This window comes from Pongo pygmaeus, chromosome 15 (assembly GCF_028885625.2).
Source record: "Pongo pygmaeus isolate AG05252 chromosome 15, NHGRI_mPonPyg2-v2.0_pri, whole genome shotgun sequence".
Taxonomy (NCBI): Eukaryota; Metazoa; Chordata; class Mammalia; order Primates; family Hominidae; genus Pongo; species Pongo pygmaeus.
In genome coordinates, this window is record NC_072388.2 from 87,040,850 (window position 1) to 87,112,938 (window position 72,089).

The following is a 72,089-nucleotide window of genomic DNA, read 5'->3' on the forward strand; positions in this document are numbered from 1 at the left end:
TACTGATAATATGGTAACGCCATTCTGTTAAGTGAATGATCTAGATTTGTAAGAGATGTTGAATTTCTTAAATTCACTCTGAGATATACAATAGATACCATAGACATTTTATTAGAAAATTTATATCATAGACATATTTACTGAGGCTCACTCTGTGCCAGGCATTGTATTGGGCTCTGTTGATGCAAAGAGAGTTAAGATATGGGTTGCCGCTCTCGGGGAGTTCAAAATCTAGTAGGAAAACACATGATACCATATGAAGTCTAAGCAAAGTATTATGGAGACACCGAGGAGGGAGAGAAGGCTTCACTGAGGAAGTGACATTTGTCCTGAATCTTGAAGGATAACTTGCTCCTGAGGCAGAAGTGGGAAGATGGGATGGCAGTTTAGAACAGTGAGTTAGGGACAAGATGTGGGACTGCTTGCCCCTGTCTTACTGAGCTGCCTTTACCCCATCACTCCTGTTCAGTACTTCACTTTGGTACTACTGCAGCTACCTTCATGAACAATCTCTGATAGACTCTGCCTCCCCACACCTCTGAGATGAGCAAATTGTACCAACTGCCTACAAGTAGCAAGCCAGTCACTAGTGCCCTCGACTGGGCACATGGGAGCTGACTGAAAATCCATCCCCTGCTGTAAATTTTAAGTATAACATTATACCAAGGACATCTATCAGTAAAGTGCCTAGACATTCCTTATTTTCCCATTTTCACAAGCTTGGAGATCAATGGGCAGGAGCAGGAACAAATTACTATGTTATCACACTTTTCTGAGCATCTGGAAGAAAAGCTGTATCTGAAGAGCTGTGGGTAAACAGAATAGCTGAGTGGGTACTTGGGTGATCAGGTGTATTATCAGTGGAATAGTTGTTTCATCTTTATGATGATTTGATAATGAATGGCATTTTCTACTTCCATTGACTCCATGTTCTCAATCAGTTATATTGTACTCTGATATGCACACAATGGGATTGCCTTGGTGCTTAAAAAATGGATGCATGGACTCCACCGTTTAATCAGAATCTTGGAAATTGGGGCCCAGATATCTGTATTTTGAAGGCTGCTCACAAGCTTGTTATGTGCAACCAGGGTTGCTTACCACACTTCTAGACCAACAGAGAGATAAAAGATAGGGGAGCTTACACTCAAGGAGCAAGGACCCTTATTGGCATCTTCCCACTTTATATAGATATAGCTTCCATAACAACGACATGGGAAAATGTAATCAGAATTCTTCTTGGAGCAGCATTCCACTAGTTTGACAGAAATACAGAAATACTTTGATAAGCTGCTGGGGGTAAGGGGTGAGTCCTCTCAGGGGCATGCTTAGGAAACAAAGTAGTTCCCAAAATCTATGCATATGACAGAGAAGAATTAGATGGCCTTTGAGAGACCCAGAAGAAAATGCAAAAAGAAATAAGGAAAAAAAGGACAAAGCAACCTGCTGTGAGCCTCCTAATCTTCCATGGCCTGAATTCCTAGTGCTCGAGGTAAGGATTTCAGTGCTGAGGGTGACATGGGCAATGTGAAGCAGGAGCTGGAGAATCAAGATTGTCTCTGCAGAGGTCTGGGTCTCAACCATGGTGATGGCTAATACGCATTGAGAGTTCTTTAGACATTCAGGAGTAGGGGGAAAGTTGAAAGATACTGTCACATAGCGACAAAAGAGAATTTGCTGATGTCGGTGGTCACCTTGGTGACAGACTCACAGCTAGAACTGCATTTATGAGGTTCTACAGAGAGCCATTGTGACCAAAAATCCCCTTCCAGGGTGTTAAACTCCTGGAGGATACTCATAAGCCAGGACTTCCCAAGAGTGGCCCGTGGAACCTGAGTTCTAAGGAGGGTACACGAAAAAAATCAACATGGGTTCCATGATCAAAGAAGTTTGGGAAATGGGCTAAATGAAAGGACTTCCAAGGCCTTTTATCTGCTAATGAGAAAGGTGATGTTTCTAGAGGCAAGATACAGACTGCAGCTCTCTCTGCATGCTCTCATGAAATATCTCAAAGAAACAGAGTTCCTTAAGGGTCACTTTGGGAAACACTACTGCCGGTCTATGTATGAATGACTGGAGCCACATAGAATGTTTTGCAAGAAATAACCAGGAGACACAAATGTATAAGAATACATACCAATGCATTTTAAATTTGCCCACTTTTTTGATCAAAAACAAACAAGTGTAAGTTGTTTTCCCTTTCCATGCCCATTTCTAGAAACAAGCCCTGTGAAAAACAAGCTGCTGTCCCTGCTAGAGGCATCCTGCAATCCATGGATGTTTATCACCAAGCCATTGTTAACATGAGGTAACGGCTATGCAGGATTTATTTCACTCACCCCTTGAAACTCAAATTCCCTGTGGAGAGTTGGAGTAATATACATGAGGACAATAGGGAGCCTGAAAGTTAAGAATTCATCCTGTTGTATTTCTCCAATGGCACATTCATGATGTGGCTCCATAGTTTAATGCAGACTGAAAAGCAGTTGGCATTTCACAGCAGGAGGTTAGAAATAGAGTGTGCTACTGGCTCAGGGTAGCTTGACTGGATAGAAGTGTGTGCGATGGATGCTGTAATGAGGTGGGAGGCAGGTGACCTGAATTTTAGTCCCAAAGATACCACATTAAACTCTTGCTATGTGACCTTAGCCAAATTCTTAGTTTTCTTATCTGTAAAATGAGGTTTAGATGGTCCTGAAACCTCCCACTCGTGCTCCTCCTCCTCCTCATCTTTCCTGGCTGACTGAGATGATGACCATGAGGCAATGTTGGCAGCCAGGAGTAGAAAATGGCAGACTCACTAGCACACCTGAATCCCTGAAAAACAGTATCACTGTTGCTGCTGATTAAACCTCCTCTTTGAGAAAGGAATACATTTTTTGTAAGCTACTGGATGTTATGGGTCCCTGTGTTTGCCATCTTCCTTATTTCATATGAGAGCTAGTACCAAAAAGTAAGCACTATAACAAACATCTAAAATGGAAGGTATTAGCTTAGCATTCAGACTGAAGGCAGGAATAAAATGGTTATGAGAGGCTAGAAAGTGAAAGCCTCATGTTATCCATGGATAACTTTAAAAATTATCATCTATGATTACTTGGAAGGTAGACCAAGAACGTGTTGAGGCTGCGGCTTTAGGGAAAGCAGGTGAAAAGAGTAGGAATATTAGTGTATGTCAACTGTTACTTGTTGTTTTTAATCAAGTGCTACAAGAAACAGATAAACTCAAGCAAGAATTGGTTAGTTTTCCAGCCAAAGTGGAACTGGAAAAAAATTACAAAGCTTCTTGGGGCTGAAAAAACTCATCGGTTCTATACCTCAAATACTAAAAGATAAGATATAAAAGATCTTATCTTTTATAAAAAAAAAAAAGAGAGAGAGAGAGAGCCAGCCAAGTGGCAAAGATAATATCAATAAAGTTGCTTTGCCACCCAGGCTATTTTAGACTTCAATGTGGATTCCATGATGGTGGAATAGATGGTATGATCCAAGAAGACAAATCTTAGATCAGGTCTAGAAAAGAATTTGGGGGTTATTTACGAGCACATGAAACTGTCTGGAAACAAGTAGGTCAGATACCTATCAAGTTTTTGAGAAAACTGTAATGCCCAAGAAACCACAAGCTTGAATCTGTAAAATTACCCTCCTGTAACAGCAGAAAGTGGGCTCTGGAAGGTGTGCAACTCCTAGCAACATACTCCTCAATATTCACCGTATAAGGGTCCATGGAGGCTAATGGACAAAAATATTCTCCAGGTCAGAGCCAAGAGACAGAGGAAAATGAGGAAGAAATTTCCTTGCAGAGGACAGACCCAGGGACTATCAAAACATTTTCTTCTAGGGCTTGGGGATCTTTGCAATACCTACCCTACAGGATTCCATTATTGCTCTGAACCAGGAAATTCTTTAGGCATTTTTATTGTGGTTAGCCAGTCCACTTTTGTGTATTGAATAGGCAGATGGAGCAAAGATAACCGCTCTGTTAGTTCAAAGAATGCTGAACTTTAAGGAACAGTATCTGGACTTTCAGAAGAGGCCAGAGCATCATTTGGAGATCCTAGACTTTGATATCAATAAGTGGATAATTCAATAAGTGGACAAAATTTTGGGTTTTCTCCCCAGAGTAGTATGTACGTATGTTTTATGTAAAGGATGATAGCAGTGAAAGGGGCTAACTGTGATAGAGGTTGCTAGCTACCTACTAAAAATCCATTCTCCCCTTCTTTCTGACAGAGAGCTAAACTGCATTTCTCAGCCTCCCTCGCAGTGAAGTGGCCAAGTTTTCTTCAGTGAAATATGATTGCAGTGACATATGTCACCTCTACATTTGGCCCATACAAACCTCACACTTATCCCAATATGTCCTTTCTTTCTACTGGTTGATTGGTGTGGCAAAGCTTTGTATAACTTCTAGATGCCACATATTGAGGATGGCAGAGCCATCCCCAAATGGCTCTATAGGGACCACTAAGTGACTGTGGAGGAGAGCTGACATCAATCCAAATCCTATTATAAAAACTTTTTGTTTTTAAGCCACTGGAATTCGGGTTTTATTTCAACTGCAGTTCAGAATACTCTAATACATCACTGTAAAAGTGACAATGTCTATTTATGCAGAATTTGCCAACTTTTCCAAGGAAGTCTACAGTTGATCCATTGAATCTAAGAGCTTTACACTGTCGAATCTGATCCTCACTCTTGGTCAGATTAGATTACACGGTCCCTTCTTATGACTATTTTAAATAAATACACTCCATCTCTTCTCTCCCATCCTCTCCTCTCCTCTCTTTATCTCTCTTCCCCGACTCCCCTGTTGCACTCTCCTGGCAAAACCCCAGCTCTGGTTTCATCCAACTCTACCTATGCCCACACTCACAAGCTTCCTGTAGCTAGTTTCACTTTAAACTCATGACTGCTGATGCAAAATAAATCCATAGTGCTGCCCAGTAATCTCACTACATTTCCATAGTTGATTCATTCATTCATTCATTCAATCTCATGCACAGCTATTTCATACTTTCTCTTCTCTCCACAACTGTCCAGTTCCTCCCCACTCCTCTTCTTTCTCAGCTGATGAGCTAGAGTTCTACTAAATAAGAAAAAAGAAGCAATCAGGGAGAAATTTCCATTGGTTCCCAACACTTCCTCCACTGCCTACCTGCATCTGTTCCTATGTAATTTTCCATCCCTCCTGGGTGAATTGTCTGTGCTCCTTTCTAAAGCCAAAACCTCCATATGTGCACTGGGCACATTTCCTCTTATCTACTTAAGAATCCTACTCCAACAATTCTCTCCTCTCCTGCATCATCAAAATTTCCCTCTATGCTGGATCTTTCCCTTCCCTTAACACACAGAACATCTTAATATATATCCCATCTTTCAAAACAACAACAAAAAAAAACCCCAAAAAATTGACTTTGCATTATCTTGCAACTACCATCCTCTTTTGTTGCTAGCTTTTATACATATATTCCTGAAAATAACTGTCTATATTCACTGTCTTCCTTTCTCTAATTTCATTCTCTTTTGAGCCCACTCCAGGCAGGTTTTCATACTCACCATTTCACTGTGTGCACCTATGATCCCAGCTACTGGGAAGGCTGAGGCAGAAGGATCGCCTAAGCCCAAGAGGTCAAAGCTTCAATGAGCTGTGTTCGTGCCACTGCACTCCAGCCTGGGCAACAGAGCAAGACTCTGTCTCAAAAAAAATTTTTTTTAATCCAACTTACATCAAGATCGCCAGTGATCCTCATCTTACCAAATCCGGTGGCCCATTACTAATCTTCAGCTTACTCATCCTGTCAGTAGTATTTGATACAGTGTATCCTTCACTTCTTGAAATACTTTTTTCTCCATGGACTATTCTTTCTTGGTTCTTTGCTTTCCTTACTGGTCTCTCCTCCTCATCTCCCCAACCCTTAAATGTTGGAGTGCCCCAAGCTCAGTTCCTTATGTTGATTCTTTCCCATCTGCACTCATTTTCCAGATGATTTTGTCAAATTTTATAGGTTTCCATACCAAATCTATGCAGATGGATCCCAAATTTCTAGTTCTAAGCCAGATGTCTCCGCTGAACTCTGGGCTTGCATATCCAACTGCTTTCTTGACATCTCTACTTGGGAGTCTCATTATTATCTTGAAATTAACATTCCTCAAAATCAAACTCCTGATTATCTTTACCCTCAAGGTTGCTCCATAAAAGTAGCTCCATTTCTCATTTATTTAAGCCCGAACCTTCATGATCTCTAGCTGTACTCTTTTCCTTACATCCTACAGCCAGTGCATCATCATATCCTGTTGCCTCCACCTCAAACCATATCCAGAATCTGACCACTTCTCATGACCCCCTTACCATCACCTCCCACTTAGATTACTGCAATAGTAGCCTGTGGACAAAACTACTTGTTCCCTCCCTATATCCTGTGCAAATACAATTTTCATCTGGGTACTTGGTCTTCCAGAATGTAGATTATATTTCCTAACATTTCCTGTAGCTTAGTGTGACCAAGAGGTTGTAATCTGAAATATCTATAGAACCTCCCATAAGAGATAGCTCCAAGGTATCCTTCCTTCCTTTTTTTAATCTGTTCTTCCATCCTGTTTTTCAGTACAGAGATGACCACTTAGACCACAGGGATACATCGTTATGTTTATTCTTTTCTATTGTACTCATGGCAGTGAGTTGGAAGGTCTTGGGGTCCCTGAGGACTTGGTGAAACAGATCTGTCATCTACTTTTGGATTTTGATGTCTGAATCTATAAGTAAGAGAGAAACTAACTTCTACTTAAAGCCACTGTCATTTCGGTTTTCCTCTCACCACTGAACTTCATCCAAATCAATACGCTTTCTAACTGGTTCTCTTCCTGCTACTTTATAAATGATTCTCCCCACAGCATTAGCAAGAGTAGACCCTTTAAGACTCAGACTGGCTCATGCTACTCTTGTCCTCAAAGCCCTCTGGTAGCTTCTCTTATTTCTCCCATTGTGCTCTCACCAAAGCCATTACTGGACATCTCTGTTCTTCTATGCTCTGTTGCCTGCTCCTCCTCTCCTCTCATCCATGTCCACTCTTCATCCCATTCCTTCCATTCCAGGGCAATAACCTACGCACTGCCTTGCGAGCACATTCCTGCTGCAGGGCTATGCACTCCTTTCTTTTTCCTGAAAGCCTCTTGGCCCTGTTACGTTATGACGCACTCACTCAGTTTCCTCAAGACTGTACCCAAATATTATCTTATCAAAGAGGCCTTTTCCACGCACTCAGTCTAAACTATCACCACCACCACCACCAGAACATATTCTGTAAAAATCAGAATGCTCAGCTTCTTTAGAGAAAGCAACCACTATGACAAAACTGGGCCCAAATTCTCAAAGGGCAACAATGGACTTGATCCAGGGAACACCAAGGTGGGGCTTAAGGCAGCTCTAGTTATTCTTTCCATATAATTTCCATCAGGACTCTGTCCTCATTCCTTGGTATGGAGAATTGGTGTTGTGTTATATTTTTTTAATGTAAACTTCTATGCAAAGTTAGCTTCGAACACCAGTACCCCATCCCATTCTCTCCATTCCTCTTCTGCCAACCCATTCCCATTCCTGCCCAGCTAGATGGCCATCCTTCTAAATGAAAAGCATAAAGTTGCTATTGGCTAGAAATTGGACGGCACAGGTACTTGACAGTTTACAGTACCCCAAACTCCCTGTTTGCATGTACCTCTCTGCTTCACTAATTCATCTTTGTCTGGTTTCTAAAGGCATATGATTAGCAGATAACACATTAGGATATTTCAGTCCTCCCAGGTTCATAGGAGAAAAATCAAAAGATTAAAAGGCACTTCGAGACCCCAAGGAATGACTCATCTAGAATATGGAATTCTAGATATCAAGAGACAATCATTCCACATAGTAACTTTCTTTTTTTAAAAATTATTATTATACTTTAAGTTTTAGGGTACATGTGCACAACATGCAGGTTTGTTACATATGTCTACATGTGCCATGTTGGTGTGCTGCACCCATTAACTCATCATTTACATTAGGTATATCTCCTAATGCTATCCCTCCCCCATGCCCCCACCCCACAACAGGTCCTGGTGTGTGATGTTCCCCTTCCTGTGTCCAAGTGTTCTCATGGTTCAATTCCCACCTATGAGTGAGAACATGCAGTGTTTGGTTTTTTGACCTTGTGATAGTTTGCTGAGCATGATGGTTTCCAGCTTCATCCATGTCCCTACAAAGGACATGAACTCATGATTTTTTATGGCTGCATAGTATTCCATGGTGTGTATGTGCCACATTTTCTTAATCCAGTCTATCATTGTTGGACATTTGGGTTGGTTCCAAGTCTTTGCTATTGTGAATAGTGCCGCAATATTGTGAATAGTGTGCGTGTGTCTTTATAGCAGCATGATTTATAATCCTTTGGGTATATACCCAGTAATGGGATGGCTGGGTCAAATGGTATTTCTAGTTCTAGATCCCTGAGGAATCGCCACACTGACTTTCTATGCTTTCTACTCTTACGACTGAACTCCTTCTACCAGATTATTTTACAAAGCCAAATGGCTCATTCCTGGAGAGTTGTTTGATTTGGTTCAGAATCCAAGTCTGTTTTCTTTTGAAATTGTCAATACAAGCCAACCAGGTTTTGAACACGTGCAAAGATTATTGAAAACAGATTAATTTTTCCTAGGAAAGGATCTAGCCTGGTACGAAGGAACTACTATTTTAAATGACTAAAAGAAGAATTACATTGTTTAGCTTGCAAATACTATATTTAAAAGTTACTAAAGATATAAATTCGAACCATTGCCAGGTCAAGTGAAGTTCAAATCTGCAAAGTGAATAGCTTCTAAGAGGTTTATACAGAGCTTGGTAGTTCCCTGTTACATATTTATGTTGCATTTTTATTAAAGAAAAGTGTTGGTTAAATTAGCATGCTTCCATGTTAATTTTACCATGTCTTTATAAATTCTCTCAAAACCAGATGCTTGGAAAATGGTAATAAAAACTGCTTTGAATGGAGTTTATGGACTTTTCTTTTTAGCAGTTTGTCCAAGATTAAGCAATTTTTGTGAAATAATCTCATTAATTAATTCTTTCAGCAAAATCATGCAACAAATATTTATCTATCAATGCTAGTCACTGTTCTGTGCTCCATGTTCACAGGGGTAAACAAAGGGCAAAGTCTGTGCTCTTATGGAGATTATGGTCTGATTGAGGGGAGAGGTGATTAACAATTGTGTAATATGTATGGACTATGAGGAAAAGTGTCAGCAAAGCAAACAGGGATGGAGTTTTATTCACATTTGCATCACCAGCATCTGGGGCTTGGAAAGGGGCTTAAGGGATGAATGGATTAATGACTCAATATAAACTGTACCTGCAGAATCTCTGATCAGACAGAACATTTGCTCCAAAGCCATTGAATGGGCTGGGATGGAGCATGCATGGTTTTAGCTTCATCTCCCACAACTGTGGCTTTGTTATGTGTTGGTGGCAGGTGGTTTCAAAAGGAAAAGCTTTGGGAGATAGAAGTCCTCGTTTTGACCTCTGCCCTCCTTGTACACCAGGAACCAGAAAAACTTCATCTCTTTTACAAGAAACATTGAGATTCCTGTAAAATTAAGAAATCACACAATTTGATGCTCTACATTATCTAAAGCAAATGAGACTTCTATTTGGAACAAAGACTACCTTGTTGGGAAATGAGTCTGCAAGTTAAAGTGTTTTCTGATAAGTTTCTTTGGTCCTTAGCTTCCTTAAAGGGGAAGTAATCATTGCCCATGGGCCCCTTTTTAATTTCCCCAAGTTAGTTTATCTATTGAGTCATTTATGGTAGTTTCGAATTGCCTCATAGAACAAAGTCAGCACTTCTTGTTTACGCATACTGTGCCACATTGGCAGAGTTATCTGGGTCTTCTCTCTCTCAGCGTTTCCAGAAAGATGGTATCTGTACCATCTAGACTGTGTTTACCCTGAGGAGAAACTAAGACAGACATGTCCAAAGGCTGAACTCAATATCTTTGTAGAAATCACTAAAAACAATATCACCTTAGCTTTGTCAAGAGCCTCTAACAAGATCTTTTCAGACCAAAGTGCCCTCAATGTTGGAGCATGTAGTCACCCATCCCAGGTTGACCCCGGAAGTATGAGAGAGCTAGGGTGGGAGCCAGAGGCTGACAGAAGAAAGGGGGTGACCTAGTTCATGCCAAATGAATCTCACAAGCAGGACTAGATTGTAAAATCAGCAAAGTCCCTCACAGCTGCATTATGTCCTCCCTGAGCTCTGGGCACTTTTGCCTTTGTGACCTCCTTCCTCCAACAATTAACATTAAAAATTGTATTTTATTATAAAGACAAACATAATCGTGACTGAATTTATTATTACAGATATGTTATGATTAGAGTAATTTTTGTTCTAACTTTAAAATAAATGAAAATTAAACATTTTTGTGGGCCCCAGGCACTGTACCTCCTGTGGCTTATGGAAAAGTGTGCCTTAAAGTTGGTGCCTTAGCATCTTTGCCTCCTCTTATTTTTCCTGTGCATGTCAACTGTCACTTTGCCCTTCTTTGAGACACCATTTTTTACAAACAAATGTCTCAGGTATCTAATACCTTTGTTTTTCCATTGCCTCTCCTGACCACTGACCCAATTGAAATATTTTGGCCAGCAACAGAGTTAGGAGGGGTGTGACTCCCAATGCACTTCCCATTTCTACTTTCTCATTGCCCACTTGGCACTAGCTTTTGCTGCCACTTCCCCACTGAAACTGCCCCTGTAAGGTCATCAGAGTCCACTAGATTGCCAAACTCATGGATGATGGGCAATCTGTATACTTTAGACCTTGCTGTTGCATTTGACACTATTCTTCATTTAACTAGTTTTTACTGAGTACCCACAATGTTTCAGGCTGTGTGCCAATTTGGGAAGCATAATTATCAAGTAATCAGACAAGATTCTGGCCCTCATAAGGCTTTTTGGCTAGTAGGAGACACAGATAAATAAACAGCAAGTACAATACATTTGGGGATACTATAGAATCACCTAATTGGAACTTGAGAAATCAAGAAATGCCTCCTGGAGGAGATTACACTTAACCTAAGACCTGAAATATGAATAGAAGCTAGCCTGATAAGGGGAGGAAGAGTGTCCTAGGTGGAAAAAGCAACATGCACAGAGCCCTAGTGATAAAAGGAATAGCTGCACACTCTGGTAATAGAAAGTAATTCCACATGACGAAGGCCTAGATATATATGCATGAGAGGGGAGTTTGTGCTGGGTAATGTCATGAGCATATTGACATTATATGAAGATGTCTCTAGTGTCAGTGTAGAGAATGAATTGGGTTGAAGACGACACTGGGGTCAGTGAGAGCCACCAGAGAGCTGCCGAAGGGATGCAGTGGCTGGGTTGTGGACAGGACATGTTAGGGTTCTGAACCAAGGAAGCAGCAGAGGAGAAAGAGAGAAGTGAACAGATTGAAAAGATCTGTCTTAGTAATAAATTGGATTTGGGGGTGCAGGGGAAATAGGAATCAAGGATAGCATCTGTATCTGGGCTGTTAGTGGCAAAAAAAAAAAAAAAAAAGAATCCCTTTGCTGATTAGTCAGAAAGGAGTTTGAGGATATTAAGAGACAACTCAATCTTTGGGAAGGGCAGAAAAAAAAAAAAACACCCAGTTAGGAAAGCTCACATCCAGGACCAACGTAACCAAGAGCAAGCCCGGCTGAACACCACACCACTGAGCAGGATTATGCTTCTTGTTCGTCGGCTCCCATAATATTAGGAACTGGACACCAAGAGCTTTCCTGCAGCTACCCCAGAAGAGCCTAATTCCTCCACATTTGCCATTGTCACAAGAGGCTACTTCCCCTCACCCAACAGCAGCTCCTGTTGCTCACTTCTGCCTCCTATATTTGTGCAGGTGCAAATGCTTGAACAAAACTGGGTCCCATGTTGAACCAAGTGGTAAAGAAGCTTGGAAAACATGGTTCCTAGCTTTCCAGGGAGGCAACTACAGAGGAGTTGAGATGGATGCTGAATTCTTTATTGTATCAGCCATGATTGGTGGCTCTAGGGCCAGGCACTTATTTTCTGGGGTTGTTCCCTGAGTCACTTCAATCATATACTATCTGGGCCATCTAAACTTGAAGCTCCCTCTGCTTCTGGCCCTATGTTAATTTTCGAATTGTCACCAAGTAGTATTTTTGAACAGAAGTTCAAGATGTTCAGACTCACTGAGTAATCCATGTTCACAAGGCTTTCAACCTCACCAGCATATGAACCTTCCACAGTTAACCTGCCCTGCATACTTTTCTATTTATTATTAAAAGTTGCACACATGCACAAAGCAGAGAGAATGGTGTGATGAGCCCCTTGTGCACAGCAACCAGCTTTAACAATGATTTGCATTTTGCCATTCTTGGTGTCCAGCATTCTTTCTTCTGCCTAGATCCAGACTCCTTCCATGCTGGGCTTTGTTCAATCCCAGTTCTCTGTTCTGTCAACTTCATCTTCCAATTCAGAAATCCTCTCAAGCTGATGATGCCACGTGTACACAAAGTCCTCCTACCCCAGCTTTTTCCCAAGCAGCTGAAATACATTGTACTTTGACTGTGGCTCCCATCCTACCAAGCTCATCTTTCTCATTTATTAAGTAAAGTGGTATTGTTGGACCAGATGATCCTTTTCCACAGCAAAATTCTAGGATGGGGTGTGAACTTTCACTTTTTGGCTTTGGACTCAATAACAATGTTGAATGATTTTAACTGGATTCTTGAGAGCCAGAACTCATTCTTTTACAATTAATACTCCTCCCCATCCCCTTCTTCTGGGAACCTCTACCAACCGCATCAAGCAGCTCCCCACCGCACTTGGCCAGGCACCCTGTGTCCACCTCTTCCACAATATTTAGTACTCTCATTTGCATTCATATTTGTGTCCCACCAAAGGCACCTGTGCAATTGTTTCCTGCTACCCTGCATGCTGCTTAAGTCTGATGAAGCCATTCTTCTTTGGAGTCTGACAATAGGTAATAAGGACACATAATGTGATTTGAGTCCCTAACTGGACTCAAAAATGAGATGGCTTTTGTTTGGGAAATGCTTTCACTTCACACCAACCAACCTACTTAAACAAATGATATACAGCAGTGAGCACATGAGCCGGAATCCACTGATCCTATCATACACCACACCACTTAGAGCAATGGGACAGCTCTTTCAATGCGCAGCTGAAGCACCAGATTGGAGATGATACCCTGCCAAGTGGGTGCCATCCTCCAGGATGTGGTATTCTCCCTAAATCAGTGACCATTAAATAGCACCATGTCCTCAGTAGCTAGAACACACAGGTTTGGGTACCAACAAAGAGAAGCAGGAATGCCCTTGCCTTACCATAACTTCCGGGGAAATTTGTGCTCTTGGCATTTGTTGCACAGGGCAGTACTCAGTCATTATCTTATTCCTTCTTGGCTTCCTCCCTCCTCTGTGTCACTTCCTAGTACCTCGCCATACTCTCCTGACATTCCCTCCAAAATAAGCTACTTGCACCTGAATGTATGTCTCAGAATGTGTTTTGGGGAGATCCATGCTGAGGTGTGGGGTTAATGCTAATATTCATCTCACAGATTTGTTAGAAGGAACAAATGGAGAATGTACCAAGCACCATGTCTGGCTTTGAGTAAGTGCTTGGTAAATTACAGTTGTCATTGTTGGTGACATCATTATCATTATTCTCTCGCAAAGAGAGCTGAGGCTGGGCTTATTCAAAGTTCTAAGAGAGGCAACATTAACACACCGGCTTACTCCTTCCACATCTTCCCTCCAATAAGTAAATTATTGATCATATTAGTAGCTATCTTTTGTCTACTCTGCAGCTAGGTACTGGGTCAATTGCTTTGAATGAATTATTGCAGTACAATGTTGTCTCAATGGCCTTACGAGATTACAATAATCAGGAGTATAATTATAATCCTCATAATAATAGACAACATGTGTTGAGATTTTTCTATAAACTGGAAGAATCTTCTGAGTGTTTCACGTGTATGTAGTACTGTAGTATCTTTCTATTTTACATGTGTAGCAATAGGCTCAGAGGGAGAAATGGTTTGCCCTTGGCCACACAACCTGGACGAGGAGGAATCTGGATCAGAACCCAGACCTAACTGGTTCCAGAGAGCTTGCTCTTTTCAGAAGACCACAGTCTTATAATCACTTCTTGTATTTCTCTAGATGGGACTGTATGTTTGTGTGATTTAAACTTTTTAGGGTAATAAAACATTGTCCTTCACAGGAGCTAAAAAGAGAACTACCACTCAACACAGACAAGCAAAGTTCACAGGAAATCTGACCCTGTGACAATAATTTTAAGGAACAAGAAGGCATGAGTCACAATCCAAAATAGCAAGAATAAAGCATAGGATTCTGCTTATGCCAAAATATTCCTCTGTGATTTAAACAGATGCAGGGACTTTGTTTTAACCATAGTGGATATGGGAGAGAGAACGCCTACTGTAAGTTGGGATGTCTACAGAAGAAATGGATATCCAAGACACAAATAACTATTTTTAAACAAGTACATAAAAGACAGGGATGTGTCTATTAAATAAATTATTATCATTTTCTACCCTTAGAGAAGTTTTACTTAGTCAATAATTTATGCTAATGTGGAATCATTCTTAGAAAATTAAAATTCAACCTTATGAAATAATCCACTGAAATCTTCCAAGTTAAGATTACATGTAATACAAAAACATTCTTAGTAACTACAATTACAGAAGGAAAATGGAGTCATTTTACCAGCTCTTCGAGCTATAAAAAGTACATTTGATAGATTCTCCCTGCCCTGTATTATTTTCAATCATCACAATGGCTACTATTTTTCAGAGGCTTGTTGTTTTCTGAGAACTGAGTTAAGACCTTTACATTATTTCATTTAATTCCTATAATAACCCTAAGAGGGATATACTATCATTATTTTTATTTTACACAAAAGGGAACTATGGATTAGAGAGGTTAAAATCTTGCACAACGTCACTCAACTAGTATGTGGAGGAATCAAGACTCAAAATATGATTAACCAATGTTATTGACTGAAAGGATTATTCTCTCAGTGTTCTTTCTACGTAGACCCAAACATCTAAGTTCCACAATGGCTGGAATCAGAGTACACAAAAGTACAATGACAAAGGACACTGTATTACTGAGTTCTGAAAATAAAGATTCAAGGCCCTTCTAAAAGTGAAGGGCAGTTAATAAACTGCTCCAAGAATTGGCTTTTCTTGGGGACATGCAAAGAGCTCACTTTTTGGCACTGTGATTTACAGATAAGTAGCCTCATTATCAGGCTGTGGCAGCCATCACAATGAGTCAAAAACACAGGCTCAAAAATGTATACTTCTCCAAAAACAGAGTCAGAATTCACACTCACGGTACAAAATTATAAACATTCTGCACCACCCAGTGACCCTGAGCCAACTTGGTGATCAAAGGTGATTCTGAATTCAATAGGAACCGAGAAGTAAACTCTATTAAATACTATAATTTCCTTAGTCCATCTGTTACATGCAAATACTAATAGTAGTTTCCAGGTTGATTGTTGAAAATCAAAATGAAAATTTGAAGAAGTAGAGGCAAGGGACATATAACGAATGTGTCTTCATCATAAAGATCTTCAATTCAGCCTGATCTATGACAATGATCATAGATCATTATATTGAGATATAATTCACATACCATAAATTCACCCATTTAAAGTCTACAATTCAATGGTTGTTAGCATATTCTCAGAGCTGCACATCCATTACCACAATCAATTGTTGAAATTTTCACCACTCCAAAAAGAAACCCCATACCCTTTAGCAGTCACCTCCCATTCTCCACATGCCTTCAGCCCTAGGCAAGCCCTAGGCAGTCTGCATTCCATCTATATAGATTTGCCTATTCTGGATATTTTATATAAATGGAATCATATATGTAGTATTTTGTGGCAGGCTTCTTTTACTTAGCACAATGTTTTCAAAGTTCACCTATGTGTTGCAGCAGGTGCCACTACTTCATTCCTTTTTATAGCTGAATAACACTCTATTGTATGGATATGCCAGATTTTGTTTGTCCACTCATCACGTGATGAACATTTCAGTTGTTTCCACCTTTTGGCTATTAGGAATAATGCTGTAATAAACTTTTTGTGTACAAGGTTTTGTATAAATATGCGTTTTCAATTCTCATCAGTATATACCTAGGAGCGGAATTATTGGGTCATAAGGTAACTCTATCTTTACCTGTTTGAGGAGCCACCAAATTGTTTCACATTTCTGCCAGCAACATATTAAGGGTTCTTATTTTTGCACATCCTCATCAACATTTGTTATTATCTGTCTTTTTAAATTTTATTTTTTATTTCAATAGGTTTTTAAGGAACAGGTGGTGCTTGATTACATAAATACATTCTTCAGTGGCGATTTCTGAGATTTTGGTGCACCCATCACCCAAGCAGTGTACACTGTACCCAAAGTGTAGTCTTTTGTCCCTCATAGTTTAGCTCCCACTTATGAGTGAGAACACACGATGTTTGGTTTTCCATTCCTGAGTTACTTCACCTAAAATAATAGTCTCCAATTCCATCCAGGTTGCTGCAAATGCCATTATTTAATTGCTTTTTATGGCTGAGTAGTATTCCATGGTATGTGTGTATATATATATATATATGTATATATATCACTCTGTATCCACTCATTGATTGATGGACATTTGGGCTGGTTTCATATTTTTGCAATTGCCAATTCTGTTGCTAGAAACATGCGTGTGTGAGTATCTTTTTTGTATAATGACTTCTTTTCCTCTGGGTAGATACCTAGTAGTGGAATTGCTGGATCAAATGATAGATCTACTTTTAGATCTTTAAGGAATCTCCACACTGTTTTCCATAGTGGTTGTGTCAGTTTACATTCCCACCAACAGTGTAAAAGTGTTCCCTTTTCACCATATTCACACCACCATCTATTATTTTTTAATTTTTTGATTATGGCCATTCTTGCAGGGGTAAGGTGGTATCACATTGTGGGTTTAATTTGCATTTCCCTGATAATTAGTGATGTTGAGCATTTTTCCATATGCTTGTTGCCCATTTATGTATCTTAGTTTGAGAACTGCCTATTCATGTCCTTAGCCCACTTTTTGATGGGATTGTTTGGTTTTTTCTTGCTGATTTGTTTGAATTCTTTGTAGATTCTGGATATTAGTCCTTTGTTGGATGTACGGATTGTCAAGATTTTCTCCCTCTATGGGTTTTCTGTTAACTCTGCTGATTATTTATATTGCTGTGCAGAAGCTTTTTAGTTTAATTAAGTCCCATTTGTTTATTTTTGTTTTTGTTGCATTTGCTTTTGAGTTCTTGGTTATGAAGTCTTTGCCTAAGCCAATGTCTAAAAGGGTTTTTCCAATGTTATCTTCTAGAATTTTTATGGTTTCAGGTCTTAGATTTAAGTTTTTGATCCATCTTGAGTTGATTTTCGGATTTTTGAATAAGGTGAGAGATGAGGATACAGTTTCATTCTTCTACATGTGGCTTGCCGGTCATCCCAGCACCATTTGTTGAATAGGGTGTCCTTTTCCCACTTTACGTTTTTGTTTCCTTTGTCAAACATCAATCAGCTGTATTTGGCTTTATTTCTCAGTTCCTAATCTGTTCCATTGGTCTATGTGCCTATTTTAATGCCAGTACCATACTATTTTGGTGACTATGGCCTTATAGTATAGTTTGAAGTTGGGTAATGTAATGCCTCCAGATTTGTTCTTTTTGCTTAGTCTTGCTTGGCTATGACAGCTCTTTTTTGGTTCCATATGAATTTTAGGATTGTTTTTTCTAGTTCTGTGAAGAATGATGGTGGGTTTTTTTTTTTTTTTTTTTTTTTTTTTTTTTTTGAGACTTAGTCTTGCTCTGTTGCCAGGCTGGAGTGCAGTGCACGATCTCGGCTCCCTGCAAGCTCCATCTCCCGGGCTCATGCTATTCTCCTGCCTCAGCCTCTTGAGTAGCTGGGACTACAGGTGCCTGCCACCACACCCGACTAATTTTAAACGGGATTTCACCGTGTTAGCTAGGATGATCTTGATCTGCCCGCCTCGGCCTCCCAAAGTGCAATGGTGATATTTTGATGGGCATTGAATTGAATTTGTAGATTGCTTTTGGCAGTATGGTCATTTTCACAATATTGATTCTACCCATCCATGGTCATGGGATGTGTTTCCTTTTGTTTGTGTTGTCTATGATTTCTTTCATCAGTGTTTTGTAGTTTTCCTTGCAGAGGTCTTTCACTTCCTTGGTTAGGTGTATTCCTAAGATTTTACACTTTTTGCAGCTATTGTAAAAGGGGTTGAGCTCTTGATTTGATTCTCAGCTTGGTCGCTGTTGGTGTATAGCAGAGCTACTGATTTGTGTACATTAATTTTGTATCCTGAAACTTTGTTGAATTCCTTTACCAGTTCTAGGAGCTTCTTGGATGAGTCCTCAGGGTTTTCTAGACATGCAATTATATAATCAGCAAACTGTGACAGTTTGGATTCCTCTTTACCAGTTTGGATGCCCTTTCTTTCTTTCTCTTGTCTGATTGCTCCGGCTAGGACTTCAAGTACCATGTTTAATAGAAGTGGTGTAAGTGGGCATCCTTGTCATGTTCCAGTTCTCAGGGGGAATGTTTTCAACTTTTCTCCATGTAGTATGATGTTGGCTGTGGGTTTGTCATAGATGGATTTGATTACCTCAAAGTATTTCCCTTCTATGCCAATTTCACTGAGGGTTTTAATCATAAAGGGATGCTGCACTTTGTTAAATGTTTTTCTGCATCCATTGAGATGATCATAGGATTTTTGTTTTTAATTATGTTTATGTGTAGTGTACCACATTTATTGACTTGCATATGTTAAGCCATCCTTGCATCCCTGGTGTGAAACACACTTCATCATGGTGGATTATCTTTTTGATATGCTGTTGGATTCAGTTAGCTAGTAATTTGTTGAAGATTTTTGCATCTATGTTCATCAGGGATATTGGACTGTAGTTTTCTTCTTTCGTTATGTCCTTCCCTGGTTTTGGTATTAGGGTGATACTGACTTCATAATGATTTAGGGAGGATTCCCTCTTTCTATATCCTGTGGAATAGTGTCTGTAGGATTGATATCAATTCTTCTTTGAATGTCTGATAGAATTCATCAGTGATTTTTGTCTGGTCCTGAACTTTTTTTTGGTTGGCAATTTTTTTATTACCGTTTCAACCTTGCTGCTCCTTATTTGTCTGTTCAGAGTTTCTGTATCTTCGTGTTTTAATCTAGGAGGGTTGTATATTTCCAGCAATTTATCTATTTCCTCTAAGTTTTCTAGTTTATGTGTGTAAAGGTGTTCATAATAGCCTTCAATAATCTTTTGTATTGCTCTGGTATCATAGTAATATTTCCCTTTTCATTTCTAATTTATTTAACTCCTCTCTTCCTTTCTTGGTTAATCTCATTAATGGTCTACCAATTTTATTTATCTTTTCAAACAACCAGCTTTTTGTTTCATTTATCTTTTGTGTTTTGTTTGTTTGTTTCAATTTCATTTAGTTCTCCTCCGATCTTCGTTATTTCTTTTCTTCTGCTGGGTTTGGATTTGGATTGTTCTTACTTCTCCAGTTCCATGAGGTGTGACCATAGATTGTCTGTTTGTGCTCTTTCAGACTTTTTGATGTAGGCATTTAATGCTATGAACTTTCCTCTTGGCACTGCTTTTTCTGTATCCCCAAGGTTTTGGTAGGTTGTATAACTATTCTCGTTCAGTTCAAATAATCTTTAATTTCCATCTTGATCTTATTGTTTACCCAATGATCATTCAGGAGCAGGTTATTTAATTTCCATGTATTTGCATGGTTTTGAGGGTACCTTTTAAAGTTGATTTCCAATATTATTTCACTGTGATCAGAGAGAGCACTTGATATAATTTTGATTTGCTTATATTTGCTGAGACTTGTTTTGTGGCCTATCATATGGTCTATCTTGGAGAATGTTCCATGTGCTGATGAATAGAATGTATATTCTGCAGTTGTTGGGTAGGATGTTATGTAATTATCTGTTAAGTACATTTGTCCTAGGGTATAGTTTAAATCAATTGTATTTTTGTTGACTTTATGTCTTGATGACCAATCTAGTGCTTGTCAGTGGAGTATTGAAGTCCCCCACTATTATTGTGTTGCTGTCTATCTCCTTTCTTAGGCCTAGTAATAATTGTTTTGGAAATTTGGGAGCTCCAGTGTTAGGCGCATATATATTTAGGATTGTAATATTTTCCTGTTAGACTAGACCTTTTATCATTATATAATGTTCCCCTTTGTCTTTTTTAACTGCTGTTGCTTTAAAGTTTGTTTTGTCTGATACAAGAATAGCTACTCCTGCTTGCTTTTGGTGTCCATTTGCATGGAATATCTTTTTTACCCCCTTACTTTAAGTTTATGTGAGTCCTTATGTGTTAGGTAAGTCTCCTGAAGACAGAAGAAACTTTGTTGGCAAATTCTTATCCATTCTGCCATTCTGTATTTTTTAAGGGGAGTATTTAGGCCATTTACATTCAACATTAGTATTGAGATGTGAAGTACTATTCTATTCATTATGTTATTTGTTGCCTGAATAACTTGTTATTGTTTCTTCGTTGTGTTATTATTATATAGGTCCTGTGAGATTTACCCTTTAAGAAGGTTCTATTTTGGTGTATTTTTAGGATTTGTTTCAAGATTTACAATTATTTTTAGCAGTTCTTGTAGTGCTGGCTTGGTAGGGGCAAATCTCGCAGCATTTGTTTGTCTGGAAAACACTGTATCTTTCCTTCATTTATGAAGCTTAGTTTTGCTAGATACAAAATTCGTGTTAGATAATTGTTTTGTTTAAGGAGGCTAAAAATATTACCCTAATTCCTTCTAGCTTGTAGGGTTTCTGCTGAGAAATCTGCTGTTACTCTGACAGGTTTCCCTTTAGAGGTTTCCTGATGCTTTTGCCTCACAGCTCTTAACTTTAGATAACCTTCATCTTGACTTTAGATAACCTGATGACTATGTGACTAAGCAATGATCTTTTTGTGATGAATTTCCCAGGTGTTCTTTGAGCTTCTTGTATTTGCGTGTCTATATCTCTAGCATGGCCAGGGAAGTTTTCCTCAATTATTCCCTCAAATATGTTTTCCAAACTTTTAGATTTCTCTTCTTTCTTAGGAACATCAATTATTCTTAGATTTGGACACTTAACCTAGTTGCAAACTTCTTAGAGGCTTTGTTCATTTTAAAAATTATTTTATCTTTATCTTTGATGGATTGGGTTAATTCAAAAACCTTGTCTTCGAGCTCTGAAGTTCTTACTTCTTGTTCGATGCCATTGCTGAGACTTTCCAGTGCATTTTGCATTTCTCTAAGTGTGTCCTCGATTTCCAGAAGTGTGATTGTTTTTTATTTATGCCATCTATTTCACCAAAGATTTTTCCTTTCATATCCTGTATCATGTTTTTTATTTCTTTAAGTTGTACTTCACCTTTCTCTGGTGCCTCCTTGATTAGCTTGCTTAGTAATTGATCTTCTGAATTCTTTTTCTGACGATTCACAGATTTTGTCTTGGTTTGGACCCATTTTTGTTGAGCTCCTGTGATCTTTTGGGGGCATTAAAGAAACTTTTTTTGTCATAGTACCAGGATTCTTTTTCTTGTTTCTTCTCATTTGGGTAGACTATGTCAGAGGGAAGATCTGGGACTCAAGGGCTGCTGTTCAGATTATTTTGTACAACAGGATGCTCCCTTGATGTAGTGCTCTCACCCTTCCCCTAGGGATGGGGCTTCATGAGAGGTGAACTGCAGTGATTGTTTTTACTCTTCTGGGTCTGGCCACCCAGTGGAGCTACCAGCCTCCGGGCTGGTACTGGGGAGTGTCTGCAAAGAGTCCTGTGATGTGATCCATCTTCAGGTCTTGCAGCCGTGGATACCACCACGTGCTCTGGTGGAGGAAGCAGGGGAGTGAAGAGGACTCCGTGAGGTCCTTGGTTGTATTTTTGTTTAGTGCACTGGTTTTGTGTTGGTTGGCCTCTAGCCAGGAAGTGGTGCTTTCAAGAGCACATCACCTTCAGTACTATAGGGAGGATGCAAACTTGCTCTAGGGTCACCTGGTTAAGTATCCAGGTTTCTCAGGTGCTGGGCAGGGCCACAGAGCTCCCAAGAAATTATGTCCTTCATCTTTGTCAACCAAAACTGGTAGAGAAAGACCACAAGATTTGGGCAGGGATAGGCTTGTCTGAGCTCAGACTCTGCTGGGGTGGGGCTTGCTGTGGCTGTGGTGGGGGTTGGGGGTGTTGTTCCCAGGCCAATGGAGTTATGTTCCCTGGGGGATTATGGCTGCCTCTGCTGAGTCATACAGGTCCCCAGGGAAGTGGGAGAAAGCTGGTAGTCACAGACCTCACCCTACTCCCATGGAACCTACAGTTCTATAGGCTGTATGGAAATCAATCTATACATGTACAATGAACTCATTTTTGACAAAGTCACTCATTTCTACCATGCCCCGAAATGAGGGAGCACCAAGTCTATTTCCAGGCATCCAGTGACCAGGGAAAAGAACTTGCCCGAGACCACCAGCCTCCCCACTGAAAAAGCAAGCAGACTCACAGTTTTTCGGCATCTCAGGGAGCCTGTTGTGGTGATCCAGTTTCTTCAAAGGGTCTGTAGATTCTCTCAACTTTCCTTGTAGCTTCCTTTAGTAGTTCTTGGAGCAAAAGATCACAATGTGAGTCTCCACATGCTGGCTGCTCTTTCTCTCCAAGCAGGATCTGCAAGCTAGTCCTGCCTCCTATCCACCATCTTAAACCTATCTCTCACCACTGTTATTCAACAGAGGTCCTAGGTAGACCAATCAGGCAAGAGAAAGAAATAAAGGGTATCCAGATTGTAAAGGAAGTAGTCAAATTATCCTTGCTTGCAAATAATATGATCTTATATCTGAAGAAACTTTAAAACTCTACAAAAACTATTAGAACTGACAAATTCAGTAAAGTTGCAGGATATAAAATTAACATACAAAAATTAGTTGCATTTGGCCAGGTGCAGTGGCTCACACCTGTAGTCCTAACACTTTGGGAGGCCGAGGCAGGCTGATCACCTGAGGTCAGGGGTTTGAGACCAGCCTGGCCAACATGGCAAAACCCCATCTCTACTAAAAACACAAAAATTAGCTGGATGTGGTGGCTCATGCCTATAATCCCAGCTACTCAAGAGGCTGAGGCAGGAGAATCTCTTGAACCCAGCAGGCAGAGGTTGCGGTGAGCCAAGATCGTGCCACTGCACTCCAGCCTGGGTGACAGAGTAACACTCTGTTTAAAAAAAAAAAAAAATTAGTAGCATTTCTGTATGCCAATAACAAACAAGCTGATAAAGAAATCAAGAAAAAAGCTCATTTAAAATAGCTACAAATAAAATAAAATATCTAGAAATTAACTTAAAAGAAGTAAAAGATCTTTGCAATGAAAACTTTAAAATACTGATGCAAGAAATTGAAGAGGACACAAAAAATGGAAATATATTCCATGTTCATGTATTCGAAAAATTAATATTGTTCAAATGTCCATAGTACTCAAAGCTATTACAGGTTCAATGGAATCCCAATCAAAATACCAATGACATTCTTCATAGAAACAGAAAATCCTAAAATGTACATGGAACGATGCAAGAGCCAGAATTGCCAAAGACATCCTGAGCAAAGATAACAAAACTGAAGGAATAACATTACCTGACTTCAAATCATACTACAGACTATAGTAACCAAAACAGCATGGTAGTGGCATAAAAGCAGGCACATAGACCAGTGGAATGGAATAAAGAGCCCAAAAATAAATCCATACATCTACAATGAACTCATTTTTGAGAAAGTTGCCAAGAACATGCATTAGGGAAAGGGTAGCCTCTTCAATAAACAGTGCTGGGAAAACTGGATACCCATATGCAGAAGAATGAAACCAGACCCTATCTCTCACCATATAAAAAAAAATCAAAATAGATTAAAAACATAAATCTAAAACCTGAGACTATGAAATGACTAAAAACAAACACTGGGGAACCTTTCCAGGGACATTGGTCTGAGCAAAGATTTCTTAGGTAATACTGCACAAGCACAGGCAACCGAAGCAAAAATGGATAAACAGGATCACATCAAGTTAAAAAGCTTCTACACAGCAAAGGAAACAATCAACAAAGTGAAGAGAGACCCACAGAATGGGAGAAAATATTTGCAAACTATCCATTTGACAAAGGATTAATAACCAGAATATATAAGGAACTCAAATCTATAGGAAAAAAATCTAATAATCCAATTTGAAAATTAGCAAAAGATCTGAATAGATACTTCTCAAAAGAAGACATAGAAATGGCAAACAGGTATATGAAAAGATGCTCAACATCATTGATCAGAGAAATGCAAATCAAAACTACAATGAGATATCATCTCACTTCAGTTAAAATGGCTTATATCCTAAAGACAGGCAATAACGAGTGCTGTCAAGGATGTGGAGAAAAGGCAACCCTTGTACAGTGTTCATGGGAATATAAATTAGTACAACCACTATGGATAACAGTATGGAGGTTCCTCAGAAAATGACAAATAGAGCTACCATATAATCCAGCAATCCCACTGCTAGGTATATACCCCAAAGAAAGGAAATCAGTTTATCAAAGAAGTATCCACAATCCCATGTTTATTAAAGCACTATTCACCATAGCCAAGATTTGGAGGCAACCTAAGCATCCATCAACAGATGAATGGATAAACAAAATGTGGTACATATACAAAATGGAGTACTATTCAGCCATTAAAAAAATGAGATCCTGTCATTTGCAACTACATGGATGGAACTGGAGGACATATCATGTGTAATAAGTCAAGCACAGAAAGACAAACTTCACGTGTTCTCACTTATTTGTGAAAGCTAAAAATTAAAACAATTGAGCTCATGGAGATAGAGTAGGAGGATGGTTACCAGAGGCTGGGAAGGGTAGTGAGGGGAGGGGAGTGGCGACGGTTAATGGGTACAAAAGTATAGTTAGATAGAATGAGTAAGATCTAGTATTTGCTAGCACAACAGGGTGATTACAGTCAACAAAAATTTATTGTACATTTTAAAATAACTAAGAGTGTAACTGGAATGTTTGTAACACAAAGAAATGATAAATACTTGAGGTGCTGGATACCCCATTTACCCTGATGTGATTATTACATCTTGTATGCCTGCATCAAAATATCTCATGTACCCCATAAATATACATACCTACTATGTACCCATAACTATTTTCAATTTTTTAAAAAAAGAAGTTGTTTGTGGAAATCCAGGGAGTGTTTTGTCCTCTCCCCTTTTTCCTTCTTAAATCATTGATTAATAACTTGATCCCATTCATAGATTTGCCACCTTCTAAGAAACAAAAAAAAAAGGGAAAATAAGCATCCTTTCAAATATGTATGATATGGTTCTTAAGATGTATGAGTCTTAAACCAGAAGGACTTTAACAGATGATCTCATGAGGTAGTACTTACCAGAAATAGGCTGCTGACCAGCTGGCCACCATCTGAGCTCTATTCCTCGGTTGAGTGCCTTCTCTAAGAGCTGTCCTGTTGTCTTGCTAAATCATCAAAAACACCTGGGCTACATAAGCTTTATTCTGGCAGAAATACCTCCCTTAGGTTTTGATTTATCGTGAGGTCCTTGGCCATAAGGAGAATTTTTCTGCAAGCTGTAAAAAAGTAAAACTGTTGTTGACAACCCTTTCAATGTCCTTCATTTAAGAATGCATGTTTTAAATTTCTCTTACGATTTAGGGAGAGAAAATCATTTAATACAAATGAGTTTACAATGAAACCAAAGTGTTTCTCTTGGTTTTCAGAAAGTTGAGAAACAAAAATCAGTAAGTATTTTCTTCTGCTTAAAATAATTATTTGCGGCCAGACGCGGTGGCTTACGCCTGTAATCCCAGCACTTTGGGAGGGCGGATCAAGAGGTCAGGAGATCAAGACATCCTGGCTAACACAGTGAAACCCCGTCTCTACTAAAAATACAAAAAATTAGCTGGGCGTGGTGGCGGGCGCCTGCAGTCCCACCTACTTTGGAGGCTGAGGCAGGAGAATGGCGTAAACCCAGGGGGCGGAGCTTGCAGTGAGCTGGATCGCGCCACTGCACTCCAGCCTGGCGACAGAGTGAGACTCCGTCTCAAAATAAAAAAATTATTATTATTATTATTTGCCTGTTCTCCTGAATGATTTCCAATTTTCCTTTTATTTCTATTTAACTGTCTTTTATGTATTTTACATATAAGGTACATGTTTCTATGGCATACATATATTTTTTATAAGTCTTTACAAATCCTTCTACAAATGATAAATAAATACATATCTAGATACCATATGTAGAAGATAGTTCACCGTAAAAACTCCAGAGGTGATAGAAGCAACGACTATTCATTCAGGTCTCTTGAGCTAATCCAGCTCTTAAACTAGTGTCAGGTAAGCTTGTGAAGGAGGTGAAGATGTTCTGAATCCTAGCCTCTCCCAGGCCCCTTGATTATCTATTGTTGTATATCAAATCACACCCAAACAGTGGTTTAAAAACAAAAGCCTATCACTCATTTCATTCATGAATCTGGAGGTTCACTGGGATCAGCTAGCCAATAGTTCTCAAATATGAAAAACCACTTTTTCCCTGGAGGACATTTGTAAATGTCTAGAGACATTAGCTGGTGTTAATGAAGTGGCACCATCAGATAGGTAAAAGCCAGCTAAAACACAAGATTTAAATAACATGCAGTCTTAAAGCAAAATATCCCAAATGTCCAAGTTTCAATCAAAAATCTCATATACCAAGAACTATTAGGAAGATATCAAATCAAATGAGAAAAGACAACTGACAGAGGACAACACCCAGATGACACAGATGTTAGAATTATACAATAAGGATTATAAATCATCCATCACAAAAATGTTTCAACATGCAATTATGAAAATTAGAAAAATATAGAAAGTCTCGGCAAGGACTTAAGAAGATATCAAGAAGAACAAAATACATATTTTAGAACTACGAAAAAATACAAAAACCAAAATTAAAAAACTAAATGTATGACCGCAACAGAAGAATGACTGGAACAGAGGAAAGAATCAGTAAACTTAAAGATACCTAATTTGAACAACAGAGAGAAAATAGATTGAAGAAATGAGCAAAGCCTCGGAGACGTGGGACTATAACAAGTTTCAGGAGAGCAAAAGAAGGTGGGGACTGAAAAAATATTTCAAGAAATAATGGCTGAAAAAGTCTCAAATTTGGCAAAAAACAAACCAACTACAGGTTCAAGAAGCAAAGTGAATCCCATACAGGAAAAATAAAGAGAAATCCACAGCAAGACACATCAGAGTGAAACTTCTGAAAACTAAAAACAAAGAAAAAATCTTGAAAATAGCCAGAGAATAACAATACATTATCAACAAGGGAAAAAACAACTGGAAGGACAGTGGATTTCTCACTAAAAAGCATGGAGCCCAGAAGAAAGTGGCACATTTTTCAAGTGCTGGAAGAAAAGAATTGTCAACACAGAATTTTACATCTAGCAACAATATCCTTCAAAAATGAAGGAGAAATCAAGATATTCTCAGTTAAAAGAAAACTAAGTGAATTTGCCTTGCCCCCAGCACACATACATTAAAGAATGGCCAGAGGAAGTTCCCTAAACACAAATTATAAAAGAAAGAGTCATGGGGATGTCTGGAAGTAAGAAAGAATATTATAATGGTAAAAATATGGTAAATAAAATTTCCTTCTCCTCTTGAAATTTCCAAATTATGTTTGATGATTGAAGCAAAATTTTAACACTGTCCAATGTGGTTCTCAATGCATGTAGATAAAATATTTATATTATTAATGAGAGAGGGTAAAGGGATATAAATGAAGGCAAGGTTTCTAAACTTTACTTGAACTGGTAAAATATCGATGACAGTAGACTTTGATAAATTATGTATGTAATACCTAAAGCAACTACTTAAAAAGCTGCTCAAAGATACATGCTGAAAAACACTGGAAATAAAAATGGGATTCTAAAAATGTTCAACAAACCTACATAGAGCCAGAAAGAAAAAAAAACTGAATTTATTTCTCACTATGGTAAGGGAGAGGTAAACCGGTTAGACACAGTTTCTCTGAGCAAAACGAAGCATTGATTTCATATTGGGTTTTTGGGAAACATGGAGTTCAAGGATTGGCAGACTTTAAGAGGTGTGAGGGGTTAATATCACGATTACTGGGGTGAGACCCTTGTTGATTGGTGTGCTGTCCCTGGCCTGTTTACAGGAATGAGTCCATCACTGATTGGCGAACTTTTAGAGGCAAAAGACTGACACTGATTGGTTGGCTATATGTATGTTCAGTGAGATGAGTTGTCTTGTCTGTGGAACAGGTTTAAAACTGGCCCTGGTAGCTACTTCTTACCACGGCTAAAGAAAAATCCAGCTTTTCCTAACTTTGTAGCAAATTTTAAATTGTCGCTGGTATTGCTATTTGAAAGTATGTATTTTAAACTTTATTTCTATTATTTCAGTTTTTTGTCCCTCACATCTGGTAGGGTGGGGAATGTTTGTGAAAAAAGATTAAAGCATATCCTTTCTTCTTGCCTACTCATAACCAACTTTTCCCCTTCTGATAACAATATCCATCCCTCCACCCACACTCATCTGACATATCTTTGGGGAATTCTTCCTTTCCTATATCAACCACGTGGTTCTGATGAGGGCTGTCATTGTCCCAGCCACATAAATGGACATGTGATCCAGACCTAGCCAATCAGAATACCACACTTCCTTGATTACAGTGATTGGTCCAGAAATGAGCATATAACTCAGGTTTGGCCAATCAGTATTTTACCCTTGGAATTTTAAGTAAAGTTTCCTTTTACTCTTGAATCACTAGGCAGAAATACAGTAAGACCCAACCTATTCGTGATAGTGTTTACCCCTGCAGAAAGAAAGCACATCTGCAGGAGAAAAAAATGAAGTTACCAGCAGAGAAAAACGGAGATGAGAAATGGGGTGGGGAGAGATGGGTGGAGAACAGCGTCCACAGCATTCCAGACCCTGTTTCCACATGTCAGAGGCCAGCTCCACCCATGCCCTTCTCAATTTCATGGGCCAATAAAGTCATTATTTGATTAAACTAGTTTAAAAGTAAAGGAATAAGGAAAGGCTGGAAAAAGAGAAGCCTTCAAGGGTGCCTTGAAATAGAGGAGGACAGGCTGGGGACAGTGGCTCATGCCTGGAATCCCAGCATTTTAGGAGGCCAAGGCGGGCGGATCACTTGAAGTTAGGGATTCCAGACCAGCCTGGCCAACATGGTGAAACCCCGTCTCTACTAAAAATACAAAAATTAGTTGGGCGTGGTGGCACATGCCTGCAATCCCAGCTACTTGGGAGGCTGAAGCAGGAGAATCGCTTGAACCCGGGAGGCGGAGGTTGTGGTGAGCCAAGATCAGGCCATTGCACTCCAGCCTGGGTAACAGAGTGAGACTCCGTCTCAACAACTACAAAAAAAAAAAAGAAATAGAGAAGGACAAAGCCAGCACTTCGGTCCAAGTGAACATGCCATCCACATAGAACTAAAATAGCTTTTAAAAGATACTTTGGGCAGCAGTAATGAGAAAGCTATTGTTTCAGTAGGTAGTTGCTTTGGTGAGAAAGGTCATTGCAAAGAATTTAAACCACTGACTCTCTAGACAACAAGATTATCATGGTTTTTGCTGTGTGCAGACTTTCCTGTCAGATTATCTCTCTCACACTCAGCTATCCCTATGAGAAAAACCTTTAGAAGTAATATTTATTAGCGGTCATGTAATATATGAGTCATAAGCCGGTGAGACCGTTGACCTCGTTCATCTTCGACCACATGGTAAGGTTTTCTGAATAAAACCAGTCCTCCCTGCTCTAGAATGCTCTGTATTTTTCTCTATCATATCACCCTGTGACACTTCATTGCACGGATATTGTTCTGTGACTGCCTGCCCCAGTAGACTGAGTTCCTGGAGGGCAGCGACCATGTCTGACTCATTGGTGTATATCTAGAGCTTATCATCATGCTATTAGGTGCTCAATAAACATTTCCTGATTGCATGAATAAAGGCATGAATGGGCAATGGGTCAATAATTGGGTGAATACTCAGCTATTATTTGTGAAATAAACAACTGACGTAGAAACTCTTAGAAAATCTAGGGTAGGAAGATATTTAGGAGGGCTCATCACCCAATAACCAGTATTGCAGAGATTGTAGCCCACAAGTGATTAGGTTCAGGAGCTGATCATTTATAGTTTTTCTCTCTAAGAGGAACCACCAAAGCCCTTCTCTCCTGTGGGGCATGGAGCAAGCAGGGGAGGAGGGCTTAGCTGCCACGATCAGATAGCCTCACATTTGTACAGAATTTTCTAACTTTCACAATGTGTTTTACTTTGCAGACTTCATCTGATAGCCTGTGCAATTGGAAGGACATTCCCAATTCTTCTGATAGAGCCACTTCAGCAGCTTGCTCACACTCATGCAACTAGCACAAGGAAATCAAGTCTCAAAGTGGCTTTCAACAAGTCCTTCTGGAGGTTCACTGTGTACCACACATGGTGCTAAGTCCAGTGTGTTTGGTTTTTGTTGTTGCTGCTATAACAATTACTATAAACTTAGTGGCCTAAAACAGCACAAATTTATTCTCTTACATTTCTGGAGATGGGAAGTCTGAAATCACTTTCACAGGGCTAAAGTGAAGAAATCATCAGGGTTCCATTTTATCTGGAGGCTCTGAGAGGGAGAGTTCATTTCCTTGTCTTTTACAGGTCATAGTGGCTGCCTGTGTTCCTCGGCTTATGACCCCTTCCTTCATCTTCAAAACTCCTCACTCCAATATCTGCTGCTGTCATCACATTGCCCATTGCCTTTTCCTCTGACTCTGACTCCTCTGTGTCCCTCTTATATGGATTCTCGTGGTTACACGGGGCCCACCAGGATAATCCTGGATAATATCCGCATCTTAAGATCCTTCACTTAGTCACATCTGCAGAATCCCCTTACCAGGCAAAGTAACATATTCAGAAGTTCTGGGGATTCTAAAATGAACATATTTAGGGGCCATTATTCAGCCTACCACATCCAGTAAGCAGGTAAGTCTGCCCATCCTGAAGCCCATACATGGGCTCCTCTATGACCCCTAACCAGATACCAAGGGCTTGGGTCTTCATCTCAGCGGTTGACTTATTTCTTCTTTATGTGCCACACGCAGGTTTGCCAAAATCAAAAGTAACAACCCCGGTTGGTGGTCTCTTAAACACAAGGGGATGCACCATTAGGGTAAAATACCAAAGGTACCAGAAGAAGACACAGCTCTGACTGCAAGTATTATCAGAGCCTTTCCCACCCTCCCCAAGGACCCCCATTCTGTTGCAGTTGCTAGAATGGTGAGGCCGGTGTGTCACCCAAGGAGGGATATTGGGGCTGCTGAGTCAAGTGGATGTCAGCCAGCTGTGTCATGTGGGACAGCTCTGTACCTTCTGCAGACATTAGGGCCAGTGCTCAGACTGCCCTCTATTTATATCCCTTAGTAATTCTGAGCATGGGATACAATTGCTCCTCTAAGAACTCTTGAGCAATGAAGAGGTAGTAACATCAATGACCAACTGGGTAGACCTCAAGTGTCAGCAAAACTTTGTAACTGGCTGCTACCCGTGCCATATTGGTGTGTCCCAGAAAAGCTGAGGGAAGACAGCAAAGATATAACTTTCTAGGATGTAATCCCTACTGAAAACTCAGAGTAAGGATTGCAAAGTTAAGCCAACAAGAGTCCAGTAACTTAGGCCCTAGTAACCTTGAGCAAGTCACTAAACTTCTGTGGTCCACAGTGCCTCCATCTGATAAAGAGTCAGTCCTTTTCATCTCAAAAACCCACCATTGTACTGCCTCTAAGTTTCAAGATGGGAAAGCAGGTCCAGTCTCCAAGGCTGGTGCTATGGCCAAAAGGTCACCCCAAGTCTAAGCAAGGTGGAGTTCCTTTCCTGCAGGCTTTTGTTTCCTCTCCTACCCTTAGCCTCTTTTAACAGAATGTTCAAGGGTTGTGGCATGAATTGAGTAAAAGCTCCCAATAATTCAGGATCTGTCCGCTTTGGAGAACATCGACTCCAAAGTCCTTGACCATGAGAGATGCTACTTTAGAATTGATTGAGTACATCAGTGACTGCCTGGCTTCCACAGGAAAATGTTTCTGTATTCAGGATGTTTCCTTCAGATTCTTTCTCATGAACTTTGTGTGTTTTCCTGAATGTACTACAAACAGTATTACCGGAAGTGTAATGATAGAGGATTTGGACAGTCTTTGATGATGTATTACAATGAATGATGATGATACATAATAATAAGGTTCATGTTTGATGACATTGGCTGAAGATATAATTATGATGAGGAATTAATAATGCTGACAGAAATTATTCCCTCTAATAACTCTCTAGAAGTTATTAAAAATGTTATTTTTAGAAAGCATGCTGAATTTAAAGTCTTGCCTTCTGTACTTCCTTCAAACACATAAAATATAATCTAAATTTAGTTTTCATTCCTGATAAGAGATTGGTTTGTTGGGAAAAGAAGTGCAATGTCACAAAATCTTGGAGCAAAAGAATTCTCAGGAAAAATTAAATTCAATATTTAATTTTGCAAATGAGAAGACATGTTCATAATGGACATTATGTGAGTTGCTCAAAGTCACACTATAGCTGTCAGGACTAAACATGACTCTCTCTATACACAATATGTCTCCATATCTATGTCTACCCATATCCAGGGCTTTGTATCTACCCTGATACCCACTATCTAGTAGATATCTATATTCATTGCACCAGTATTTTCCAGATTTCAGTACTTCATAATTCTCAATCTGTACCATATGTACTCACCATCTTACTATTATTTGTTTCCTTCAAGTCAACTCAGATTTTTCCTCAAGTTTATTTAAAAACAACATTTGTAACACCAGTGTAAATAAAATACCAGTTTACTTGCCATAAAAGACTGGCAAAATAATCAATTTGTGTCTATGTATTAGAAAAAGTTTACTTTCCAAACCTTGTGAAAATCTGTCTCCTCCCAGGGTGCCTTGCCTATAAAATAAATAGAATATTGAAATTCTTAAAAGATTAGGAATCACTGGCCTAAGATAAAAGTAATCAACAAAATAAACTTGCAGGCTTGAAACAGTTCTAATGCACTGAAATATCACAGAAAATTGCTATTTGTTTTATTACAATATCTTGCCTCACCAGTTCACACAATTTTCACTTGGCTTATAGGGATGATATTGAAACACTTCATTGTGTGCAACAGGGAAAAGTAGGTCTTAGGGAGAGGTAGATATTTCACAAAAGCTGAAGCTAGTAAAACATCTCCAGTTGGAACAATTATGCTATCTGTGTGATATTAGACTCGCTTTAATATCTCAGAGCCTTAGATTTTTCTCATTTTAAAAATGTGAACAATTGGTACTTTTCAGAGTTATTGTAAGGATTAATGAGAAATATAAATAAACACAAAATAATTAGCACACATAATACATAAACACAAATAAAATAATTAGCCTGGTATAAAGAACAAAATGGAATTTCAATACATATATTTATATGGCAAGTTGGATCTTTTTCCCTGTTCTCCCTTTTCTGGAGTCTGATGCCTTTTATGGTTTTTGTAATGTAATTCAAAAATGAGAAGCAGAGAAATATTGTTTTAACATCATAAGGTACAGTCATTTTTATTTCATTTTTCAGACAAAGAAACTGAGATGTAGAATTAGTTTAAGTAATGTGTCTGTCCAGGTAGTAAGTTCTGAAGCCAAAATACTCTCCATCTTCAGAGCTTAAGCTCCTAACAATCTATACGATCTATTGCATAGTATCCAATCTATACTATGAGTCATGGCAGATTAAGATGACCACAAATTCTTTTGACACTCTTCCCACTGAAAGATGGATTCTATGTCTCCTTCTCTTAAATCCAGGTTGGTTCTCTGATTATCTAATGGAATATAAAGGAAATGATGTTGTACCAGTTTCCTGGCCCAGGTCTTAAGAGACTGGTAGCTTCAGTGTTCTATTTCTGTAATTACTTATTCTTAGAGCTCTGAGGATGCATGGAAGAAATCAAACTATCCTGCTAGAGAGACTATGTGCTCTCCAGTTCAGGGCACAGGCTTACCAAAAGACTGAGACCTAGCCACAGGACTATGGAATGCTTCCCACTCCCCAACACCTTGCCAATGCATTACTAAAGGCCTGTTTACCACGATTCCTCTTACCCAGTACACATCATGTTCACCTGCTATGGTTTTCATGTTTGTCCTCTCCAAACCTCATGTTAAAATTTGATCCCCAATATAGCAGTGTTGGGAGGTGGAGCCCGGTGGGAGGTGTTTGAGTCATAGGGGAGGATCCTTCATGAATAGATGAATGACCTCCCTTGGGGCTGACTGTGTTCTCCTTCTATTAGTTTCCAAAACAGCTGGTTATTAAAGATGCTGGCACCTTTTACCACTCCTTCACCCCAGCTTCCTCTTTTACCATGTAATGTCTTAGCATACACTAACTCCCCTTCCATTTTTCACTGTTAGTTGAAGTGGCCTAAGGCCCTCACCAGATGTAGTTGCACAATTTTGAACTTCCCAGCCACCAGAATCATGAGCCAAAAAAACCGCTTTTCAAAATAAACTACCCTATCTCAGGTGTTCTGTTACAACAATGCAAAATGAACAAAGACACCACCTTTCAATGAAAAATTACAAGGCTAAAGAAAACATAGTTTGAAGAGTCTGAACAAGCATCAGAACTAGGGTCATATGTACAGAAATACTGGCATTATCAGACTAGGAAATTAAAATAACTATGATTAATATGCTAAGGGCTTTAATGCAAAAGTAGACAACATGAAAAAACAGACAGACGATGTAAGTAAAAAGATAAAAATTCCAAGAAGGAATGAAACAAAATGCTGGAGATTAAATACAATGTAACAGAAATAAAAATGTCTTTGATGGGTTCATTAGAAACCTGAACATGAGTGAGGAAAGAATCTCTGCTCTTAAACATTGGGTGTACATGGACATACAGACAGGAAAAATAGATACCGGGAACTACCAGACGGGGGAGAGAGGGAGGGAGGCAAGGGCTGGAAAAGTACCTGTTGCATACTATGCTCACTACTTGGAGTACATTCATATTCTAATCCTCAGCATCATACAATATATCTTCATAACAAACCTGCTCAAGTACCCCCAATTCCAAAATAAAAGGTGAAAAAATAATGAAAAAAGGATCTCCAAGTTTGAGGATATGACAATAGAAACTTTTAAAACTAAAAAGCAAAGAGAAAAAAAGATTGACAAAAAATAGAATCAAATAGCCAAGAACTATGAGAAAACTACAAACGGTATAAACTACACATAGTGGCAACACCAGAAGGAGAATAAAAAGAGAAAGGTACAGAAAAAAGTATTTGAAGCAATAATGACTGAGAAATTCCCAGATTAATGTCAGACACCTAATCAACAGATACAGAAAGTTCAGAGACTATCAAGCCGGATAAATGCCAAAATAAAATACACCTTGGTACATCATATTCAAACTTCAGAAAATCAAAGATAAAGAAAAAATCATGAAAGAAGTCAGAGGAAAAAAATCTTACCTATTAAAGCAAAAATAATAATTATATTTAACTTCTTTTCAGAAACTATGCAAGCAAGAGAGTGGAAGGAAATATTTAAAGCGTTTAGAACCAAAAAAAAAATCCACCAACTTAGGATTCTGTATCCCATGAAATTATCCTTCAAAAGTGAATGAGAAATAAAGACTTTCTCCGGCAAACAAAATTTGAGGAAATTTGTTTCTAGTAGATCTGCTTGCAAGAAATGTTAGAAGTTTTTCAGAGAGAAGGAAAATAATGTAAGTCAGAAACTCAGACCTATGGGAAAAAAAAAGCATCAGAGAAGAAATAAGTTTAGATAAAATGAAAACATTTATGTTTCTTAATCTTAATGGATCTAATAGATAGCAGTTTGTTCAAAATAATAACAAAAATATGTTTGATTACATATTCTCGTGTGTGTATGTTTATGTGTAAGTGAAATGAATGACAAGTTACAAAGGACAGGAGAGAGGAATTAGGAATATTTTGTTGTCATTATTATAAGGTACTTGCACTACCTGTGAAGGGATGTAGTGTTACTTGAAAGTGGGGTTGGATTATGTATGTACATTGCAAACTCCAGGGCAAGCACTAAAAATAGTTTTTTTAAAAAAGCATAGGGGCCAGGTAGGATGGTTCACACCTGTAATCCTAGTGTTTTGGGAGGCCAAGGTGAGAGGATCACTTGAACCCAGGAGTTCAAGGCTGCAGTGAGCTATAATCACACCACTGCACTCCAGCCTGGGGGAGCGCAAGGTCAAACAAACAAACAAAAACCACAATTGTCCATAAATGATATGCTAAGAAAGGAGATAAAATTGAATCTCATACAATGCTCAGTTAAAACCACAAAAGGCAGGAAAAGTGTGGAAGGCAAACTAGGAAGAAAGAACAAAAACACAAATAAAAATATTAACGAATATGATAGACATTAATCAAATTATATCAATAATCATTTTAAATGTTAATGATCAAAATATACCAATTAAAAGACAGAGATTGTTAGAGTGGATCAAAAACAAGACCAAACTATATGCTGTCTAGAAGAAACCCACTTTAAATATAAAGACACATGGAGATTTAAAGTAATGAGGGAAAATATAATATGCTAACACTAATTTAAAAAAAGAGGAAGTAGCTATACTAATTTCAGGCAGAGCAGACTTCAGAGCAAGGAATGTTATCAAGAATGGATAGAGGTATTACATAATGATAAAGGAGGTAAATACTTCATGGAAGCATAATAATCCTCAATATGTATGCACTTAACAACAGAGTATCAAAATATGTGAGGTAAAAACTGATAAAACTGTAAGGAGAAATGGGTGAATCCACTGTTAGGGTTAGACATTTTAACATGTCTTATTAGAAATGGACTGATTCAGGCAGAAAATCAGTAAGCACATTGTTGAACTCAACAGCACCATCAATCAACTGGATATAATTGAAATTTATAGACTACTTCATCCAACAACAGCAGGTTACGCATTCTTCTCAAGCTCACATGGAACATTAACCAGAATAGACCACATTCGGGGTCATAAAACATGCCTTAACAAATTTTTGAAGATAAATATCATAAAACATCTACTCCCAGACTACAGTGAAATTAAACTTGAAATCGGTAACAGAAAGATAGCTGCAAAATCCCAAGATAATTGAAGATTAAACTGCACTTCTAAATAACACATGCCTCAAAAAAGAAATCTCAAGAATTTTTTAATTTGGAAATAAATGAAAATACAACTTATCAAAATTTGCAGGATGCAGCAAAAGCAGTGCTTAGAGAGAAATTTATGGCATTGAATGCATATATTAGAAAATAAAAAGTATCTAAAATCAATAATTTATGCTTCCACCTTAGGATACCAAAATAAGAAGAGCAGCTTAAATTCAAATTAAGCAGAAATAAATAAAAGAGCAGAAATCAATAAAATTGAAAACAGGAACTCAATAGAGAAAATCAATAAAACTAAAACTAGTTCTTTGGAAAGATAAATAAAATTGATAAGCCTCTAGCCAGGCACCAAGAGTAGAAGAGAAGACACAAATTACTAATATCAGGAATGAAAGCGGGAACATCACTACAGAACTCATAGACATTAAAAAGATAATAAGGAATAGTATAAACAACCCTATGGCCACTACTGTGATACCTAAATAAAATTGACCAATTCTTTGAAAGATAGAATATACCAAAACTCAAACAAGAAAAAAAAGACAATCTAAATAGCCCTACATCTGTTAAAGAAATTAAATCAATGATCAATAACTTCCCAAAACAGACAGCACCAGTCCCAGAGCAATCACTGGTAAAATCTACCAAACACTTAAAGAAGACATTATGCCAATTCTCTACAGTCTCTTCCCAAAAAAAGGAGAGGGTATCCATCCTAATTCATTCTACAAGGCCAGCATTACCCTAATATCAAAACCAGACAGAGACATTTTAAGAAAATAAACTATAGATAAATGTATTTTATGAACATGAGAGATGAGATGCAAAAGTCTTCAACAAAGACTTAGTAAGTCAAATCCAAAAATGTGTTAAAATAATTGTATACCACTACCAAGTGGAATTTATCTCAGGTATGTTAGGCTAGTTCAACATTTGAAAATGAATTAATATAATCCATCACATCAATAGGCTAAAGAAGAAAAATCACATTATCATATCAATAGATGTAGAAAAAGCATTTAACAAAATCCAACATCCATTTATGATTTTTAAAAAATCTCAGCATGCTAGAAATAGAAGGGGACTTCCTCAATTTGATAAATAAAATCTACAAAAAAAAAAAAGCCTACAGCTAACATCATGTTTAATGGTGAGAAACTCAAAGCTTTCCTGATAAGATCAGAATCACAACAAGGGTGTCCCTGCTGACTACTGCTTTTCAACGTGATACCAGAAGTTCTAGCTAATATAATAATACAAGAAAATAAAATAAAACTTATATCAATGAGGAAGGAAGAAATAAAACTGCTTCTGTTTACAGGTGAAATGATTGTCTATATAGAAAATTCAAAAGAATTGACAAAACTAATAAACAATTATATAAAGGTTGCAGGATAGAAGCTAATATATAAAAGCCAATCACTTTCCTTTATACCAGCAATGAATGAGTGAAATTTGAAATTAAAAACATATTACCATTTACATCAGCATCCTCCAAAAATTCTTAGATATAAATATAGCAAAATATATACAATATCTGTCTGTGGAAAACTAAAAAACTCTAATGAAAGATATCAAAGCAGAACTAAGTAAATAAAGACATATTCTATGTTCATGGAGAGAAGACTTAATATTGTCGATATGTCAATTTTACCCAAGTTTAATTAGAGATTTAATGCAATCTCAACTAAAATCTCAGCAAGATATTTTATAAATATCAACAAATTGAATCTAAAATGTATACGGAGAGTCAAAAGACCCAGAAGAGCCAACTCAATATTGTAGAAGCAAAACAAAGTCAGAAGACTGACAGTACCTGACTTCTATATTTACTACAGTAAATAAAACACAGTAATTAAAGCTACAGTAATAAAGACCATGTGGTACTGATGAAAAATTAGAGCAAAACAACAACAACAACAACAGTTAATGAGATGAGTAGAAAGCCCCGAAACTGAACTGGATGAGTATAGCCAACTAGCTTTAACAAAGGAGCAATGGCTATTCAACGGGAACAAATATTTTGTTTCAATGAATGGTATTAGAACAACTAAACATCCACATAAAAAAACAGAGACACAGACCTTACACTCATCTCAAAAATTAATTCAAAATATATAAAAGACTTAAATCCAAAACTGTAGAATTCCTAGAAGATAACATAGAAGAAAATCTAGGCGAACTTGGATGTGACAATGACTTTTTAAATACAACACGAAAGGGATGACCCATAAAATAAATATTCAATAAGCTGGACTCCTTTGAAATGGAGAACTTCTGCTCTGCAAAAGACAATATCAAGAGACTAGCCACAGACTAGGAGAAAATATCTGTGAGACACACATCTTATAAAGGACTAGTATCCAAAATATACAAAGAGCTAAATTCAGCAATAAGAAAAAAAAACAAGATGATTTTAAAATAAGCAAAATACCTGAACAGACACCTCACCAAAGACTATATTAAAGTAAACATATGAAAAAATGTTCAACATCAAATGCCATTAGGGAATTGCAAATTAAAACAATGAGATACCACTGCACACCTATTAGAATGGCCAAAATCCAAAACACTGACAACATCAAATGCTGGGGAGGATGTGAAAGAACAGGAACTCCCACTCATTGCTGGTGAAAATGCAAAATAATACAACCACTTTGGAAGACAATTTGGCAGTTTCTTACAAAACTAAACATACTCTTACTATACAATCCATCAATCAATCATATTTTTTACCCAAATGATTGAAGGCTTATGTTCACACAAAAACCTGCACTTGGATATTTATAGCAGCTTTGGATATTTATAGTTAATGATTATATAGTTAATGATTTATAGTTAATGATTATTATAGTTAATGATTATAGCACTTGGATATTTATAGTTAATGATTGCCAAACCTTGGGAGCAACCAAGATGTCCTTCAGTAGGTGAATGAACAAATAAGCTATGATACATCTAGACAATGGAATACTATTCAGAGCTAAAAATAAATTAGCTATCAAACCATAAAAAGACATGGAGGAAATTTAAATGCATATTACTAAGGGAAAGGACACAATCTAAAAAGGTGGTAAACTGTGTGATTCCAAATATATGACATTCTGGAAAAGGCAAAACTATGGAGGCAGTAAAAATATTAGTGGTTGCCAGGGGCTACAGGGAAGGAGGGATGAATACATAAAGCACAGAAAATGTTTAGGGTAGTGAAATTATTCTGTATGATACCACAATGAGGAATACATATCATTATACATTTGTCCAAACCCATAAAATGTACAAAACCAAAAGTAAACGCTAATGTAATCTATGGACTTTGGGTGACAATGATATGTCAATATAGTTTCATCAGTTGTAACAAAGGTACCACTGTGGTGTAGGATGTCCACAGTGGGGGAGCTTGTGAATGTGTGGAGGTAATGGGGTATGTGGGAACTCTCTGTACTTTCTACACAAATTTTCTGTGAACCTAAAACTACTCTTTGAAAAAAAAAGTTTATTAACTTGAAAAACATTTAATGAAAAGACTTTTAAATTCTTTCAATAAGGTCATTCATTTCTTGAATACTTTTATTAAGCATCTTCTATGTGCCAGTGTATCAGTTTGGGTCCTCTGAGAAGCAGGCATCAAGACAAGACTAAATGTGCAAGAAAGTTATTAGGGGAATGTCTATGAGAGAAAATTGGAGACTGCCAGGAAAGGCTGAGAGAACCATTAGACTGTGATGTAGGTCTGACTCTGAGTAAAGAAGAGAGAGAAGGAAGGAAGGCTAGGTAGAAGCTTGCTAGATTGCTATGCAGTCTAACGAAAGTTGGACAAGGCCATTGCAGAGCTCTCGAGCCAAAATTGCCCATCAGTGGAGTCTTGCATCTCTCAGAAATGGGTCTGCTTCAAGGTCACTGCCGGGCACAGCCGATAGCTGGGAAACACGGATTTGACACAAACTCAGTGATGGATTTCACAGCCAAGCAGCTGGAGCCCTTGGTCCCTACAGTTGGAGATCTGAGAGGCGCATTCTCATGGCCACCACAGAGAGGAACTTTTTTATCCACCAAAAAATGGGAAGAGAGGTTCTAGCGTGGAAAGGAGGGGAGGACTTAGCCTAACCCTGCTTCTAACCCAGTAGCTATTCCCCCAGAAGCCATTCTGGTGAGGCAGCAAAAGCCTGGGCCTTTACACCAATACTCCCAAATATGGAGAGATGCAAACAGAGCGAGAGGATTTTGTCTAAGTTTATTCAATCAAATTGTTGATGTATTTTTGGCAGGTTTGTACTCTCCCCTGCCCCCTATTTATTAAGTATTGGAGAACAGAGATCCTGTGAGTTTATTTCAATTCACTATTTTAAGTCATAAGTCCTCCATTAGTTTTCTAATATCACATCAGCTACTATTAGGGGAATGGATTGAAGCAAAGAGACAATTAGGAGCCCAGACTAAAGTAGTGGCAATGGAGGTAAAGATAAAAGAATTGGGCTGGACACAGTGGCTCACGCCTGTAAACCCAGCACTTTAGGAGGCTGAGGCAGGTGGATCACTTGATGTCAGTAGTTCAAGACCAGCCTGACCAACATGGTGAAACCCGTCTCTACTAAAAATACAAAAATTAGCCGGGCGTGGTGGCACACGCCTGTAATCCCAGCTACTTGGGAGGCTGAGGCAGGAGAATTGCTTGAACCCGGGAGGCAGATATTGCAGTGAGCCGAGATCGTGCCATTGCACTCCAGCCTGGGCAACAAGAGCCAAACTCCAACTCCAAAAAAAAAAAAAAAAAAAAAAAAAGAAAGAGAAGAGAATTGATTGAAAATATATTTTGGAGATGTAATCAACAGGATTGCAGGTAGATTAAATGTCCGTGTCTTCAAAATTTGCACACTTGGACAGACTGCTGAAGTATAGACAGCCAAAAGGCCATTACAATGTGGAAATATTAAGTGCCGTAACTCCTTAGCTTCTACCACAATCTTACCATGGAAGAGCCATCTCAAAGGATGCTTTTAATTGCATCATTTCCTATCCTCTTGTGATTCCCACACAAAAAAGACCTATCACTGTCATTTTCATTTGCTAATATTGTGTATAAATTTTCTTTTCCAAATGAACTCATCTACTAAAAGCAAATGAGAACTTAAAACCATTTTATAAAACCATCTGGGTAATAATGTAAGAGCTCAGCAATATTCAATTAGGTGGAGACAATGTCCCCAAATAGGAAATTCACCTGAATGTTGGAAACAGGGTATTAAACAGCACATACCAAACATCTTGTGAGCCTTCCATATCTAACACCCAAGAGATCCCACTGCATTTTCAGTGAGAATCCAGGATTATTCTAAGAAGTTGTCTTTGATTTCTTTTCTGAGCACAATACCTGCTTTAATTAGCCTAAATGAAAGTGTCTTCTATTAGACCACACTCAATCTCTAAACCTAGCTACTGACATTCTTGGAAGAAGGGTGAGTGTACATGAATGTAAGCTGCCTTCCTATGCACAGTGACCTCAATGCCATGCTCTTCACATGGGGGTCTCACTAAAGTGCCTTCTGAGGAGGGGTATGCAAGTTTGCATCCAGAGAGGAGACAATGAGCACCATGAGGGAGAGTAACCCACCAGCTCCACAGAGCTGGTGAGATTCAGAAAGGAAAAGCACGTCTAATGAGGCTGCTGAGGTGTGATGTAAGTGGGCCCTGGGAGATGTAAGTCCCACTTCCATATCACCTATGAATTCTTCAGTGACATCTACATCATACATGGAAGCATTTTAACGAATAGTCTGAACTTAGTAAGAATACAAACAGTAATAGTTTTATTTTTCTCTTTCCACTGCTTTCTGCATATTCTGATGGATCGCCTTTCTCTACCTTTTAATGACATCCCAGGTAGATGCAGTGATTATCTAATCCCTTTTGTTTTTTTACAAATGATCTCCTTTCTAAAGGAGATTTTTACATACTCTAACATTCTGTCTAATCTAAAATAAAACTTGAACCTCACATCTAATTTCAGGCCCTTTCCCTTTCTTTTCTCCTCACTACCTGCCTCCACTGCCCTTCTCCAGGCAGGCTTGACTCCTTCTCCAGTCAGGCTCGAACTTGGCTTGGGGACTTGCAGTAGAGGTTGAGCATGACCTGTCCTTCCACTTTCTTCCTTCTCTTCTGCCCTTTTCGGGGTCAGTGCATGAAGAGGGATTAGAGGAAGAGGCAAAAGTCTCTTTTCCCCCTTAGATAGTCACTGTTATCTTTCTCCCTTGGCTGACACTAGGTGGCCCTTCTGTGTTGCCCACTTTCAAATGCTGGCTTCTTGTGAGATGTGTCTGAGTTCTCAGAGTCACAGTGGGAACTGCCTTACTGTTCAGGTCCTGGAGGGGATGGTGTGCTCTCCAATTGCTCTCTTTGGACCATCTCTTAGCTCCTGCCCCCCACTGTGGTACTTTCCACAGTTGAGTCCCCTCCCACATGTGCTGCCCTCTTAGGAAGATGCTTTCTAGATGACTTAAGCCTGGCCAGCTCCTGTGGCAAGGAAAATGCTTGTCAAATGCTGGCCCTCTTATCCTTTTTCTCAACCCAGCCATTGCAGGCTGCACCATCCACCCTCATACCTCCACAATCGTCCAGGTTGTAATTATGCCCCATTCTCTATATTCAGGGGTCACTCTAAGCTCCAGTGTCAAGGAGTCAAGTCCTTCGGGAATTCTCTGCCTCCACTCCCTGTGGCAGAGCTAGAGTGGCTGCTATGCTTCTGAGCTCAGCCAGCATCCAGGCAGAGAGTGAGATACAGCCTCCTCTTCTTGAAGCACGCACTTCTAAACTCTATGACAGTTTTCTTGGAACTCTGTTATGTGGGTCTGGAGATGACAATGTCACAGCACTCCCCTCTAAGCCTAAATTCCCCCACATCGATGAACTATTGGGTGAGTTTCCTTCAAATGTCGTGTCTTCACTTTATATAGGATAGTTAGGATGTGGTGGGCGGTAGTGATAGTCAGAGTATCCATAGATTACCCAGAAAGCCATAGAGGGCACCTCTGCCAGCTTCCTGACACTCTTGTAAGAATATGGGGGAACTTGTCTGCTCTCTTCAGCTTTGGGGCTTTACAGGAAACTCTGAGAAAATAGGGAAAGTCTCATGCAAAAGCAGATTATGCACACTATTGCATTGGTGTGAATGGGTCATTCACTGTAAATATAAGAGCTGTGGAGGACGTGCGTTCAAGATTGGTACTAGGTGAGAACCAAAGCCTCTGGGGTGAGGGGGCACATATAATGTATATACACAAAAGGTAATGTTATAAGCAGTTTCTGAGCATACTGTGCTGGGTGGACAAAAGCACATCAGAGAATGCATAATGAGGGAATTTCTAATGAATCAGCAAATATTAACAAAAACCATCAATGTGCCAGGCAACTGTGACAGGTGCTAGAGATACAGAAATGAATAGAACCCAAAGGTGGTGGAGGAGTCTCACTTGAAAAACATTGTCCAGGCACCTAATGGTTAGGTGAATACAAACAAAAGTCTCAAACACACTCTTTCCTAAGTGGATTTGTAATTGCCTCCATTGGGAGCAGATTGCAATATCAATAACTACAGTATAATGAACTGACTTGTATTCCATTTTCATGGGAACTTTGCAGTTTCTCCACTAAGCCATGAATCATGTTTATTTGAAGACCAATTTCACCCCCGCCCAGTATCCACAGGAAGAAGTGCACTCATCCCAGAGGCTCAATTACTCCCTCCCGCTTCCCAGCACTAGCCTGGAGAAAGCTCCAAGAATCATACATTATTGCCTCTGAACTGAGGCTAATTTCTCAGAGTGTTTAAGAATTTGTATAAATGGTTATCTTTAAAGATGCATCAAATTAGAGGAAAAAATAAATAATATCCTGAAGTTTAGAACTTCATCAACTCAGTCAGTGAGCATTTCCTTTTGCCAGTTAACTCTTCACTTACTGTGATTTGTACCTTCCAACTTGTATACATAATGACTAAGTTTCATTGGCTTCCATAAGTAAATGGTTTTTGTTTTGGGTTTTTTTATCTACATACAATTACTATGTATTAAAATCTTCCAGGATGCTGGGAACTTTGTACGGATTAGTTCTTACAACAACTGTAGAAATAGGTAGTGTTATCCCCATTTAATAGGTGATTAAATGAGGCCCAGAGCCATTAAATAATTTGCTGACACTCATGCAATTAGCAACGTGGACTGAGAATTTCAAGCTAGGTTTCTCTAATCCAGATCTTAGAGTCTTCCCCTACTGCATCTCTCTAAAGAAGATTAAAGAAAAATATTCTGAGAAATGTAGCCAAGAAGTGAAAAGAAAAGCTTATGCATCTCTACTAAATAGGTCAACAGTAGCAACACACCACATTGGATACGCTATGTGCCAAATACTCTGGAGTCCTTGTCTGAAAAGCTTCAAGAAGAGTGACATAACTGTTAATTTTCTCTACCTTAGTAGTGTAACACCAAAATGAGAATATACACCGCTGTCATTACTGCCACATTTCCCCAAATCTCCAAAGGACATCTAAGTGTCATCTGGTCCCATGATCCCTCCCTAGACCCACCACATTTGCTCTGAGAGGTCCTCTAGTCCCTACTGGAACACAGTCGGGGATGGGAACTCACCGCCTCCCCAGGCAGCCCCTTCCATCTTTGCATGGCTCAGAGATAAAATTATTCTGAGCCTGGGTCTCATGCCTTGTGGTTTCCGCTCATGGTTCTGCCTTTTGAAATTCAGAATAATTTTAATCCATCTTTTACATGACAGCTGTCATATATTTGAAGGCATCTCTCATATTCCCAGCTGAAACATCTAAGCATCTCCTGGCTTTTTAAGTATAAATATGATACGATTTTAAATCCCTTCATTATTCTAGTCATTCACCTCTGGTCTTGACTGCTACCTCTATGTCCCACCTGGACAATTGCAGTAGCTTCTTGGCTAGTCTTCTTCTTTCATTCATAAACTATAGTCTAAACTCCACTCAGCACCTGGGATATTTCTTTAAAATGTATGATCCTGTCTTTCTCCAACTGAAAAACTTCCAATAGCTTCATTTAGAACAAAATCCATACTCCTCACTTCAGTGTATTAGGCGCTCACTGTTTTATTCTCAGAGTGACGGTCAACTGACCTGAAACAATAAAACTTCATCCTTGCTGGATGATTTTGCAACTGCTCTATATTTTATTGACATTCAGATAAATACTCATGTGAAATATGTTCAGAGCAGATTCAAGGGTACGTTTAGTTTGTCATGAAATGCAAGCATGATCTGAAATGCAAACAGGTCCTAAAGTAAAATACCCTAACCTCTGACCCTGACGCTTAGAATATTTTACGAACTTTTCAACCTCTTGTAGATTCTAGCTCTTCTGACACAAACTCTAGCTTTTATGTTATTATAAACATCTAGGATGTAGAAGGTTTTGTATCTTCTCATCAAAGAAGGACATTCCGTAGCCATTTTAAATACATCCAAAATAATGTAACTAAAAATATAAGTGCAGTATGTTTTATGCTGTAACACCTAAACTAGGTGTTCTTGATCTGGAATCCATGAGGCTCTGAAATTCTCTCTCTCGGTAAATTTTGATTTTAAAACGTAATCAGTGAATGAAAGAGAGACTCCTCTTTGTAGAAATCTCTGCGCAAACCATAGAAGGTGGTTGGCAAGATCAGATGTGTTGATGTTAACCACTCACCTATGTCTTCATTCCACTATAACTGTTGCCTGTTTTCTTACTAAGAGCCAGCACCAAGCTAAGTGCAGGGAATCAGTGGGAAGCATGCAAAGCAGAGCACCTGTCCTCAGAGAGTTCAGTCCACTGTTGGAGACATATGTTAAATCAATAATCATAGAAATATGTCATTACAAACTGTGATAAATGCTATAAAACAAAAATGCTGGAAAACCTAATTTAATGACAGAGCCTTGGACAGCCATCCTAGGGAAAGTAATGTTTTAGCTGAAAGCTAAAGGTTGAAAAGTAGTTCACTAGCAAGGAATTCCTGCTAGGCCCAGCACTAAAGGTCTCTAGTGCTTCTCTGTGGGTATGTTTCCTGGGAAACTTCCCAAGGGGAGGGTACCTGTGTAGTAGTTTTTCTCCAAAGACAGCCCCCATCCTATTCCTAATGGGTTCCTCTTAGTACCCACAGGTGACTCCATTCTCTGGGTGAATTTGGTTTGGCCTTTCGCTGTTTAGAACAATAGAACATGGCAGAGGCGATGCTGTGCCATATTTGTCACATGGAAGGGCATTAGGGACGGGACATGTGAGTACCGAGGCCAGGCTGATATCTAGTTCATTTAGGTCTTCTGATGACGCCAGCACCTGCAGCTACCTAAGTGCAACCATGTGAGAGAGCCCAACAAGAACTGCCAAGCCAAGCCCATCAACCATCAACAGAGAATCATAAGTCATTATTTCAAGCCAACAAGTTTTGGGATATTTGGTTACACAGCAAAAGATAACCAGAATACCTGTCCATGATCTCGAAAGACTCTTTTGGGGGGCTTACCCTAAGAGAACTAAGTTTAGATCAGCTGACAGGGCCTCTTGAAAAATGTTTATTCAGACGTTCTTACTCCAATGGCAGGAAAAAGAGTTTGTCCTTCCAGTGGACCCAACCCTTACCTCTCCACATGCCAAGCCTCCCCTTGTTCAGGTCTGGAGGGAAGTGACCCAGGATGTCTCTGACAAGACCCTACCCTAACACTTGACTGGACTCTCCGTGAAAGTCTTTACCAGTTTTGTTTAATTTCTTCCAGTTTTTGCACTGCCATGGTTTCCAAACCTTTCATAAAAATCCAGCTCCAAGACAGATAAAAATGGTGTTTCTCTTTCTCAGGAAGGGTAATTTTATTGTCATTGTCATCTTTTGCTTTTTTAGGATCCAGTATCTGCTGGAGAAGCCCCACCTTCTGCTACTATTATGTTCTTCAGATGAGTAGAAGAGAGTGGGGAGGGAGAGAGCAGGAAGAGGAAAGGAAGAATAATGTCTTGAAATTGGTAAGAGCGTTTTTGTTTGCACATCCTGCATTATTAATATTTCTTGTTTAGCATAATTAGCTACCCTCTCAAGCTTACACACAACCTGCAGTGTTTATGCCTTCAGTTGATAGCTAAACCATCAGCAAAGCAGTCCAGGTCCCTGAAGGCTGAATGCAGGTGGTTCTGAATACTGCAGGATGCATTCAAAAAGCAGGATACATAAGCTTTAATTGTTGCTAAAAATACATTCACTAGAAGAATTGGACTCCTTCTATCTGTCTGGAGTGGATAAAAGCCATCTATGCATTCAGTAGTCTTAAGAAAGTCGCAGAAGAACAAAGAAAAGGTAGACAAATGGGCACAAATGAACTTCATTAATGAGAAAAAAAGATAACTAATATAAGACAATACCACTTCTCTTTATTCAAATAATTGGCAGTCAATTTTACTTGGACAATAACTATGGCCTCAAATGTGATTTCAGGCTCAACAAAGCAGTGGAATTTAAGGTCTATCATGCCTTGTTGTCATGCTTCATGCAGCCCGGAATAAGTAATTCAATACTCCTTACAGGATCACAGGCTATTAAACCAGGATAAGAGCTTAGAGGCAGAATTACACGTTCTATGATATATTATTATTATATAATGTATTATTTGTATTCTATTATTACATGTATACTTCAGTGGCCTGAGTTAATATTTTTCCACAAGCCACTAATTCCATACTCAAGAGTTATTCATGAAAGAAAAAAATAAACTGTTTTGACCTGTTAGAAATGGGTCAATATGAAAAGAATGTACATGTATGGGAGCGTGTGGAAGTAACTGTCCTCAATTTGATTAGCAGAACATTCAGCAGGAACTGTGGAAATCCAAGTCAAGTAATATTCTCAATAGGTATTAATATAGTGCTTATTATTTGCTAGATACTGTTCTCAATCTTATCTACATATTAATTCATTCAATCCTATAAAAAATCTCTTTGAGGTAGAGACATGACTATCTCTCATTTGTTAGATAAGGAAATTGGGACATGGAGGTTACATAAATCACCTAAGTTCATATCATTAGTATCTGCTGGAGTGAAGGTTTGGACCCAGGCAATCTGGTGCAACCATCTGTGTGTTTAATCACCACACTAAATTGCCTCCCAATTCAAAGTTGAATGTTTCCATATTTACAAGTTATCAGGCTTATTTACCCTAAAACAAGTCCTTCCTTTTTAGTGTACAGAGTGCTTTCACATATATTTTTTCATTTGATCTTTGCATCAGCTTTGAAAAGTAAGCATGGCAAGAACGATTATCCCAATTTACAGATGAAGGAACTTAACAAACATCTTCCCCAATTCCTTTATACTTCTGGCAAGAAAAGTAAAGCTGGATGTCTAAATAATGCCTACACACAAATATTAAAATAAGACAAACAATTCAATAAGAAATAGGGAAATCCATGGGCAGATGTTCTGCAGATGAAACACATGGCTTGCAAACATTCGAAGAGGTGTTGAATGTTATCAGGGAGCTGGGAAACGCAATTAAGGCCAGAATGGGGTACCAATTCCCATGGCTTTTTCAGGCAAAAATGTAAAAATCAATCTATGCCAAGAGATAAAATAGAGCCACAGGATCTATACGTTGCTGATAGAAACGTGAATTTAGAAAAATTTGACATTCTCTACTAAAGTTGAAATTAATATATCCTGTGACCCAGAAATTTCACTCCTACATATATCCTCAAAATATATTCTTATACATCAACAAGAGACATGTGCAAAAATGTTTGCATCAGCATTTTCACAGTAGCAAAAAATCTAGAAACAATTCAACTGTCCATCAACATGAGAGTGAATTAATTCATCGTATAAAAATTCACTTAATGGAATATTAAGTAGAGTTTAAATGAATGGATTATAAAAACATATGTCAATATGGGTGAATCTTAGCAATATAATACTAACTGACTAAAAAGCAAATCTCAAGGTGAATAAGTTGATAGAGAAAGGAAAGCTAAGGAATGACGAGATTTGGAGGGAGAGAGTCAGGAGTGTGGGAATTTGGAGGAATTCCATAGGGGTAGTGTGGCAGGCAGAATTCTTAAATGACCCCCAGTGACCCACACTCTTGTATAATCCCTTCCCCTTAAATGTAGGTGGGATCTGTAACTTTCTCCTAACCAATACAATGTGGCAAAGGTGATGGGATATCCCTTCTGTAATTAAGTTCTGTTATATGGTAAAGTTGAAGGAATTCTGAAGATGTAATTAAAGTCCCTAACAGTTGGATTTAAATAATCAAAAGATAAATTATCCTGGGTGGGGCTTACCTAATCAGGAGAGCCCTTAAAATGAGTTTAGAAGTCAGGTACTTAGAGCAGCAGAAACTCTTTCTCTTCATTGCTGATTTTTTTTTCACTTTTAATTTAAGTTCAGGGGTATATATGCAGGGGTGTGATATAGGTATAATAGTGTCACAGAGGTTTGTTGTACAGATTATTTCATCACCTAGGTATTAAGCCTAGTATCTTCTAGTTATGTTTCCTGACTCTCTCCCTCCCCCCATTCTCCATCCTCCAGAAGGCCTCAGTGTCTGTTGTTCCCCTCTATGTGTCCATGTGTTCTTATCATTTGGCTCCCACTTGCAAGTGAGAACATGCAGTATTGGTTTTCTGTTCCTGTGTTAGTTTTCTAAGGATAATGGTCTCCAGCTTCATCTATGTTCCTGCAAAGGACATGATGCTGACTTTGAAGATGCAAGCTTCCACATCTACAGCCTCAAGGAAACAAATTCAGCCAACCACCTGAGGGAGCTTTCCTTGTCCTGCCTCAGGATGAGATTACAGTCTGTCCAACACCATGATTTAAGCCTTGTGACACCTGGTATGGAAGACCCAGTTAAGTTCTTTCCAAACTCTTGACCCACAGAACCTGTGAGAAAATACATGGATATTATTTTAAACTGCTAAATTTGTGGTAATTTGTTATGCAGCAATAAAAAAAACTAATGCAAGGAGATATAAATTGTTGTAAAAATCTTAGCTTTTGTTTTAAAATACAGTTCACCAAAAAGTGGGCGAAGGATATGAACAGACACTTCTCAAAAGAAGACACTTATGCAGCCAAAAGACACATGAAAAAATGCTCATCATCACTGGCCATCAGAGAAATGCAAATCAAAACCACAATGAGATACCATCTCACACCAGTTAGAATGGCAATCATTAAAAAGTCAGGAAACAACAGGTGCTGGAGAGGATGTGGAGAAATAGGAACACTTTTACACTGTTGGTGGGACTGTAAACTAGTTCAACCATTGTGGAAGTCAGTGTGGCAATTCCTCAGGGATCTAGAACTAGAAATACCATTCGACCCAGCCATCCCATTACTGGGTATATACCCAAAGGACTATAAATCATGCTGCTATAAAGACACATGCACATGTATGTTTATTGTGGCACTATTCACAATAGCAAAGACTTGGAACCAACCCAAATGTCCAACAATGATAGACTGGATTAAGAAAATGTGGCACATATACACCATGGAATACTATGCAGCCATAAAAAATGATGAGTTCATGTCCTTTGTAGGGACATGGATGAAACTGGAAATCATCATTCTCAGTAAACTATCGCAAGGACAAAAAACCAAACACCGCATGTTCTCACTCATAGGTGGGAATTGAACAATGAGAACACATGGACACAGGAAGGGGAACATCACACTCTGGGGACTGTTGTGGTGGGGGGAGGAGGGAGGGATAGCATTAGGAGATATACCTAATGCTAAATGGCGAGTTAATGGGTGCAGCACACCAGCATTGCACATGTATACCTATGTAACTAACCTGCACATTGAGCACATGCACCCTAAAACTTAAAGTATAATAATAATAATAATAAAACATATAGTTCACCAATAGTAAGTTACTAATAAGTAACTAAACAAATAAAGCAAGCCATTTACAAATCAATAATAAGTGTAAGTCATGAACTAAAGATTGTAATTAATCAATTTCTGTACGCCTGTAATGAAAATAAAGGAGGAAAAGAAAATGAAAGAAAAGACAAAAGACCAGGGACCCGCTCTCTTCCTTTGTCAGGGAGCTCAGATTAGAACTTCCAGTCCAGTGCTCTTTTCTACTATAATTGGTTACCTCCTAATTCAAATTCTAAACACCTAGAGTCACTAAAAAGTGTTCAGAAATCAATGGTTATGCAAAAATTATATTCAACCCATGAAACCTTGAGTGAATCAATCCATCTTTCCCCACACCAAACTTTCCTATGCCCTGTCTTCTGCTACTATTCTTAGAGAAGAAGCTATGAAGAAGACTACAGTCTCCATACTTGTTCATAACCAATATTCTGGTCACAGCAGATTGAACCAGAGTAGCCACTGATCCAAAGGCGTTTAGTGATAGGCTGGCCAACCACCTATGAAGAAGACTGTGCAATGTTTAGACTAGATGTGAGAGTTGAAAGATATCTTTGGGTACATGTCCAAAGCTTATTCCATTTTCTTTTGATGATATATAGGAAAAGAAAAGGCATACATTGAATATGCCATTCAAACAGTGAATATCCCATGTCTTTGGTTATTATGAAACAGTTCAGACTTCCCCTCACACTCATAGGATATAAAGAGAAAGAATAATGAGGAGAAAATAATAGGGACAGCATATCCAAACTCCCTGCTTACCATGGCTCCTGCTTAGAGAAACTGAGTGAGAAACTATACGGCAAAGAGTCTTTGAAGGTGAGACATATCCTGCAGCACTCTTCGTGACCTTGAGAGGCTGGGCAGACTATCCAAAAACGGTGACTGGCTCAAAAGCCTTACCCAACTGGGCATTCAGTACTGGAAGACAACTGGCTGATTTCATCAGTTCTCTGTTTAGAGAAGACTATTTATTGTTAATGGAAAATAAGACAAGCAGAAATGTGTACACATTGAGAAGACAAAATTAGGAAGCCACGGGTAGAAGACATGTATAAGATGTCATGTCGTAACTGAGTAGAAACAGCCAGTAATTGAGAGAAATAAAGACGAGAAGCCTGAGAAGTGGTGATTGGCAGTAGTAGGAAGTGACTGAGTCATCATATTGGTGCCACAAAAGTAGCTACCAGCTCATGCAGCTGAGGAGATGACCAGACACCAGGGCATCTCAGGTGATCACTAAGACATTTTTCTCATTTTTCTGACCTCTCCATTGATTCTAAATACAGTCTTCCCTTACTTGAGGTAACACGAGAGTGTCTGTTCCTGTCTCTCACAAGACACTGCGTAAGGTAGCAATGAAAAGCAGGAGCTCTGGAGGTAGACAGCCCAGGCTTTTACCCAAGCTCCATTACTTCCAAGCAATGTCACCTGGCGTAAGTTCCCTAACCTGCCTGTGCCTCTGCTTCCTCATCTGTGAGATTATAATATTATTAGTGCCTAGCTTATAGGATCACTATGAGGATTAAATTAATTATTGTAAAGTGCTTAGAGCAGTATTCTGCACATAACAAGTGGCATATAATAATTTGTTGAATGAATAAACTTGTCAGAGGGGGAACTCTCCTTCCCTACTCCCAACTCTCCCTTCTGTGTGGAGGGATATCAATTAGTGTAACGTTCTGCCTGGAGGAGATGGAATAATTCATTTGATTGGAGAGTATATAGGTTAGAATAAGACCCAGGCTTAAGGGACAGGAAACTCCAAATAATAGTGACTTAAACAAGATAAAGGTCTTCTCTGGCCAGGCACAGTGGCTCACATTTGTAATCCCAGCACTTTGGGAGGCCAAGGTGGATCACTTGAGATCAGGAGTTCTAGACCAACCTGGCCAACACTATGAAACCCCATCTCTACTAAAAATACAAAAATTAGCCAGGTGTGGTGGCAAACACCTGTAATCCCAGGTACTTGGGAGGCTGAGGCAGGAGAATCACTTTAATCCGGGAGGTGGAGGTTGCAGTGAGCTGAGATCATGCCACTACACTCCAGCCTGGGCGACAACAGTGAAACTCCATCTCAAAAAAAAACAAAAAACAAAAAACAAAAAAAGGTCATCTCTCTCCCATAAATAAACTTTGAGATAAGCCATCTAGGGATAGCATGATGTCTCCAGGGCCGCAGGTTCTTTCCAGTTTGCTTGTCATTCACAAATTCCAGTTTCCATTTCATGATCTAGAATGGACACCCCAGATCCATATTCTTGTCAGAAGAAAGAAGAAAAACTAGGGAGAAAAGCATATGTCTTTACTCTGCCTAAAAATTGGGCACAACACTTCCCTTACTTCTGTCCACTTAAACTAAGCCATATGGCCACACCTAACTGCAAAGGAGACTGGGAAATGTAGTCTTTATTCTGGGGAGCTGCCATGCCCCACTAAAAAATGGAAGTTGTATTCCTGAAGAAGAAGAAAGAAGAAGAAGAAGAAGAAGAAGAAGAAGAAGAAGAAGAAGAAGAAGAAGAAGAAGAAGAAGAAGGAGAAGAAGGAGAAGAAGAGAAGAAGGAGAAGAAGGAGAAGAAGAAGAAGAAGAAGAAGAAGGAGAGAAGAGATTTGAGGGAAGAGGTAGCAGTCCCTGCCATGGTGAGTTTGTAAGGAGAAACTGAGCATGCTTAATTCATGCACTTGCTAAGGAACAAGCTTATCCTAATCTAGCCTGGCTGGGGGATGTCTGTCTAATTCTAGGGCTCAGTACTAGGAAGCTGCCTTGGCCACAGATGTAAGCCATACTTTTCCATATTATCTTTCACACCAATAAAGATGATAGGCTTATCTCCATCTGCTAAACAACTGTTTCAGAGCTCACATGGAAAAGAATGGTGTTACTGAAACCCTTCAAGATTCCCAATTTAATTCAATAAAGAAAAGGCAACACAAAGGAGTTGTATAGAATTCCCCAAGTTATGGACCCGTGTCATAGAGAGAATCCATGGTGCATTTGTTAGCTGCATTTAAATTACAACACTTTCAGATCCAAGATTTATTTGGTAGGCAAATATATCTGGATGCAGACTTTTAAACAATGCCATTTCACATCTTCCATTCTGGAATGGTTTTATACTGAGTGGGATCCAAAGCTTTAGTGTTTATCCTTTAGTGGAGTGAGGATTTTTGGATCTAAATTGACTATTCTCTAACATGTACTGTTTTAACATTTAGAAAGTGTCCATTTTTAGCAAAATCATAGCTGTGTGAATGTAACATATTGGTGTGGAGGAGGGTTACATTTCAACTTGCTATATTGGAAAAATAAGAAAATTACTAACTTTTAGATGCCCAGTAACTGCTGGTCCAATATTCTTTCTGGCATATGACACCATGCAAAACTCTACTTTCCTCTCTTTCATTGTCCACTGCTCGGTAGCAAGCACCGTACTGAGCTCTGAGGATATCTGAGTTGAATCCGATCATGTTCATGATGTGAAAGAGATGATAAGTACGTGAACAGATAAATGACTACATAATATATTAAAGGCAAAAATAGGCAAATGCACCTGTGAGGTGGCAATGAGTGACCAATTAATTATCTTGGTTAGTGGTGGGAGATGGAAGATTAACAAAGACTTCCTGATGGGAATGACTTCTGAGCTTAGCTTTTTAAGTCAACTAGAAATTCATCAGGTGGAATACCATCCCTAAAGAAGCAGTAGCATGTACTAAGGTGCTGAAGCAAGAAACCCCATTTTATTCACTAAAAAATACCAGAGTGCAGTTAAAAAGTAAGGTACCAAAGGGACAGAAATAGGAGGCAACTTGGGCAGGAACCAGAACATATAGACCATTCAGTCCACCCTGGGAGCTAAAAGTTTATCTGTCAATAGAGAGGAACTTGTTGAATGTTTTTGAGCAGACAAAGGTATGACCAGATTGCCTTTGTTATGAGTTGAGGAAAAGGGCAAATTAGTTGAGGCCAGGAGCAGGGAAGCCAGTTAGGAGTTAAGGCTGAGGGTTCAGGCTGCCCACCAATATCCATTCTCTCGTCTTCCATAGGGATAAAAATTTACCTGGATGCAAGGCTATTCAGAATGAAGATTATTGATATGGTTTGGCTGTGTCCCCACCCAAACTTCATCTTGAATTCCCACGTGTTGTGGGAGGGACCTGGTGGGAGATAATTGAACCATGGGGGCAGGTCTTTCTCGTGCTGTTCTCATGAGAGTGAATAAGTCTCATAAACCTGTTGGTTTTATAAGGGGGAGTTTCCCTGCACAAGCTCTCTCTCTGTCTTTTGCCATCCATGTAAGACGTGACTTGGTCCTCCTTGCCTTCTACCATGATTATGAGGCCTCCCCAACCACGTGGAACTGTGAGTCCATTAAACCTCTTTCTTTTGTAAATTTCCCAGTCTCAGGTATGTCTTTATCGGCAGCATGAAAACAGACTAACACAATTATATTTCCCAGCTATCCCCTTGCACTGAGATGAGCCACGTTACTAATCCCGACAAATGGGATGTGAGTTTAAATTACATGTGAAACCTCTGGGTTTCACAGGAGGAATCTGAATTCCTGCAAAGAAAGAGACCCCAAACAGTCCTGGATCATTATGTGACAGACAGAATCACTTCTATCTTGTGTTTTAAAATACTGTTATGTTTAATCTCTGTCATGGCAGTAAAACCTATATTGGAACAAGTCCCTGAGGCTGCCTAGGTGAAAGGCGATGGTCTGAGGCAGGAACAGGGTGAATGAATTCACGGGGATAATAGATCTGAGAAAAGTTGTTGGACTTATTGACAGGATGTAGGAAACAAGAGAGAAGAAGGTGTTAATTGCACCCTCCCGCCCCATATGCTTTCACTCCAAGACTGGGTAAATGGATGGTGAAATCATCAATGAAAAAAAGAGGATGTAGGAGAAGTAAGATTACTTCTAAACATTTTAGAGGAGTTGGAAGTTTGCTGGGAAAAACCTGTTTTCAGTTCATTTGTTCATTGATTCAAAAAATTTTTACTGACCTCTTACTATGTGTGAGGAACAAAGGATTTTTCTACACAAAAAAAATGTTCATTAGCAACAGTGTAGGTTTTTATTACAAAAACAATAAAGATGGGAACCTCAGCTGTAAAAATAGTAAAAATACAGAACTCTATAGATTATGCACAGATTTGTCAGGCCCTTCACTGCTTGAGCTGTTTACAGATCATCTAACATCTCACTTAGTGTTGTCTCAGGTTTGCCCAAGCAGCCAGCCTGGACAAGGGGAGTGTGTGAGGCACACTTTCAGCTTTAAGATTTTATAAAAGTCCACCTGTTTGGAGCTGAGGTTCATATAAGAAAGAGAAGGCCCCTACAGTGAGAAGAATTTCACATAGCCACTCATGTAGTTGTACTGTAATCCCAAATATCCTTAGGAGAGTCATTCCAAATAAGCATATGTACATGTACATTCAGGGCAAAGAGTATGTGTATGTACATTCCATACACTTCAAAACAGAGTCCTGTTTAAATCATCTCTGCACATTTTCACAGCAGACTTTCTTTTTGCCCTATTTATCCTCCTACATAAGCAGTTTAAATAATCACCCTACATGATATTCTGAACTTCCTGAGTAGAATAGTTTTTCTCATATTGACTAAAAATTCAAAGTATGTCTATATATTAGGAAAGTCATTTAACATTCATGTTAACATTCACAAATGTTAGGCTGCTTCAAACATATCCTACCATAGATTTCTTAAACATAAAATATATATGAAGGAAATCAAATAAACAAACTTCTTCACTCTCAGTTTTTTAACAAATGGTCTGGGATCATGTTAACTCCTCTGATCTCTGCTTCCTGCAGGGTGGTCTGCTGCTGGTCAAATGAAAGTATTCCCCAGCTAAGTCAGACAACAGGAAAGCATTCATTTAATTAACTGGCATTCAATGCAATTCAATGGGTTATTTCTTAAATACCTACTGTGTGTCAAATCCTGTCCTAGGCCTAGGTGGATGCAAAGGTAAGTAAGATTTAACATGGCTCTGATGCAGGTTCATTGAAGAGCCCTAGGACCCTGAAGGGAAAGATTAATTTCTTGTGATTGTGATGAAAGGAAAAAGTACTTCCTAAAGATTCCTACGTAAGAGCTAAACTTAGAAAGGAAGAAGAGTGGGAGTGAGGTCTCAGAAGAAACAACTGACACCTTGATCTCAGACTTCTAACTTCCAGAACATTGAGAAAATATATTTCTAATGTTTAAACCATCCAGTCTGTGCTACTTTGTCATGGCAGCCTAGCAAACTAAGACAAGGCGTAACTCTCCAACATTTGTAAAGGAGTGTCAAATACATCACTGTTGATCTTCACATTAACCCTGCAAGGTACATATTATTATGCACATTTAAGGAAACTGAGGCTCATCGGATAAATAACTTGCCCAAAATCACACAGCTACAAGTAGCAGAAAGATACATAGAGAACTGGGAGCATACTGCACATATTTTTATCTGCCATTTTTTACTCAGTTGTTTTATCATGGACATTTCCCATATCACTGAAAATCAAAGTATGTCAATTTAGGTTTGCTTATCTCAACTTTGAATAAGCTGCCTAGGGAATCTATGTAACAGAGGAACATCTTGAAAACTAACATTGGAAAAAATAAAAATGAAACATAACTTGTTAAAACCAGCAAGGAATTTAGTGATCACCCAAGAAGGCCAAACACTGTGACAGGTGACAACAAGGCTATGGCACATCCTGGATCCTAGAAAGGCTGTCCTAGTTTATGTGAACATTCTGGGAAGAACTTTCTCATCTTCCTTGACCCCAAGAACTATGGAGGGCTGAGCAGTGGGTTGATCCCTCTCTAGCTCTGAGTCTGATAGAGCAAAGAGGATGATGCTATTAGTGTTCACCTCACAGTGAATTAAATGAGGGAAAGTCTTAAAATGGTTTACAGTGAGGTTTGGGAAACATTAGCAATGATTTCTGTGATTTAGAAGATAAAAATGAAAAATTCTGTTCTTGCTTTTTATATATAGATTATCCAGTTTATTTTTGATAACCATCTTCAGAATGACACGGATCATCATTGCAAGACCATAAGTGTGCATCCAGTAGAACTCGGGGAAGAATCAGTATCACGGAAGAAGAAAGAGAAGAAAATTGATGTATTCATTACCTCTAGAAGCTTACTATCTGGTTGGGGATATGATAAATCTTAAAAACAAAAATTGGAAGGAAAAAAGAAAAGAATTGCTTATAGTAGCCTCCAATTGTTTTTAAAAGACCTAATAAGAATTTATGTGAAAATACTTTATAAATTTTGAAGCACTGTAACAGGTTCTTACTACTACATGTTTTAAAAATACTGATTTTTTTCTGTGTTTCAGGCACTATTTTGTAATTATTAGTAACTAGTGCATGTAAATTAGCATAGCAGAGTTGAAACTGAGTTAGTAGTTGCCTAGGAGACCTAAAATAAAGAAGCAACTCGCCAGGGTTGGAGGTTGCCCTCGTTCACACTGCCACAAACATTTTTAAACACCACCATGGCTTATGGACAAAGTAGACACAGCACAGCTTTAAACTCAGGGCTGGGGCTGGAATCCCAGCTCCACTACTTAGTAGTTATTTGACCTAAGATAAGTCATGAAAATGCCATTGATGTTAATAGACCTTGAAGCACTCTTAAAAGATTTCATGATAATGCACGTAGAGTACCTGGCCCACAGTCAGGGCACTATAAATGGAAAATTTTATTACTCTTAGGAGCTATTATTAGTTTTCTAGGGCTACCATAACAAAGTTCCACAAACTGGGTGGCTTAAAAGAAGAGCCATCCAAAATCAAGATGTCAGCAGTGCTAGTCTTTCTGAGGGCTCCCAGGGAGCATCTGTTCCATGCCTCTCCTAGCTTCTGGTGATGGCTGGCAATTCTTGGTGTTCCCTGCTTGTAGAAGCATCACTCCAGTTTCTGTCTTCTTCTTCATATGGTGTTCTCCTTGTGCCGCTGTGTCTTCACATAGCCATCTTCCCTCTGTTTCTCTCCTTTTCTTATAAGGACACCATTTGTATGGATTAAAGGTCCACCCTACTCCAGTATGGCTTCATCTTAACTAATTATATCTGCAATAACCCTATTTCCAAATAAGATCACATTCTATAGTACTGGGAGGCTGGACTTGAACATATCTTTATGGTGGCAGGGGGCCACAAGTCAACCCATAACAACAACTTAAGTTCAGCTTCTAGTCCCACAAACCAGCCAAGTGACCTTGAATGAAGCACTGCCTCCGATACTCAGTATACTCAGTATCGTCATTTATAAATTAAGACAATAGTATCTCTTTATAGAATCTCCCATAGAGTCAAAAGAGACTATAAGTGAGAGTAATTTGTAAACTATAGAGCATTATATAATTTAATTATAAGCATTTCTATAAAGAATACAGAGTATTTTGATGCCCATTTTATTCTTAGCTCAGCTCCTATAACCACTCTGAATCATCCATTGCCCCACAGTTCCTTGCTTGCCTTCAACAAACTCAAATAGGACATTTTTTAAATGATTTGTCCTCTTAACTCTAAGTGAACTAAATTATGCCTGTGTATTATTGGGCTGGGGCAATTGAGTTACCTGACCATTTCCATGAAGTCACAGTGCTAACCTAATGCAATGTGACAGCTTTTTCCTGTAGCACATTCTTAAAATTTGATTATTCTGAGTAAGAAAATATTCATTGAGAGGCTCACCAGGATTGCACCAGGCCTGTTTAGTATCCATATGTAAAGGTTAAGCTCCAGGAGTGAGAGCCAGAGGGCAGCTGAGCTGCCATCAATCATCTTTCTCAGGCTCCAAATTGAGGAGAATTAATGTGTACCTGCTTCTGTAACCTTCTGCTGCAGAATTAGACCATGAATAATAAAATCCAAGATTAGTCATAAATTGGAAGAGATAGGTTTTTTTGTACTGCAATAAAACAATTGAAAAGTAAATAGGCCTTTTATACTTTCATAAAACAGGCCCATTAGAGCATCCGAAATAGCCTTCACTTGGGTTCTTCATTACACTGATAATGACTGCATATTGCTAGTATGTGCCCTCTTAGTGAATAATCTTTTAAGGGTGAAAAACAGAGTACATAGATGTTTGGTTCATTCTCATTAAGTTTTGTACTGAAAAATGTAACCTCTTTTTTCTATTTTCAGATGATGCATATCATAAATTATTACTCATCCCATGTTTCCACCCTCGAGAGACCTCCAAACAATCACCATGCCACAGTGAACATTCAGTAACAAAGATTCAGCCAGGGTTTTCACCAGCCTGAATGGCAGTGATTCCAATAAGGAAAATAGAGAGAGGAGAGTTCAGAGCCACCTAGAATGGCTCTTGCAAGACACGAAATCGAGGCAGCAGCAACAGGGCTGAACATTCCTCCTCCCTAACTCTCCGTTCACCAGTGAGAAACCCAGGATAACTGCAATCACCGCAGGCCATCTGGCCTGAAGTTCTACCACTAGTAGCCCTCCATGGGACCTTCTTAAGGAAGCATGTCAACTCAGGTAAGGGATGTAAGGGGATGGATGACCCTTTGAGACCAAAGTTGGAGCAAAAAACACTGGATGTTCCTGTGCACTGCTCCTAAGAGATGGTTCTGAATACCAGTTCGGGGAGAGGTCAAAATACTGGACAGAATCTCAGCAACATGGAACCTCAAAGTAAGTGACAGTCACAGACAACCCTTCCCCAAAGAAAATAAGCACAGACATGGTTTGTGGTAAGCAGAATTGTACAGATGAATTCCCATCTCCCTGTCAGATGACCAATATGGTAAATTACCAGATTACCTGGTTATTTATTCAAACGCTAATACAGTTATTGCCTTGATGGAACCATACAGATACAATTAAAATCCCAAGTACCAAATAAATTGACGCTAAGACAAAGACTAAGTAAATCACATGAGCCCTCTACAAGCAGAGAGTTTTTCTCCAGCTGGTAGCAGAAGCCAGGAATTTGAAGCATAAGAAGTATTCAACACATTATTGCTGGCCTGAAAATGGAAGGGGCACATAACGAGGGAAACTGGTGCCTCTAGAAGCAGGGAACAGTCCCCTGCTGACAGACAGCAAGCCAAGACCTCAGTTCTACAATTGCAAGATACTCAATTCTGCTAAGGACAAAAATGAGCTTGGAAGTGAACTCTGAGCTTCAGGTGAGAACATGGCCAAACAACACCTTGATTTCAGCTTAAACAAAGAATGCAGCCACTGCATGCCAGAATTCTGACCTGTAGAAATTTGAGCTAATAAATAGATGTTTTAATAGCTTCATTGATACATACTTCACTTACTGTAAAATTCATTATTTTAAAGTGTACAATTCAGTGGTTTTCAGTATATCCACAAAATGCAACCATCACCACTATCTGATTTCAGGATTTCTTTTTCTTTTCTTTTTTTTAATCCCATAAAGAAAATCCAAACCAATTAGCAGTCTTTCTTCCTTCTCCCTGCTCCCAGCCGTGAAAACAACTAAATTACTGTTTCCATGGATATGCCTATTCTGGATATTTTATATAAACCAAATCATGCAGTATGTGGTCTTTTGTATTTGGCTGTTTGCACTTAGCATAATGTTTTCAAAATCCATCCATGTTGTAGCATTTCTCAGTATTTCATTCCTTGTATAGCTGAATAATATACCACACAAATGTATCACATTTTGTTTTTCCATTCATCATTTAATAGATGCTTAGGTTTTTTCATTTTTTAACTATTATAAATAATATTGCTTTTAATATTTGTGTACAAGTTTTTCTGTAGGCACAGGTTTTCATTTCTCATGGATATAAACCTAGAGTGAAATTGCTGGGTCAAATAGCGGCTCTATGTTTAACAATTTGAGGAACAGCCAGTTTTTTGACATGGCTGAATTATTTTACAATTCTGTCAACAATGTATGAGGGTTCCAATTTCCTGACGTCCTTGCCAACACTTGTTAATGTCTGCTTTTGTATTTTAGGCACCCTAGTGGGTATGTCCTAATATTGCATTGTGATGTTGATTTGCATTTCCCTAATGGCTAATGTTGTACATCTTTTATATGTGCTTATTGGCCATTTGTTTATCTTCTTTAGAGAAATGTTCTGTTCAAACACTTTGCTCAAGTTTTAACTGGACTAATTATCTTTTTATTGTTGAGCTGCAAGAATTCTACATGTATTCTGGAGTAGTTGTTTATCAGAAATACAATTTGCAAGTATTTTCTGTCACTGTATAGGTTGTCTTTTCACTTTCTTGATAGTGTTCTTTGAAGCAAAAAAGTTTTTTTATTTTCTTGAACCCCAATTTATCTATTTTTTCTTCTTTTGCTGCTTGTACTTTTGGTTTTATAGCTAAGAAACCATTGCTTAAATCAAGGTCACAAAGATTTACACCTCTGTTTTCTTCTAAGAGTTTTACAGCTTTATTATTTTTTTCTTTTTTGATAGAGAAAGGTTCTCACTATGTTGACCAGGCTGTTCTCAAACTCCTGGGCTCAAGTGATCCTCCTGCCTCAGCCTCCCAAAGTGCTGGGATTACAGGCATGAGCCACCACGCCCATCCAAGTTTTACAGCTTTAGATGTTGCATTTAGATCTTTGATCCCTTTTGACTTAATTTTTATATATGGTGTGAGATAGAGGTTCGGCTTTATTCTTTTGCCTGTAGATATCCAGTTGTTTCAAGCCTCAATGAGATACCACTTCACACGTACTAGGATGGCTACAATTAAAAAAAAAAACAATAACAAATATTGATGAGAATTTGGAGAAATTGGAATCCTTCAATTTGCTAATAAGATGTAAATTAGAGGAACCTCTTTAGAAAACATTTTGGCAGCTCCTCAAAATGGGTATATACCCAGGAGTGGAATTGTTGAGTCAAACAGTAATTTTAAACATAAAATTCCACTCCTAGGTGTATACCAAAGAGAAATGTAAACAAAGGTTTACACAGACGCTTGTATAAAAATGTTAATAGCAGCATTGTTTATAATAGCCAAAAAGTGGAAACAAGCTAAATGTTCTTCGACTGATGAATGGATAAAGAAAATGCGGTATATCTATATGATGGAATATCACTCTACCATTCAAAGAAACAAAATACTGAATCATGCTACAGTATGGATGAACTTAAAAACATTATGCTAAGTGAAAGAAGCCAGACACAAAAGGCCACATATTGTGTGATTCCATTTATATGAAATGTTCGGAAAAGGCAAATCTATAGAGACAGAAAGTAAATTCATGATTGCCTAGTGTGGGGTGCAGAAAAACGTGGGGATTGGAGGGTGATAACTAAGGGGTGCAGGGTTTCTTTGGGGGGTGATGAAAATGTTCTAAAATTAATTATGGTGATTATGGTTACACAGCACTATGAATATACTGAAGACCATTAAATTGTGTACTTAAAATGGTTGTATTGTGTGGTATATGAATTATAATTCAATAGAATAGTAGAAAAAAACAGGTGATGGAAAGCATTTGCCTGCAGTCTATAGTTTTTCTACTCCTGGTATAGGAGAACAAGAACAAAGAGATCACTCAGATTGTTTTAATTGCCTTTGTACTAAGGAGAAAAATAAGACCTATGTCAGGCACATGGGTAGATGGTTCCTCATAAAGGCTTAAGACAAAACCCAAGTAAGTAAAGATGAGTTTGTATTTTTCTGATGAATCTTTTTGTATATGTTTTATGTGAACTCATGTGAGGCAGAGGCAGAGAGTCACTATACGTGATTTCTAGATACTGGCCATAAAACTTTCTTTCTTATCATTGCTAATAGGAGAATCAGACAGCATGTAGTTACAACTAGTTTTTTAATTCAATCTGGCAATCTCTGTAGTTCAATTGAAGTTTTTTATAAAATTTATACTTAAGTCCAGATGCGGTGGCTCACACTTGTAATCCCAGTACTTCGGGAGGCCGAGATGGGTGGATCACGAGGTCAGGAGTTCGAGACCAGCCTGGCCAAGACAGTGAAACTCCATCTCTACTAAAAATACAAAACTTAGCTGGGTGTGGTGGCAGGCAGCTACTCGGGATGCTGAGGCAGGAGAATCACTTGAACCCGGGAGACGGAGGTGGCAGTGAGCCAAAATTGCACCACTGCACTCCAGCTTGGTCAACAGAGCTAGACTCTGTCTCAAAAAAAAAATTACAGTTAATGTAATTTTTAACATACTTTTGTTTTAAACCACCATATTTCCACCTAGTTTTTATTTAATCTCTATTTTTTCTTCCATTTTGCCTCTTTGTCTGCCTTCATTTGGATGATTATTTTATATTTGATATTAACATATTAATGACTATACTTTCTATTATTTTAAGTGGTTGTTCTAGGTCTTAAAATACATATATTTGACTTAACATAGTCTATCTCCAAATATTACTTTAACCACTTCATGTATATCGTAACAACTTTACAAGGGTATAATTCCATTTTCTTTCTCCTGTCCTTTGTCCTAATATGTATACTTCTACATGTGTTATAAATTCCACAACACATTGTTATTATTGTTGTTTCAAGCAGTGAATTTTTTTAAAAAAAATTTAAATTGGGACAAAAGTCTGTTATACTTAACCAGTATATTTACCTGTTCCAACATTCTTCAATTCTTTGCATAGAGCCAAATTTCTTCCATTATTTTCCTCCTGCCAAAGACCTTTTCATAGCCTTCTTACATTGGAAACCTGCTGGTAGTGAGTTCTTCAAGCTCCATTTTTATATTAAAAATTCCTTTTTAAAATCATTTTTATATTATTACATGTTATTGAATTATCACTTAACTGTATTTTGTTTTGTTTTTGTTTTGTTCCCTCCACCCCTTTCTCATGAAGTAAAAATGTTTCTCAATTTTCTTTTGATTTACATAGTTTCTGATTTAAAGTCTGGCATCAGTCTTATCTGGTTTGTAATGTTTATTTTTCTCTGGCTGCTTATAAAATTCCCTTTATCACTGATTTTCATCAATTTGATTACAATGTGGTGGTTCTTTTATATTTATTCTGTTTGGGGTTCATTTATCTTTTTGGATTGCTTTATAAATTTCATCTGTTATGGAAAACGTTCATTTACTATTTCTTCTCATTTTTTTTTTTTGTTTTTTCCACCCTGGGACTCCAGTGACACATATTTTAGACCATTTAGTGCTTTTATACAGAAAAATGATGCTCTGTTTATTCTGTTTTAAGTATTTTTTTCTCATTGTGCTTCTTTTTGGATAATTCCTATTGCTATACCTTTGGGTTCACTTACTTTTTATGGTATCTAATCTGTTGTTAATCTCATCCAGAGTCTTTTTTATTTCTATTACATTTTTCATCGCTAGAAACTCTATTTGAATCTTCTTATAACTTCCATTTCTCTCCTCATTGTGGTTATGCTTTACTCATTTTTCTTAAACCAATGAATGGGACATGTTTATAAGCTGGTCTAATTTTTTGTTAATTTCATGTTTTGTATCATTTCTGGGTCTATTTTACAGACTATTTTTTTTCCTTGCTATAGGCCATATTTTCCAAAAATACTTAGTAATTTTTGATTAGTTGATCAACATGAATTTTAGGTTTTGAGGTGTGATATTTTGTTTTATTGCTTAATATTATATTGGACCTTATTCTGGTTTTCACTTATTTTAAATCAATTTGATCTTTTTCAGACTTGCTATCATACTATGCTAAGGTTGATCCAGAGTAGCCACTATTTTAGAGCTAATTCAACCCACTACTAATATTACACCCGTCTGAGGATTCTATCCAATGTCCCATGTGTTATGATATCTTCCCATTCTCAGTCATAGCAACATAAGCTTTTCTTCACTATATAGGAATTCTAGAAATTGGTTACATTAGTGTTTTCTGGTGTTTTTTTCCTTGACCTAGGGTAATTTCCTCTGCACTTACGGGCAGATTAATACTCAACCAAAGATACAAGCGGACTTCTCTACAGATCTCTGGAGCTTTCTATTGATCTTCCTCATCTCCAAATTCTAGCCTCATTGGATTCCCAAATTCTTAGCCCTGTGTCCTTCACTCAGCAAGACAACCAGGATTTGGGTTTGAGTTCCTCCATCCTGTGCTGCAATCTAGAAACTGTATCCAGAAATTAAACTGAAATGATTATAGGGCTCACTTTGTTTCTTTTTTCTTGGGAGTTTGAGTCCAGTGCTGCTTGTTTCCCATTGTCATAAATTATTGTATTACAGAGTTTGTCTTCATTTTTAGTTGCTTGAAGCAGGAGGGTAAATTAAATCTGTTATCCCATCATGACTGGAAGCAGGAGTCCAGTTTTGCCTGTTTTTGAACTTTATGGAAATGGATCTTTGCAGTATGTTTTCTTTTGCCTCTAGATTTTCTTGCTAAACATGATGTTTGTGAGTGCTAACCATGTTGTTTCAGGCAGCATCAGTACATTCATTTTTACTGCTGTTTTTTATTCACAGTTCAACAAATATTAATTCATCTTTTGCTATGTGTGCTAAGAACTGTGTCAAGTTCTAAGGATACAAGTTTTATCAAGATAGGCGTAATTCTCACTCTCAAGAAATGTATAATCTAGTACAGGATTCAGCAGTCTATAGCTCGTGGGCCAAATGCAGCCTGCTACCTGTTTATTCAGTCAGGTTTTATGGGAACACAGCCACAGCCATTCATTTACGTACTGTCTATGGCTGCTTTCATGCTACAGTGACAGAACTGAATATTTGTGACAGAAACAATATGGCTCACAAAATCAAATATATTTACTTTCTGGCTGTTTAAAGAAAAAGTTTGCTACCTGTATTAGTCTGTTTTCATGCTGCTCATAAAGACATCCTTGAGACTGGGCAATTTACAAAAGAAAGAGGTTTATTGCACTTGCACTTCCACGTGGCTGGGGAAGCCACACAATCATGGTGCAAGGTGAAAGACATATCTCACATGGCAGCAGATAAGAGAGGAGAGCTTGTGCAGGGAAAGTCCCATTTTTAATATAACCATCAGATCTCGTGAGACTTATTCACTATCACAAGAACAGTGCAGGAAAGCCCTCCCCCAGTGATTCAATTACCTCCCACTGGGTCTTTCCCACAACATGTGGGAATTTAAGATGAGATTTGGCAGGGGACATAGCCAAACCATATCACTACCCCTTATCTAACAAATGATATTAGTAACTTCTTGCCATAATAGAGTACAAATGTGGACAGACACTGTGGCTTAGAAAGAATAAATTACTTACTTAAAATTCTTGTAACTTAAACCTAGATCTGTCCAGCAGTGTGCTGGTAACTGTTCTCTAAAAAAATTATGTATATTATACATTGTATCTTTATTATAAATTATAAAAGATATGTATACCACAATTTATAAATAATAAAAGTATAATATTCTTTTTAACAGCTTTATACAGCACTTCTTTTGCTGTATCCCATAGGTTTTTGCAAGTTGTGTTTTGATTTTCATTTGTCTCAAGAAATTTGTTTATTTCTTCCTTAGTTTCTTCCTTGACCCGAAAGTTATTCAGAAGCATGTTGTTCACTTTGGACGTATTTGTACAGTTTCCAAAGTTCCTCTTGTTTTTGTTTTCTAGTTTTATCCCATTGGGGTCTGAAAAGATATTTGATGTAATTTCACGTTTTAAAATTTGTTGAGACTTGTTTTGTATCTTAACATATGGTCTATTCTGGAGAATGTTCCATGTGCTGATGAGAAGAATGTGTATTCTATAACTGTTAGATGAAATGTTCTGTAAATATCTATTAGGTCCATTTGGTCTAATGTGCACTCTAAATCAACCATTTCTTTGTTAATGTTCTGTCTACATGATTTGTCTAATGCTGAAGATGGGTTGTTGAAATTTCCAAAAGTTATTATACTGGAGTCTATCTCTTTCTTTGTATCTAGTGATATCTGCTTTGTAAGTCTGGGTGCTCCCACATTGGGTGCATATATGTTTAGAATTGTTATATCTTCTTGCTGAATGGATCCTTTTGTCATTATATAATAACCTTCTTTGTCTCTTTTTACTGTTTTTGACTTAAAGTCCATTTTATCTGATATAACTGCTGCTTGCTTTCGGTTTTCATTTGCATGAAATATCTTTTTCCATCCCTTTCCTTTTAGTTTATATGTGTATTTACAGGTGAAATGAGTTTCTTGTAGGCAGCATATATTTGGGTCATTCTTTTATTTATGCCAGTCTATATATTTTAAGAGGAAAGTTTAATCCATTTATATTTAAAGTTAGTATTGATGTGTGAGGGCTTATTCCTGTCATTTTATCAACTGATTTCTGGTTGTTTTGTACATCTTTTATGCCTTTCCGTCTCTCTTGTCATTATGGTTTGGTGATACTCTATAGTTGTAACATTTAAGTTTTTTTCTCCCCCTTGCTTGTGTGTTTGCTCTACTGGTGGTTTTTATATATTTGTATGTTTTCATGATGGTAGTTATCGTTCTTTTGCTTCTAGTGTGGACTTCCTTAAGCATTTCTTGTACATCCAGGCTAGCAGTGTTGAATTCCTTCAGCTTTTGCTTGTCTGAGAAATATTTTATTTATCTTTCATTTATGACATATAATTTTGCTGGGTAGTGTCCTTGGCTGACGGGTTTTCCCTTTTAACTGTTTAAATATATCATCTCCTTCTCTCCTGGCCTGTAAGGTTTCTGCAGAGAAATTCACTGTTAGTCTGATAGGAGATTTCTTTAATAAGTGACTAAAGCTTTTCTCTTGCTATTTTTAGAATTTTCTCTTTGTCTTTAACTTTTGACAGTTTGACTATAATGTGCTGTAGAGAAGACCTTTTGGAATTGTATCTAATTAAAGAACTTCGGGCCTCCTGTATCTGGATGTCTAAATCTCCTGCTAGACTTGAGAAGTTTTCATCTATTATTTTGTTATGTAGTTTTCCTAACCCTTTAGTTTCCACTTCAGCCTCTGGGTCACCAAAAATTTGAATCTTTGTTTGCTTTATGGTGTCCCATATGTCACATAGGGTTTGCTTGTTATTTTTTAATCTTTTTTATTGTTTTTGTCTGACTGGGTTATTACAAAAGATCTGTCTTCAAGTTCCGAGGTTCTTTCTTCTGTCTGATCTAGTCCATTGTTGAAGCCTTTGAGTGTACTTTTATTTTATTCAATACATTCTTTAGTTCCAGAATTTGTTTGGTTCTTTTTTGATGTCTATCTCATTGACAAACTTCTCATTCATATCCTGAATTATCTTTCTTATTTCTTGGTATTAGTCTTCAGTATTTTGTTGTATCTCACTGAGATTCTTTAGTACCTATTTTGAATTATTTATTTTTCTGGGATTGCATACATTTATTTTTTATTGGGATCTGTTACTGGAGAATTATTGTGCTCCTTTGGAGGTGTCATATTTCCTTGCTTTTTCATGTTTCCTGTATCCTTACATTGATATCTACACATGTTGTATAACAGTCCCTTTTAATTTTTGAATTTGCTTTCGTAGAGAAGAACATTTTCCTGGAGATGTATCTATGGTACTGGTTGGGTAGGACACTTTGGCTTTGATTTTGAGTGTGTACAGTAGTGCAGTCTTTGTTTGATTTCTTCAGCTATAAATAGCATTAGTGGTGGCTGTTATTTCCTTGGTAACTTAGGGTACAGTTGTTAATAGAGGCTTTAGTGAAATTTTCTTGGGGACTGGGATGCCAGGTCAGATAGTCTTTGAGCTTCATTAGTGGCAACGGTGGACTAAGCATGGCTATCCTTGGGACCCAGGGTGGCATACACTAGCAATGATGTTAGTGGTTCCAAGCAGGCCCATTCTTGGGCCTCCAGGTGTCTTGTTCAGGTGCCAGGAATGGCAGTGGTGGGCCAAGTGTTGGGTGGTTTATCAAGCCCCTGGGCAGTGGATACAGTATGGGAAATGGCAGTAGCAGTGGTGGTACAACCCTCTGGGACCCAACCAGTCTGTGCCATTGTTGTGATGGCTGCAACAGACTGGGCAGGCCAGTCCCCAAACACACAGGTAGTGTATGTGGGTGGGTGTCAGCTGTGGTGGTAGTGGCAGTTTGAGTGGGCACAACTTCAGACCCCCCACCACACCCAGGAGGAGTGCTCAGGTGTCAGCAGTATTGGACTGAGCTAGTTAATCCCAAGGCCCTTGTATGGCATGTTTGGGTATGAGAGCATGGGGAAACTGGGCTGGGTTGACCTGCCCTCAGATCCCCATGCAGCATGCAGGTGCTGGTTGTCATAGGCAAGTGTGGGGTGATGCCCAGGCCCCTGGTGGAATGCTCAGGTAGGGATATCAGCAGCTTGCCACAGCCCTGCTACTGGGGAGGTTGGGTTGCTTTCAGTAGGAGCAGCTGCAGGCAGGTGGCAGAAGGGTCCATGCTTATTTTTCATCCCGGCCATGCAGCAGCCCACAGTGGCAGTGGTTGCAGGCAGTGGAATTTGGGGCATATGAAAATATGCAGCCGTTCCTCTGCTTGGAGGGGGAGTGAGGTTCCTGCCAGTACCCCCACCTTGGCTGCGGTAACTGCGGGTGGGGAATGTCAATGGGGCTTTAGGAATGTGGAGATGCAGAAGTTGTTGAGCCCTAAAGCAAGACACAGTCTATTGGGGGCCAGGCTCTCAAAATGGCATGGTGTTGCAGCTGCTTAAGACCCCGTGTGAGCTCTCTCTCTCTCTTCGAAGCAAT

The 72,089-nt window shown here is 38.5% G+C and overlaps 1 long non-coding RNA gene across 1 annotated transcript; it reads left to right on the forward strand.

The window, feature by feature from the left end:
• The first annotated feature begins 1,265 nt into the window (after nt 1-1,265).
• LOC129012224 (uncharacterized) lies at nt 1,266-30,660 on the forward strand. The gene is made up of 3 exons (XR_008493583.1): nt 1,266-1,492; nt 2,219-2,308; nt 30,526-30,660. It is a non-coding gene; the product is annotated as an uncharacterized LOC129012224 (long non-coding RNA).
• Nucleotides 30,661-72,089: the final 41,429 nt, after the last annotated feature.